At 41.7% G+C, this 70,575-nt stretch overlaps 2 protein-coding genes and 1 long non-coding RNA gene across 6 annotated transcripts; 1 reads left to right on the forward strand and 2 right to left on the reverse strand.

Annotated features, from left to right (window-relative positions):
• Positions 1–14,581: 14,581 nt before the first annotated feature.
• On the reverse strand, positions 14,582–25,723 carry LOC136012803 (uncharacterized). The gene is made up of 4 exons (XR_010611967.1): positions 25,683–25,723; positions 16,420–16,492; positions 15,389–15,458; positions 14,582–15,307 (listed from the first exon to the last, which is right to left on the reverse strand). It is a non-coding gene; the product is annotated as an uncharacterized LOC136012803 (long non-coding RNA).
• A 2,255-nt stretch (positions 25,724–27,978) lies between these two features.
• On the reverse strand, positions 27,979–38,255 carry NHLRC3 (NHL repeat containing 3). Its single transcript, XM_065678345.1, has 7 exons — positions 38,114–38,255; positions 36,873–37,025; positions 35,857–36,004; positions 34,640–34,840; positions 32,750–32,841; positions 31,149–31,261; positions 27,979–30,664 (listed from the first exon to the last, which is right to left on the reverse strand). Exons 1-7 carry the CDS (start codon positions 38,195–38,197, stop codon positions 30,436–30,438), a joined length of 1,020 nt encoding a protein of 339 aa, XP_065534417.1. The 5' UTR covers positions 38,198–38,255; the 3' UTR covers positions 27,979–30,435.
• A 3-nt stretch (positions 38,256–38,258) lies between these two features.
• On the forward strand, positions 38,259–60,349 carry PROSER1 (proline and serine rich 1). 4 transcript variants are annotated; one of them, XM_065678342.1, is made up of 14 exons: positions 38,259–38,488; positions 39,106–39,176; positions 42,428–42,493; positions 43,269–43,337; positions 43,817–43,911; positions 45,774–45,867; positions 46,382–46,492; positions 47,186–47,269; positions 48,189–48,267; positions 51,033–51,128; positions 51,251–51,295; positions 53,568–55,326; positions 55,977–56,124; positions 57,454–59,144. In XM_065678342.1, the coding sequence occupies exons 2-14, from the start codon at positions 39,132–39,134 to the stop codon at positions 57,574–57,576; spliced, it is 2,814 nt and encodes a 937-aa protein (XP_065534414.1). In that variant the 5' UTR covers positions 38,259–38,488; positions 39,106–39,131; the 3' UTR covers positions 57,577–59,144. The 4 variants fall into 4 exon arrangements, with proteins under 4 accessions (XP_065534414.1, XP_065534415.1, XP_065534413.1 ...); XM_065678343.1 differs by lacking the exons at positions 38,259–38,488; positions 57,454–59,144 and adding exons at positions 38,536–38,907; positions 60,262–60,349; XM_065678341.1 differs by lacking the exon at positions 38,259–38,488 and adding an exon at positions 38,536–38,907.
• The last annotated feature ends 10,226 nt before the right edge of the window (positions 60,350–70,575 follow it).

Here is a 70,575-nt window from a genome sequence, read left to right on the forward strand (position 1 = left end):
CTTGGGTTAGTGATTCTCAAATACTTCTTGGGACAGTTAGCCCTTTAGGAGACATTTAGGGAGTGCTGGCAGTAAACTAAGTTAGAAACCTGGTGAAAGAAATCATACTGGTAGTAGGGAAGAAGTTGTAGATTTGAATCTGCTAGAACAAAAATTGGACCTAGGTCTGCCATTTCCTGAGGAGTGCTCTAGCTCCTACCTAAACCACCCATGAGTTAAGTATAATATCCCAAAAAAACTTCTCCCCAAAAATAAGGGAGCTACTTTTGAGATTTTGGAAGATGAGACCTGCGTTTGGCACATTATAGAAGATGCCTGGGACTATTTTCAGAACACCATTTTTAAATACTTATTTTACTGGCTTCTCAAAGCAGCAGAGAAGAGAGCTATGATCAACTTCTTGTCAGACAGTGATGCCCCTTTTGAACAATTTGGAAAGAAGTTACAATGCCTAAATGAAGTGTCTGTAACAAATGACCTACTTAGCAGGCTGCATAGGAACTACCTACTGTAATATGCTATGGCATACCCTTGAGTCATGCTGCTCCTTGTACCTTGGTTTCCTTTGCATGGAAACTGGGTCATGTAGGGTTTGGAGAAGATAGCATATTCCCAGTACTTGCTCCAAAATTGAACTGGGATGTGACTAGGATAAATAGAACCTCGGAGCTAGGAAATTCCCACCCCGTTCTGGAAATAAAGTCTTTGACTATCATGCCTATTTATATTCATAGTTTATATAGGAAAGGAGGCTTTTCTGAGTAGCTGATCAGAATTAATTGCAGACACACGTGCACAGTTAGGTCACTGCAGCTGTTAGTGTCCATATATCTGCCAGGTCCCAGACAGAAGGGCAATATACAACACCTGCAGAAAATAGGAATTTCTACAGGAAATACTGTATTTGCATTTTGCCATTCATTAGACTTTACCTTCTTCACTGCCTGAAGTGCTGCAATACCAAAATCACAGGGTCATGACTGATTTGGTCTGTTGGGGAATGTGTTGGAAAGGAGACCAAGTGCCAGTCATGGCAGGTCTAGTAAGTTTGATAGTAATTGGGGTGGTTTTTGCAACAGAGGCTGAGAGCAGGTTGTGGCTGTTGTGGGCTGTGCCTACAAGGCATGATTAGGTGTGCCACGGCATGTGGGTGTGAGTGTAATTGTTCACAGCTGCATGCGTAACAGAGACCAGCCTTGGGCAGGCTTAACTTCTTGCTCTGCCTTTCTGCCAGGTTTGGGGTTTTTTACTTCTGGCAGTGCTCCCTGCATTTGAGAACAAGAAAAGCAGATCAGGACCCTTCTCAGCTGCCCTCAGGAGCAGGAGGTGGAAGCTCCGCACCCTAGGGAGAGGCACTAAGCTCTACTGAATGGCTCCTTCAGTGCAAGGCAGTCCTGTCAGGAGATGGGGCAGGATTTGAATGAGGTCCATGTCTCCTGTCCTGGGCTAGTAAAGAAACAGAAAACCACAGCTGCAGTTATTCTGGAACCCAGGAAGACTATGCCTTTCTGGTTTAACAGACACGTAGTGTCTTTAAGTGACCTCATGGATGTGCACCATCTGGAAAGATGACATGAAGCATAAAAGCTAGAGCTGAGCTTTCCCCAGCTGCTCAGGCTTCAGCCTCCCTGAGAAGGTCATGTAGCATATTTCCAGCTTACTCTAATCCTTATCAGAATTAGTACCTGATGTGGAAACTTTTCCTTTTAGGACTGACCTGGCAGGCACACCAGCAGAGCACCATATGGTCCTCACTGCATAATAGTTACCAGCTTTCTCTACTCATTTCATAAAAAGTTAACAATTTTATCTCCCTTTATAAAGCCCATCATCAATCTGTTCATTTCAGCTTGCTCAGCCCCTGTGTCACATCCCTACCTATCCCCATGCAGTGTATCCCACCTGCTCCTGTGTGAGCTGCCTTTTGGGTGAGAAGAAGGATCCCTGCATGAAAGCCATCAGGAAATGTCTTTGAAAACTTATGAAATGTATTGTTATTTTTCCATACACAAAAATCAGAGCATGACAGCATGTCCTCACCTGACACTTCAAGAATTCAAAGACTCTCAGAAATGCTAAAAGGGGCATCTGGAGGTCATCTTGTCCCAGGCCTTGTTTACAGCAAGACTGTTGCTAACACTAGATCAAGTCAGCTGTGACTATTGATCTGCTTCTCCACATCCCTATAGTCTGCATTAAGCCCAAGTTAAAGCTATTTTTTTCTCCTCTGTACCTTCAACTTTTCTCATAAAACCACCACCACTACCACTCTGTATTCTCCAGGCTCCTGCTGCTTCTGTGCTGCTTCTGAAGTTTTCTTTTATCTTGTCCTGCTGTTATCAGCTTTTTTCCCATTACAGTCAGGACAGTGTTTGAACTAATACACATCTTTCTTCCTTGAAAAATAAAGCATGGTGTTTCCTGCCCTCTTACAGACCACAGGGCACTTTAAATGTGTACCCAGAGAGTATTCACTGAATCTTTGGTGAAAGTCAAAGCTTTTTTGGACAGACACATATAACTTCACGGACAGGTTTCTCCTCTTGTTCTGCTTAATTTAATGAACAGGGGTAAGCAAAGAAAAAAACAGTTGGTATAACTTGCCCAGAACCTTAAAGGCTGTGTACAAAGATTCTTCCCCAGCACCTCTTAAATAGTTCATGGAGAACATAAAGACATGGATAACCTATTGAGCACTACCCAGACTGATCCTGCTTTAGGGAAATCACTGGGAATACAAGCAGCAGAGGCCTGTATTATCTCTGAAACTAAATTTAGACAAGATCTGCATCTCTGCCTAATTGCTGAATCCATTTTCCCCTCTTTACTGTAGGACAAGGATTCCTCCCACACAAGATGAATGCTGCGCAGTGCTGTCTGTTTAAGTTACTCCTATGAAATCCAGCTTTTACAATCATTAGTTTTCCGGCTGAGTACACCTATAATAAGACTGTCAGAACTGTCTCCCTTTGCAGCAGAGTTTTGCTATGTTACACTGAAGTCTGTGACACCCAGTTGTTTTGTTTTACATTGGAGGGATCCCAAGAATCACCAGTCCCCCTATATTATCTTAAACCAAGCCTGACTTTTTAATATGCCTTCAAAAGGGATGAGAGATTCCCTTGAGAGATGAAATAGGATGCAAAATAGAGGACGATTTCAGGTGCAACATCCTAACTGGTCAGCCTATGAGTTCTTTTGGGATGATTTTTCTCACAAAGTGTTGCAGTATCCAGCACGCCTGGCCAAGATGCTTGGTCGCACAGTTTTTGGAGAAGGAAAAATAAACTTCTGATTGATGGGTAGCAGGCTTTCAAACATGAAAATCACTCCACTTAAATAACTAACCAAAGTATGCAATTTTGGTTGAAACAGTGCTGCAGATAGGGTAGCTTATTAACCCCATTAGTAAGGAATGGGGCTAGACTGTATAGTAGAGCTGAACTGACATGGTGGCTGCTTGTCCCTGAAAAGAGCAGTCAGCTCTCTCATCTCTTTTTTTCTTTCTTCCTTTCTGCCTGCACCATGACTGCTTAAACTGCTCCTTTCCTTATACTGTCCCTACTGCTCCTCTGACTGCATGCTGAGCAAGTTCAGCTCACTGATCTAGTTGAAAACTAATTCAATGGGGAAAAAAAACCCCAAACAAACAAAACCCAAGCAGTTTTCTGACCATTTTCGAGTTGAAAAGACTCAGTACAAAGTCAGAAGAGAGTGACAGCCACCTCAACAGAAAGGAAGTACAGCAAAGCTGGAAGGACACGTACAGGGAGAGATGCAAGGGAAAGGGGAAAAGGGGAGTAAGACAATCCCTTTAGCTTACAGTGAGATGTTAGGTTGGTTCCGCTGCTTCATTTAATCATATCACTGGTGGGCAGCTCAGTCACAGTTTTTAATGCCCCAGTAGGCTGTGTACAATGTTACTAAATACGGTTATTAAACTGTTTAATTCTCATTATAATTTATAATAAAATTTGCTAACCTGAGCTAACATGCATTTTATTTCACCTTTTCTGCTGTTAATGCTGTGTGTGTCTATACTCAAAACTTATCTATGGCTCTCAGGAAGACATTACTTACTTTTGAGATGGTTGTGAAGACCCAATGGAACTACTTGAGAATAAGGCTCTGGATCCCACCAGGCCATTGGTGATCTCAGTATCAGAACAGCTCAGAAGTCTGCCAAGGAAAGGCAGAAGTGAAGATCCAGACAAAGCGGGAGATTGTTTTCAGTTTTTTCTTTTCACACAGAATCACACAGAATCCCAAGGGTTGGAAGGGACCTCAAAAGATCATCTAGTCCAACCCCCCTGCAAGAGCAGGGTAACCTACAGTACATCACACAGGAACTTGTCCAGGCGGGCCTTGAATATCTCCAGTGTAGGAGACTCCACAACCCCCTGGGCAACCTGTTCCAGTGCTCTGTCACTCTTACAGTAAAGAAGTTCTTCCTGATGTTAACGTGGAACTTCCTATGCTCCAGTTTACACCCATTGCCCCTTGTCCTATCACTGGAGATATCAAAATCTTCAAATTAAGTCTATAAACTTTTTTCACGAGCCTTCTTGGGATCCTCTTTTGGTAATTATTCTCCCTGGTATCACAACAGATAGCATTAGGCTGTTGACTAAATACTCAGGATGTAAGTTTAGTTTTGTGTGCCACAGTGATATTAGCTATCCAAGCTAATTTTGAACTAGTACAGCTACTTAGTCTAATATAATCCAGCAGTAACAAAGCTATACTGCTTCTAGTACTCTAGTGAATTTATTTAAATATATGCGGCGTTGCTGATGTCTTATTCTGTATAATGAATCCTGCTATCTCATTTTGATCAATAAGTGCTCATTCTGATAAATAAAAATGACAAGAAACACTTTTCTCTCTTGGGACTGGTATTCGGGCTGTAGAAAGCTAGTATTAACTGCTGGCGAAGATGTCCGAGGAAAATCTATGTACAAAATTCTCATCTAATACACTCATAGGCCTTGCACAAAGAAAAAAAAAAAGGAAAAAAAAAGAAAAAAAAAGAAAAAAAAAAGAAAAAAAAAAAGAAAAACAGGGTGGAAGATGATCACTTAGTCTTTCACAGCATCAATCAAATTCCCAGGAATTTTTCAGTGGCTCCATGCCTACTGAAGTAATATAAGGACTTGAAACATCATTAAATGATACTCCTGTAAAAGTGTACAAAGTATTTCTTCTTATCTTCTTGCCTAATCTCAAAATATGCATCTGCATAAGTACTTTTAGGTAAAAGGAATTAGCAAAGCCAACAATTTCCTTTTATTTTAAGTTTTTTTTTGTCTGTTATGTGGTGTAAACAACTATGTGTCACTTATAATAAATACACAGCTGTGTTTATATTAGCAGACAACCCATTCTCTGTTCTCTTACTGAATTTCTTGCATACAGATATATATGAACTTGGCTTCCAGGGGAACTGAGCCACAGATCTCAAAAACTAAAAGCTGCAACTGAGATGAAAAATACCAGGAGCAGAGCAGCCACCTGACAGGGCAGAGAGAGCTAATCCTCTTTGATTGAGTTTGGATTTGCTTCCAGGGAGTGTACTAGTAAATGGCTTTGGAAGTCAGAATATTCACCGAGGTGACTGTCCATGAAAGAAAATACTGAAAGAAAGTGAGTTTTCTGATACTGAAATTATACCTTGAACACTTGATACTTGCTGAGATGCTCTTCTAAGCCAGGGAACAGAACTGATACTGCTGCATCCGCATGAACTACTCTGGTGAAGCAACATGTCTCTGGTTTCAAAGATTAATTCCTTTCAGCAAACTCAAAGAATCCCCAGACCGATAATTAGGAAGATTTTCACCAGATTAATTTTAACTTTAAACTGCTTAAATTAAGCCAAAGAAAACTCCTTTTATAGATACCTTCCAAAGCAAAAAATGCAGGCACTTGTCACTGTGTTTACTTACGTTATAGTTGTGTGTATATAGATGAGGCAAAAGTGTAGGCTGGATACCCGTGGAAGGAAACCTGAATAAACAGACATAGCTGTTTATTTTCTCATGCTCAGAAATTATTTGGACAGAATGTGTCCCTGGAGAGAGCTGTGATTATCAGACAATGGAGAAGTGCATCATTTTCTGTGAGCAAAACATTAACATTGAAGCATTTTTGAGCAAAGGAAATCCAGAAGTGTTTCCTACACAAAGAATGAGTAAAAATGTTCAGTTTCCCCCATTGTGTCCCAGTTCCCTTCATAGTGAATGGTCCTGAATGGTTTTTAGACCAGGGTATTTAACCCATATATCTATAAAAGTTATCTGAGTAGATAGGATGAATCTTCTTCTTAAGGTACCTTTTTGCCTCCATCAACAATGGAAGCTTGCACAACCAGCTTAGCTGGTCTTAGTAAACGGATATCAGTCAAAGTCTCTGGGATTTTTAAGAATCAATAAACATGAAATCCTTGCGTTTTTCATCTCACTAAGAAATATGATTGACTTGCTCTGCAAATATTTTCTATTGCTATGACCCTGAAGACAGACCCTAAAGCTTTTGTTTAGTATTTACCATAGCCTTGTTTCAGTGAGATCCTTTAAAAATATGGCTGACAATATACCTAGAAATTGGCTGAAATTTGTTTAGGGAAAAAAATAATAATAATAATAATAAAAAAAAACCAACAAACAAACCACCAAAACCAAAACACCAAAAGCAAAACCACCAAACAGTGACGAGACATGGATTTTGTCGGTAGGTGTCGTTCAGGTTTTCCAAGGCTAGCTGAAAAATATCTGTCAAAACTCAAAATTATTCTTTTTCCCCCCTGAGAGAGCAGGCTTTCCCACACATAATATACATTTTTCTTTGGAAAAGTGAGAGCCTAAGAACAAAAAGTTGGAATGAAGTGTTGGCCAAGAAACCAGTATTTCAGGGTATGTGTAAGTAGTGTGTCCCAGTGGTGCTGCAGAACAGAAGTTGCAGGTCCTTATACTTTTCCATTTCCAGGGTATCCAGGTACACTTTACATTTCCTGAAATGTGCCTGTGGCCATGTAATCCTTCACAGGCTTCCTGAGCCATTTTCCTCTCCAAAATGAGACACTGTGGGAAATACGACCCAGCACAAAGAAAAAACCCGGAGTGCATATGGCCACTGAACCACAGCTCACATAAATCATCACTGTAGGTTTTTTTCTCTTGGTTGAAATATTTGAGACATTCTTTTCTTTGAAAATTCTTCAATATTTTCATGTGGCACAAAAATCCGTTTTCCCACCACTAGTATCTCTTATCCATACTGCAGTTTTATTCCAACTTACTTAATCATCTCTAGGTATCAACTTTACTATTTGCCTTGTGCTATAAATGACTTCTCACAGAGCTGCCTCCTGGAATGACATGAATACCTCAGCAGTTTAGCTCTTATGTATGAATCACATTTTATTAGAGAAAGATATGAATAAAGAAAAATATGAAATTAAGATCTGATTTTGTCCTAACAGCCTGAAAGATGGAAAATAAAGGGAGATTTCACAAAACTTTGGGAAGTGATGGAAGAATGTGGGCTCATTATGCACTTCTGGACTTTCTTCAGTGGGATTTCTGACCAAGGACAGAATTTCAGTAGTAGCCTAAGGTAGCTAAGAATTAATTCTCTCAGTGGAAACCAGAAGTTACTCACATGAGTAATGACCCATTGCTGGAGCTATTGGACAAGAGAAGCCAGATCCTGTGGTGGGTACTTTACTAATAGGTATAGCATTTCCTTTTGAAAAGAGACAGTTCTCAGATTGTTGGGTGATTAATGACATCTGTGAAAAAGTGTTTTTCTAATTAGTACCTAAATTTAGACTATGGTTCCTCAGATCCTCTGCTGCATGCCCGCTGCACAAAAATATCCCTTTAAATGATGGCTTGTTCCGTGCCTATTTGTGCTGTGATTATCAAGTAAAAATTAAACTCTTCTGTCAGGTGTTTTTGTTTCATGAAGATCAGCTGATAGCCTTGTGAAATGAAATATTTTTTTTATGGTCCCATAACTCATTCAAACCTTCACTGCAAGATGACTTTGTGGTTGCAGACATACAGAAAAACACAGATGAATTCTTGTGATGCCCTTAAACCACATGCTGTTGAGAAACAGGAGCACACTGAAACTAATAGACCCACCTGCAAGACTCTCAGCACTGTGATACACAGTCAGCTCCTCAGACAGTATCAGAGATCTGAAGGAAAACACACTAAATATGACATTTGAAAGTAATACAGTCCATTACACCAGACAGTGCTGGCTTTGGAGAGGACTTGACAGACAATGAAGTGATCAAAGGTGCTTTGATATGTCTAATTTTGACTTAGCTGAGTTCTTCTATAGCTGACAGAAGTGATGAGAATTGTGGTCTCTTGTGTGTCTTCGTAAGGGAGGGATCAACAAATAGCTTAGCTTATGCAAGCGACACAGTGATGCAGCATTTCTTTTTGTCTCTATTCCTAACTCGAATGAAAGAATGAATAGTTGCAGATTGGGAAATAAATATAACTGAATATCCTTTTCTTTTTTTCTTCCTACAAATTGTGAGCTAATTAATATTACCTTGCAAATGCTTACCCTTCAGCAGAATAATTGCCAGTAAGTCTCACAGTATACTATGCAGTTTTGCTATGTACTAATGGGGAAATGTGTGCCATTCGGTATTCTCACTTCGCAGGTGTGCTTAACTGGGAAGGGAAGGAATTTTCACATCAATAAGAAATAAAATATGAATGTATTATATTTGCGGTGTTTCTGTGAATCATCGTAACAGAGTTATATTGTCTGCCAACTATGCAAGGTAGTAATAAATCAAATCTATTCTATGAATGCTTCTTACAAAATACATAATAAAATTATGAGTTAAATTGGACCGAGACACAAATGCTTAAAAGCAACAGCTGAAATTTAAAACCTCAATGAGAAAAACAAGCCATTTTCTGTTACACAGAGACTTAATGCCTAATGTTCTACCAATATTTAATAACTTCAATGTCTATAGCAACCTCCATCACTCAGTGCTAGACATTTGCAAATTTAACAGCAGATTTGAAACCGTATCACCCACCGTGGGAATGATCATCGTAAGGCAATGGAGTATGGAAGCCACATCAGCCCAGCTTCCCTAAGAGTGTTTTGGAAAAGTCTTTGAAATAATTTGATATATTTCAATGCTAACCAGATATTTTTTTTCCATAATTTTTGGTGTGTTTTTCATACGATGCAGAAGATAACTGATGGTGCTATTAAGAACTGTTACTGTTCAGATGAATAGTGCCATGACTTCACAAAGTAATCAGACTCCTGGATTTATCAACAGGACCATGAAGCCATCCCAGGGGCAGGGACAGTGGGAGAGATAAAACAAGGCATGACTCAGGGAGCAAATGGAGTGGCTCTTGACTGCAGCCCACACAGTTCACATCCCAGGCTCTGTGAGCATCCCCTCTGCCAAAATACTTCCCTCAGGAAACTGTGGTTGTGAGAGAGTCCTGGAAAGGCAGAAAGCCAGATATAAAAATTTTACAGTTATTTCTTGGCTCTACTCCTGTGTCCTAGCTCCTTCCCTGAATTAACTAAGACAGGCTGCCTTTAGCAGACAAATAGCTGGGACCTGGGCTGGTGGAGACCCAGACTGTTGACCGTTAAGCGGCACAGCTCATTCTGTGAGAGTATATTCACCCAGACAGCTGTTTTCCATGAAGTTTCTCTTCTTTCTTGAAGAGCCAAAGGGGAAACTTATTTGACTCGTGTAATTTTTTGTCTTTTCTTTTGTATCTTTTTTCTGTGGAAAGACGAAGGATGGGAGAGGATGAGATACTGCTTTTCAGGTACTTTTTTGTCTTTCCTTAAGACATGGCTGAATTGAGGAGTCAATTTCCAGCTGAATACCTACTGGAAAAAGTTTCTGAGTCAGAAGCAGTATTTTGAATAACGGTACCACCATCTAACACAATACTTTGCTTTACTTTTACACCTTACTTTAGACCTTCAATGTGCGTTCACTGTTTGATTCTTACCCTCTCTCTCAAACATCCCTCCTGCCTGCAAGTTTGCCAGCACAATCTGGGAGAAAGATTGCTTTCAGTCAGCCCATACAGTACTCTGCCTTCATTCCACCTCTCCAGAAAATCCTTATCTCTTATTTTGTCCTTGTCTCCTCTCTCAGTATCATCACCAATGCAATTTCTCCCCAGGATGTAGCCAGTCTTCGTCTCTTCACATCCTAGAAACTGCTGCTGTTCACAGTCTGCACCTCAGTCCTCCTTCACTCTTGAGCAATAAAGAGCTTTCTGAGGCTGTAGCTCTTCTGTCAGGAGAGGAACATGTGTAGTTTTCTCTGATTGAAAGCAATGTGACAGGCTTTTGTGGGTCTCTGGTCAGAGGGCTGGGGATTGTGGACCACTGAGGTGTAGCTTCAGTTTCTAGTGTTGTCACTCATTTGACTTCAGCAATGGCCATGCCTGGAAAACTGCAAACTGTCACATCCATTAACCTGGAAAATATCTGTTTTATATTCAGAATGAAAGATTACTTGCAAAAATGTATAGAGATGTGGCTGAATACACTCAGATCTCATGCACACACACGTTTTCTTGTTAGATACACATTTCCTTATCTCCACATAGCTGAAAGGGAGTTCAATTAGGTTTCTTTCCTTGGGCAGTTGGAAAGAGGAGAGGAAGGTGCATCTTCCTGGCATCAGAGGGTCATGGGCCCCTTTTGCCCCTTTTGCCCCTGGCCCTGCCTCAGCAGTCACCACCGTCTGGATCCCCAACCCTTCTGTCCCCTCCTTGCTTTTCCAAACCGCCACAGGAGCTACCAAGGGCTACACACCTTGCAGCTGCCCCCATCACTGGGTGCCTGCTGGCCAGCCAGTGTCCTTTCTCCAGAAAGGCATTTCTAACTGGGACCTGCTGGCTGCAACAAGTGTTTTGCACCAGGAAGTTATGATCCCAGTAAGAAAGGCATTCAGATTCTGTAAAATATCATTAAAATACCACTTATTAGAGCTAATGGTATAAAGAAAGAGAGTAGATATGAGTAGTTCAACTTATATCCCTTTGTATAAGGGATATATATAAGGGTTATAAATAGTTCATCTTATATCCCTTTAGATGCTGGGAACCCAAGGTGTGCAGCACTGGACAGGCCTCCCATCCACGTGCAGCATGCCATGCAGACCCCATTGGTAGGAAGGATTAATCCATTCTGGTCATTTGAGCTTTTCAACAACTCCATTCATATTTTCTACTGTCAGAGAGGATTTTCATATGAGAACTTGTTGCTGCACTGAGATAAAGGCAAAGCCATTGCAGGTGTGTAATTGCTGTGCTCACAGCCCAGAAAGCCAACCGTATCCTGGGCTGCATCAAAAGGAGCGTGACCAGCAGGTCGAAGGAGGTGATCCTGCCCCTCTACTCTGCTCTTGTGAGACCTCACAAGTATTGTGTGCAGTTCTGGTGTCCTCAGCATAAAAAGGACATGGAAGTGTTGGAACAAGTCCAGAGGAGGGCCACGAGGATGATCAGGGGACTGGAGCACCTCCCGTATGAAGACAGGCTGAGGAAGTTGGGGCTGTTCAGCCTGGAGAAGAGAAGGCTGCGTGGAGACCTCATAGCAGCCTTCCAGTATCTGAAGGGGGGCTATAGGGATGCTGGGGAGGGACTCTTCATCAGGGACTGTAGTGACAGGACAAGGGGTAACAGGTTAAAACTTAAACAGGGGAAGTTTAGATTGGATATAAGGAGGAAATTCTTTCCTGTTAGGGTGGTGAGGCACTGGAATGGGCTGCCCAGGGAGGCTGTGAATGCTTCATCCCTGCCAGTGTTCAAGGCCAGGTTGGACAAAGCTTTGGGTGAGATGGTTTAGTGTTGAGTTGTCCCTGCCCATGGCAGGGGGGTTGGAACTAGATGATCTTGAGGTCCTTTCCAACCCTAACTATTCTATGATACCATAAAGTGAGAGCTACCTGGAGGCTCCTCCAGCACCATTACCCAGCTGTGTCTGCCCTGCACAGAGGGAGATGTGGAGCACAACACGGGCCTGCAGGTGATGTTGTATGCAGAGCAATGACTTGCACCTCCACAGATTCACTGTCACATGGATCATCAATCCTCGATGGGCATGATCTTCCAGTCAGGATCACTGCAGGAGTCCATAAAAGTAGTTTGGGTCTCCATCAGTCTGGCTACATTTTGAAAGGGCCTCACGTTATGAACAGTTGTTCTCTGTAGAGAGGGATTTAGGAAATTAGTATGGAGTGTGTTGCTCATGCGGATAAGATAATAGTCTGTAAGGAGACACTACACTGACGTTTTGACAGCACAGATGGATGGATCAATCACATTTTTATTATTTAAGAGAAATGAATTGCACAGAGATAGGCTGAATGAAAACCAGTCAGCAAGTTTTGATGTTCAAAACGTTAGTTGGAGCTCGGCTGGAATATGATCGATATCAGTTATGAAGGAGCTTTTGGCCTACCATGCTGCATCCAGCTTCAAAATGAAAGAACCACTGAGATTTATCTGTCACACATGATATCTTCTCCCAGAAGCTCTTAGTATAACACATCCTTTGATAACAAGATTGTTATAGTCTGACTACTAATTCCATTAAAATCTGTTATTCCACTACTATTCCACTAAACTCCAGAACGATGCTGAAGTTTGTTGAAATTCTCCACTGGTTACTAAAAATTGTCTTCATTTATCAACAGCAAAAACATCTCTGTCTTTTATTTTGTTCATGGATATTCTTCATTTTAGTGTCCCTGCCATTTCACTAGGGTTTTTTGTAAAATTTTATTTCTCTAATGAATGGAGCTGTAGCAAAGAGTCACTTGTGTAGTGTTTGGGCTAATTTAAGACTCCACTGAGACGGTCAGGGGTCAACTCACAGACCTTGCTGCAAAGAAGACCTTTCTAACATCTACTTTTATTTTTCCCACCTCCTCATGTCCCACAGGACCTTGGGATGCTAGCACTGACTTACAGAAAGCTCTTCTGCAAACATACAAAGCTAATGTCTTTACAAAACAGGAGAAATGGACAATAAAGCCAAGCAAAACTTTTCATGGAAGTTAATAAATTATACTCCATAAGCTACATTCAAAGCCATTGCTTTCTGAGGACAGCAGAGTGACCTCTTACATCATCAGTGTTGTGCTCTAAGAAGGATCTTTTTGACTGTTCTACCCTTGAAGTAAACATGGCAGAAATTGTCATTCCCCGTGTCGGCTAGAAGGACCATCTGGCACTACATTAGAACAGTCTTCTATTAAATTCAACAGCATGCTAATTATAGGATGACTAGTGAATGGTTAAACTGCCAGATGCTATGAAAATATATCACTGTCTTTTTATGTGATTAGGCAAACGTTTAATTAAACCTGCAGCTGCTGTGTCTGTTTTACCTATGAACATATCTAAACCATATTCATCTGTGGGAAAGATGGAGCTGTTGCTGTCTTTCAAGATGAAAAGCAACTTAAATGCAACTTTGCTGAAACGTACAGCATGTATACATGTGATTTAATTAGGTATGCTGGTAATTTCACCAAAACTAGTTATAGACTCTTCCACTTTGGTTCTCTGGATTGTGCTTCCTGATCCCCGAATCATCTTTTAGTGCTCTTGCAAGCTTTGAAAGCTGAGTTATTTCAGAGGTTTCAGCAAAGCCACGTTAGAAATGGCAATATACAGCCACAGTTAACAGGGTGTTTAACAGATGACCCTACTATTGCTTCTGATTTTGAAATCTCTTATTTTGAATACATAGAAACAGTCTACAGCCTGTTACTTCTCCCCATTCTAAGGAGTCTTTTATTCAGAAAATACTGAAGAGGGTAAGTGACCTTTCAAGATCACATAGTATTGTTCACAGGGTGTTTAGCATTCCTGTGAGGCTGCTTCTTTACCAAAACAATGAACGATAGAACCCTACAGTTCTCCCCATTTGTGATGTGGCCTTGATGATTTTCAAAGAGAGTATGACTCCTTTATATTTGAAAGTGCTTGCATTTGGATCTACTTGGTATTGTAAGATCTAGAGATCAGATCTGGAAAAATGGGATTTAGGGATCTAGCCAAAGTCAAGCCTTCATTCAGTCAAGTTTCCATTACCCCTCCCTTTTTAGTGCTTAGGAATCAGGTTTCAGAAAGGTGATTTATTTCCATTTAGTTCTGGGCCCACAGTCTTCCTGGGCTCTTCTTAGAATCCATCCCAAGGCACAGCCATTGAAGTGACCAAAGATGCAGGTGGCAAGAAGCCCAGATTCAGCCACAGAGCTTGAGATCCATGAGTCAAGAGGTTCTTTGGACGGGCAGCATCCTTGGCAGGACATGATCTGTTGCTCTCTGTTGATTGCAGAAGGTGCTTCGTGCAACTGAAACTCCCTGAATGGTGCTGAATTTTTGAAGATAGTCCTTGGCATGGCTTCAGCCTCTGCCAAGTGCTTTTCTAGATGATTCATGAGCACAAGAGTTGCTACACCTCAAAGAGCAGTGCCAATAGGCAGACTGAACATAGGCACACATTTTGGAGTGTAAAGGAATTTAATAGTATGAGCATAGGTAATTTTGTGACAGTTGACCATTTTGTCACAGCTCTGTCAAGAGTAGAAAGAAATAGGATACTGGGAAGTTATTTAGGAGGTACTGGGGACATGGGGTTTAAGGGACAAAGCAGGAGTTTAGAGCTTCTACAGAGGAAGTCATAGTTTAAATAATTTCACTGGTTTTCAAGCTTGCTTTATTTATAACTTTGTTCTTCCTTTGATAGCATCCTCTTTAGCTAATTTTCTTCATATGTGTCTCATTAGGCACATACAGCCTTCTGTCCTGAGCACAAAAACTGACAATATGATCCACATGATGGGTACCTCAGGGTTAGATGCTGTTAACACGCCTCACGCAACTTAACAGCTGAAATCCAGGCAGAACATTTGGGAGCATGTGCTGTGCTGCCCTTGGCTGGACACCAGGTGCCCATCAAAGCCACTCTATCACTCCCCTTCTCAACTGGTCAGGGGAGAGAAAATATAATGAAAAGCTAGTGAGTAGAGTCATGCAAACCCGACACAGAATATAAAATATTGCTGTTTCAGCAGGTGTGTTTGGTGCTTCAGAGACTGCTTGGAGCTCATGGTGTTTGCCTGGGAAAGCAGAGAGAATGTATCTGTGGTCATCCCTTGCAATTTTACTTATTCTCCATGTTCATTAATTTGCATTTGCAGTGCCATATGCTCTTACACTGTCAGTTCTGTGTGTGCACTAAGGTCCTCTCTGGACTGGGCCTGAAATACCAAGAAATGGCATCTTATAAGAAACTCTAGGACCTAGAAACTGGGAAAAACACAGCACCTCCAATGTGTTACCTTTGATGGGTCTGGAGATTGTTCCTCTTCTCGTTTGGAAGACATCAAATTTGCTGATTTTCCAAGCACACTGCAAAAGAGTTTTATGTGAGAGGGTTTTCAGAGGAGGTAGAGACATGCATTCCAGCTGACAGTGGAAGCAGATAGCTGGCTGGCTGAACTGCTGAGGTTTAAATTAATGGTATTTTTGCATAATTTATTATGGCAGGACCATAGAGCCCTAGAAACTGATTGTGATTATCTTAAACTTAAATAAATAAATAAATGATGGATCGTTGAACAAACTGGCACTCAATTTCAGAAGATGAACCTGAGGCACATCAAAGGCAAGCTCCAGTGTAAGAATCAACTGCAGTTTTACAACTATGCTAAGCTATGCAATTATCTTAAACCGCAACGATCCTGTTGGATTTGTAGGGAGAAATTTAGCATCAATCTCCTTACAGAAAACAAACAAACAAAATAATCACTGCATTTTCGTATTAGCACAGCACAAGGCAGCGGCAGAAGTGAATTATCGTCTATGTTCAGAAGAGCTGCTGCAGTGCTGGTTGCCTCTCAGATAAATTAAAATGTGTAATTGTTGATCTGAGGAGCTTGTGTCTACACAGCACAATGACCTGTAGAGATTGTGACCAGTAAGAAGAAACTTTGGTTGTCTAAAGCAGTGCTGATTAAGCCAGCATTTTACCCCAGTGGGTATGCAGCCCTGCTGCTCTCATTTATTGCTAGACCAATTTTTCCACTCATTCACCCACCTCTAGGGAAAAAAGGACTGCAAAAGCTAACTAAAAAACAGATAAGGGATGTGGATGGACGAAGACTGCTCCCAGACCTAGAAGACAGGAGACAACAACATCAAGGAAAACAACAAAAGAGGTAGGTGGCAAAAGTACTAGGAGCTAAAAAAAAACGAGGAAAATTGTAACACTCCTTTTAAACCAGTAGGGAGAGACAGCAGGCAGCAATGTAATAGAGATTAATGATGGCAAATCGATAAATACATAAATAATGAGATAGATTGCAATTACCCATCACTCAGCAGCATTGATCATTGTCAGAGACAGCAAAATTTCTCTGGAGTTTCCTTCTCTCTTAACTGGGCTGGAATCCAGGGGAGAACAGAATCAGAGGCAGCTTTCACTTGAAAGACAATTTATTTATTAGTCAGGCAGAAAATCCTATTAAAAAGAGGAATTTCCACGATTGTGCCACAGTATTAATTTGCAAGTATTCTGCAAAAAAAAAAAAATAAAAAAATAGGGTGTTTTGTGTAAGATGAAACCATGATTTTGGATGGGACCTTGAGGTAGGGCATCCATTTTGCTCCCTAGGAAAAGTCCCAGGAGGCACTTTGTCTTGAAAGACATAAGATTCCTTCCCTGCCATGTATCTCTCTCTCTCCCTATATATATATATATATATATATATATATATATATATATATATATATACACATATACTTTTTTTTTAACTTTTTTTTGTGTGTGTGTGGATTAAGCTAACAGCATCCAATGGGAATGTCTGCTTCCTGGCAGTGAGTGAGTGTGCGCAATGCTGGGTGTGACTTGTGGCACTCCCTTTCTGCTCATTTGTGCCAGAAACTGCATGACCCGGGTCAGCACCAGCTCACAGGCAGAGGCACAATGCCGTCCTGCCCCTACCTACCTCTGGCAGGAGGGGCTTGCAGGAAAAGTAGCTAACAGATCTATTAGACCCTCACCTGCACAAGGTGGTGAGATGAGAGATCTCATCTGGAAGCTCTTGCCGTGGAGAGGCTTTCTATGTTGCGACATGCAACAGACAACTACTTGAAAGGAGGATGGAGCAAGGAGGTGGCTGGTCTCTTCTCCTCAGTAACAAGTGATAGGACAAGATGCAATGGCCTCAAGCTACACCAGGGGATGTTTAGATTGGATATTACAAAAAATTTCTTCACAGAGAGGGTGGTCAGCCATTGGAACAGGCTGCCCAAGAAAGTGGTGGAATTACTGTGCCTGGAAGTGTTCAAAACCATGTAGATGAAGTCCCCAGTGATATGGTTTAGTGGTGGACTTAGCAGAACTGGGGTAACAGTTGGAACTGATGATCTCAAAGGTCTTTTCCAACCTAGTTGATTCTGTGATTACTCAGCTGAGTTAAAGGATGGGTCTGTTTTGCAATGTAAATGGACCAAACTTTCTCAACTTGAGCACCTTGCAGGGCCACAGCATGGCAGAACCCCTACAAATGTAGACCTACATGATCTGTTGGCCTCTCTTGTTTTGATTTGTACCTTCCTTTGCACCAGATGTGCTGTCAGTTACTGCATCTGGGCTGCAGGGTGGGAAATTCCAGCCAGAGGAGACATATCTTCTATAAATTGCTTAATTCAGTCATAAAGCACTCATATGACCGTCTCATAAGACATTTTAACTGGAACAAGCCCAGCAAGAATAGTCGTGTAGAGATGATGAGGTTTTAACTCTGCAGTGCCATGACCTTTTAGCTGATGGGAAAGAGCCCAGAAAAAAATTCTTGGGAATTGATTTTCATTTTTAATGTTGCTAATAGCAGATGTTGATAATAAAGATTAACCTACGTATCTCTAAATAAAAATGGCATGCCCTTGCTGCAGTTCACTCGCAGGAAAACTGCTCCAAATACCTTTCTAGACTAAAAGAGAAATACAATATGAAAAATAATTATTGTAATCCATCAATTTCACAGAAACAAAGCAGAACAACAAACAATTATGATCGTAAATTGAATCATAAAATGGCAATACGCCGAACTATATCAGCTGGTCCTTTTTACTTGCCTGTTGGCAAAACAAAGAGGATCAGGGGAATGATTCATCTGTTGATTGGAAAATCTATTTTAAAGTTGCAAGGAAATTCAAACAACAACATTTAATAAGCAATAACTCACTGTGCAAAAGCTCTGTTCACTTACAGCTTCAGTCTCCAGACTGTAAACTGTAGATGCTCTGGAGCAGCACAACCAACCCAGCTCCGATGTCAGTCCCTCATCACCAGGTTGTACCTGCTTGTGATTGCTGTGCTTCTAGTAAATGGGCTCATAATGGCAACAAGAAAAAAAAAGGTGGTGTATTTGCACAATGAGTCCAAAGGAGTGGCATGAATATATTCAGAGGGCTGGAGAACCTCTCCTAAAAAGACAAGCTGAGAGAGTTGGGCTCATTCAGCCTGGAGAAGAGAAGGCTCCAGGGAGACCCTCAGAGCAGCTTCCAGTACCTAAGGGGGTCTACAAGAAATGTGGAGAAGGACTTTTCACAAGGACATGTAGGGATAGGACAAGGGTAATGGCTTTAAACTGAAAGAGTGGAGATTTAGATTAGGTATAACTCAGAAGTTCTTTACTGTGATGGTGGTGAGGCCCTGGCACAGGTTGCCAGACAAGCTGTGGATGCTCCATCCGTGGTAGTGTTCAAGGCCAGGTTGGACAGGGCTTTGAGCAACCTGGTCTAGTGAAAGGTGTCTCTGCCCATGGCAGGGGGATTGGAACTGGATGATCTTTAAGGTCCCTTCCAACCTTATGATTTTGTGATGCAATCCTGTTTCTGCTGTAGCTGTTAGTGACAATTTTATCCCTGGCTGCAGGAGCTGATGGGGGCTGCGAACACTGCAGCAGTTCTGGGCAAAGTCACCCATGCTGGGGAGCTCCTGGCAAACTGCCTGTCCATCATCTCATCTCTACCCCGGGCTCATTCAGCCCAAGCTGCTGTTTTGTCTTCATCATACAAAACCCTGATGCACCAGAAACCTCAGCAAAACTTAAACTTCACTCCACCAAGCAGTCTGGTGAAGATCTAGGTAACGGGTTTGTATACGTGCTGTGTGGTTGTGCTTCCACTATGCATAATTGCACTGTGTTGGTGTTTGGCAAGTGCCATCTGGTTTTCATTTTCTTTCACAGCATAATTCATCACCTCCACCCCCACAGATTTACACTGCAACTGCCTTTCTGCTTTCAAGACAATTTCAGCTACACTGAGTGTGTTTTGATTCATTTTAACTGAACCCAGCAGACACTACCATCAAATCATTCTCCTTTAAATTAAAAGGGATTTGCAAATTTTAGCAAGACAGAACTACTCATAAAATCTTAACCGATAAAGTACTAAGATGCTAAGAAGACAAAAGGACCAACTATAAAGTATCTCTGCTCACCAGAATCTTGGAAAATACTCTGGAGAAACATCTTAAGCACATTAAAACCCATTAAAGCTATATAAGCAATAAGAATAATAGTGAGTCATTAGAAGATATATAGTGAGGAAAACACCTATTACAGCTCAGTAGAAGAAATTACTTGTTTAATACTTCTTGTTGTGGCTCAAATTACTACTTCTGTTTACAAAAGACTGGAACCTCCTTTCATTAAAAGCTATTTTTTGAAACTGACATTGTGAGAAGGGACACTGGTTTGTTCTGGATGTGTATCTGTGTACAGAAGGTGAGAAAAAAGAACTTTAAAGCTAAGAAGGAGCAAAAGATAGAGCTGATTAGGGAAGCAACAAAAGTAAGTAACTGATAAATCAGGAAGAATGTTATATTGTAGGTTCTTGAGACTTCAGTGAACAGTTTTCTCCGCTTTACTTATGCACATACACTGGAAACATCATCAGACATAGCTATAACTGTGAAAAAAGAATAAGATCCAAAGAAGCAGCCTAGGTCTGGTGACAGGATTGTTTTCTTTCTCTGTAACACCAAAAGCCCACTTTGCACTTTAATTTTACAAGCTCCTCAGCTATGCCTGAGGGTTCACTTTGCACAATTGTTATCTTCATTGAGTGATATTGTGTGCCAAGGCACCGTGAATTGTGAAAAGGATTACCAGGTTACAGGGACAATCTCAAAAACATTACTTTACGTGCACATACACACATTAAAAACCTTATTAAGTCTACTAACTCGAGCACACAAAAGCCTAGGAACTGTCAGAATTAATGCTGCCTGTGTTACCCTAAATCTGTCCTTTTCCCATATGCATCATAGCTAAAATCTTCAATAACATGATCCCCAATTTAATTTCTTCCTATGGCTCCTGTCTTATCCAGTGTCGTCTGCTGGATGCTCCTCCTTCAGCTCCCCACTCCTTGAACATCTCCAGGCTTACTGCACAACCAAACATCCACATATTTTCCACAGGAATAACAAGTGGAAATTACCTCATGCAGACAACATGCCCTTTGCTGAATTTAAAGCCATATTTAGTAGGAAGGCATTAGAGCTTCTCTACACTTTATAATTCTTCTGAATAAGTGGAAAACAACATACTTTCTTAGAAGTCATTGATTTCAGTGGAAGATAAAGCAAATCCATCGGATGGATGATTTCAACCTGCATAGTCCAGCTTTGGAGGTCAAAAGCAAGCAAAGCCAGCGTCTAATAAAAGCAAATGTTGAAAAGTTTCAGCTTGGTAACACAATTGACTTTACCTATCATACAGTTGGTATTTTGACAAGCCCACCTTTGTCCCTGGGAGTTTCTTCAGCAGCCTTATTGAAGAAGAGGAACAGGACGCTAGAGTCTTGGGTCTAAAGACTGCTCTCCAAGTAAGATTTTTGCAAAAAAATGGGAGAAGTTGTTCATGGTCAGTGCTATTCCCTCTCCCCATCTGTCCCCTTAGGCTGGTCCATGGGTGAGTGGGGTTGCTCCACAGCAAAAGCCACATATGTTGGGCACCTGGCGACCTCTCCAGGCTGTGCAGAGGCACCTGTGCAGGTGCAGGAGCAGCAGCCAGCTTCCCCTTTTCCTTCATTTGTTTCCTTTGTGGAGAGACTGGAGAAAAGGGGCCAACACAAGGCTCCAGGTAAAAAACTAAGACCAGGAAATTAAGCCAACTGCAGCAGCTAAAACAGTCTTAGCCCATAACAAGAATGAAGCAACCCAAATCCCAGTTTCTGGTTTACCAGTGTCACTTCAATTTTACCCTTCATCCCGCCCCCATTGTGTCTGATTCTCTTTATAAAAGGCTAATATATTCTCCGCTGAACTTAAAAAAGCAGCAGCATTTGCATTTTGAACACCCGGCAGCTCAGGATTCAGCCCATTTAATTATTATGCTTCAGAGGATGTACCCAGTTTTGCCACTCACCCTGCTGAGGAGGCATGGGCTAGTGAGGGATGAGCAGTGGGATTACTGGCTACTTGGCATGCTGGTGTTTATTTAAATATCACCGATTACCATTCCTGATTTGAAACCTGATCTACACTTCAGATTTGAAATCACTGTCCCAGGGATAGCTCTATCCTGGTGCTAGCTTTTTAAATATATGCACCAGTAATCACATTTAATTTGACTAGGCTTGCATAAAGCTTTGTCTAAGAAAAAGAATATGTTTCCAGCCTGTCTCTTTGACTCATACTTTCATTAAATGCCACTGTGGACCACATAATTCTGAATGCTTTATATACTTGGATTCACCTTTAACCAAATTGTGGTGAAAAACAAATTCTTCCACAGGCTAATATGTATGTTTATAATAAAACTTTTCAGAAGTTGCTTGGAATTTCCTATTTCTTAATTTTTCCACTGTTTCTATTATCTGTAATGTGCTTATATCAAGCTCTCTTGGCAAGGCACAAGCTTTTCCCTCATGTATTGTATAATGCCAAGCACTGCTTTTTCCTTTTGAAATAATTATGGGATTCGAGATTTTTTGATCAAGCTGCAAATTTTTCTTCTCTGATGAAGATTTTGGGTCAAGCAGCTATTACTCTTTTCCTAGCCCAGATGAAATTTCCCCCTAGCAGAACAGTGAGAACTGAGGATGTTTTAAAATCCATTAAAACTCATACAGTGGAATTAACACAGCGAGTTAGGTTGGTGCAGTGGCATTTCTTGGGACACCTGACCTGATCTAATGGATCCCTCCCACCAAAAGAGACCTCCTTTTGAAAGCATGGGGGCTTCAGATTGGCTTATATGTCTTTCTGAATTCTATATTGCTTTTCTTTTACCCCAACCCATTTCCCTGGCTATAGCTTCCAGGGCAAGGGCTGTCTCTGTTGCATGCATATGCACTCCAGACACAGCAGACATACTTCATTATAGAAGCATTTGTTACTACTCTTCTCTCCCAGCATGCCTGTGACCAACTTCGATGAATTAAAACTAAATTAAAATTACATACATACATATGAATGCTAGATTCTATATACTGCATCTGACACATACACCTCTCCTGATATATTTATCTCTACAGATGTGTTTGTGTTTAGGAGATGCAATATATACAATCATTTGTTATATGACTTCTATTTCTTAAGCAACTTGGGATTTGCAGTGGGAGGTGATATCCTTTATTATACCTAGAGAAATAGTTGTTTAAAAAAATTATATAAAGTCCTGCATACCCAAAAGCTTGTCTCCCATTTTAATCTGCCACAACTGGGCTAAGAAGTACTATTTTTTTCCTTGCAAATGTTGCTGTGCTTGTGTCTGCAGATCGTTAAGGGTTCTACAACACTGTGTGATTGCTTCCTCTGTTGGAGGAGGAAGGTGATGCTCAGAGAGCAGCCATCATGACTGAAGGGCCCTTGGGTTCTGTGCAGAACAGGAAGGGCACTAGGAGCAGTGACATGATGGACCAGACCTTACATGACTGCTCTGCAGAGCTGCATGGGTTTCAGCACCTGGCAGCCTTCCGAGGACAGCTTGGTGGCTGGCTTTACTGTAGAGGTGGCCTCTCCAAGACTGCCAGCAAGTCTGCCTTTGCAGATAAACTGTGTCTTTCTTTGAAACACACGGTTAACAAAAGAGAATTTAACATTAGCCACTCCAGTGCTGTCAGAGTTTCCCAATTGCAATCCCTTCTCCTCTCCTGTGCACTGCTGGGTAGAGACATGTGTGCAGGGATAAAGACTTGTGCATTGCTAAAAACTGTGTGGGGATAGAAAAAGCAGTGACCAGAAGGCAGCAGGCCAGAGGGAATATAAGTTCATGCTGGAGGCAGTGTATGGCAGTACTCTGCAGCTGAGTTCTGGAGGCAGATCCACATGGATGGGCTAGGGACGGGGCCAGCTGGCTACGCCTACCGGGAGCACTGGCCACTTCCAGCTTACAGGTGGCTGCAGTGCGGGCAGAGACTGCCTGGTCTGTAGACGTTGCATGAATCAGTTGGACCCCCAGAGGGGCTTCCTCATCACCAGTGCACCAGGGCAACCTTCTGCTCCTGGGAGAGATGTGGAGGACCTCCCAAATGGTGCTCTAGCAGTGCAGCCATGTGCCTGAGTGCTTCGAGCAGGGAGGTGGAGGCGTTATGAAATCTGCTATTAATTACAACAGCTTGACTCTATTAATAGCCACAGTTAAATTAATAAAAGGTGCTTGAAAAAATATTGGCTGTGACCTGTGTTTCTTCCTGACTCAATGGCCTATGAGAAAGAACAAAACTTACTACAAAGAGATTGAGCATAGAGTATCAGGAGCTCTGCCGCACCATGCATCCCTGTAAGAACACAGGCCAGCATTTTCAAATGAATTGAAAGGTGACACCTTAAAAGTTATCCCAGAAATTTTTAATTCTTCCAGCTCATTATCTCTCTCACAGGTGATCCAAACTTTCTTTCTCCTGGTTGTGTGCCTGGTAGCATTATACACTGCAAAGCCCCGATAAGGCAACACCCTGGAGGCATATTATGGCAACCTTTAGTTATAATCTGCCACTCATATAACAGTTTTCTAGGGTTTTCATTCCTAAAAGCTCTGAAATTAGACTAGGCATTAAGTAGGATGTGGCAAGCATTGTTAGTGTGGAATATGCTAGGTAGAATCACTCTCCTGTCCTCTTCCTAACCTCCAGGTCTCCTCCTTAATTGATTAAAGACACATTTCCTCTAGAGGATTTATACACGTTGCATTTCTTGCAGTTTTGTTAACTGATGCAGCAAGTAGAGTGCTTTTTATCTTTGGGGCAGTGGCAGCAGGGGCATGCCCTCTGGGGGGAACATCAAAGCTGACTATGCTGAAGTAAGGGCAACTCTGGCCTCCTGTGCTGAAACTTTTTATTTTTGGTAAGACCGGTGAACTAGGCTTCGTAACTCTATGTTGTATTTAAAAGGTATCTTCAATACTAAAACCGTAGGATACTTGCAAACTCTTACCTTGCTTTCAAGCTAACTTCTCCTCTATAATAGATGCCACATCTCTGCCCATCTTTATTGTCTACCCCACCTTTGCACACCAGCAGACAGTACGCCCTCACCGAGTCCTGAAGCCAAACTAGTTCAGAGAAGCAGCTATAAGGAAAAGGCATGTTCATGCAGATGCCTTGAATGATGAATCACTGATGCTACTGAACGCGGTAGCTGGATATAGTCAAGGATTTTTAACAGGCTCTTCTCCCCCTTTACTATTTCTAGTTCCATTGTAGCCTTCGTGAGATTAGAAGGGGGGAGGAAGAGCCAGGATTGCCTGAAGTATTCAAAGTTAGCATGCACCAAGAGTTCACATTCATTGCAATGCTTTCTGTTGCGATTATCTCGTACTTTCCCACCGCCCATTATTCTCTTTGTTTCCTGACTGCTGCTGAGCTTGGAAGCTGATATCTTCAGCTTTTATGAGCCTGGAGAATTTCCTATATGGCAACGTATATCAAAGTGTTTATATAAAATTAGACTTCTTTTTACTAATTGTACCTAATTTTATATTTATCAATGTTATATTCCTTTTGCCATTTTATTGCCCAGGCATTCAACCTCATTATAACCTTCTGCAACTCTTTGCAAAGAGTAGGTTGGTACTATCAGTAAATTCTGTCCCTAACTTTCGAAGTCCATTTCCAGGTCATTTATCAATATATTGAGTAGCACGGAACTAGTTTTTAGTATACTTCATTTACAAATCTTTTAATTAGTCTTCCATAATTAATTCCTTCTTTCTTATGCCACACAATTTCTTTATGGACACTTGGCAAGAGATGCTGCTGAAAGCCTTTTGAAAATTTAAGCAAACTTTATTACCCAGGTGATCCTGACATACATGCTCAGAGATTTTCCCGAAGACTTGGAGTAGATTTCATGGTTGTGTATCCAATCCATCTACTTTTTCATTACGGTTTATGTCAATTGGCAAGATACAACCATTAACTCTGTTGGATCGCTACAGTAAATCCTCACACACAGGTGTGGGTTTTGGTTTGGTTTTTCTTTTTTTTTTGGCCATATTTGCTATTTTTTCTTTCCTCTGGTATTATAGTAGTTCTAAGTATAAATTAGTATTTCAGAAATCTTCTGAAAATAATGAATGGCCTTAATGAAATTAACATCTGCTAGCAACTTACCAGTTTGTTTCAATAACTCATTTTCTGACACTTCAATTTCAGCCAGATCTTCTGATTAAGACCCTGTCAAAAAAATGTTAACAGCATGGAAAATTTGCTAAGGACTGCAACAGCAAGCACAGATTAAAAATGTGGTATTTTTTGTGGTCTATTCTTCCAGAAGGGAACCTTGACTACCTAGTCACCCAAATCCTTTGACAACTATCAGACAGTACTGTACTGAAAGCTAGTAGAAGAAACAAGTTCAGACACATCAAATCAAAGGCAAATAGTATTACTCCTATATAGCAGATAGGTTTAGTGCTGGCAGTTCCAGTATCCAGACTATCACAGTAAATATTCTTTTGGATTTGCTTGTTTTTAATAAAAAGTGCTATGAAAACATTTTGAAATTAAAGTCTCACCAGTTTTCCACTGCAAGTCAAGTTTTCCGATCTGTAGTTTAAACAAGATGCAGAGCAAGAGATGATTCAGTCATCATCTGTAGATGACTCCATGGGGGATAAGAAAAAAAAATGAATCCATAGTCAGTCTCTAAGCTACGTGAAAACAGAACACATGAGGCTGAAAACAAATGAATCCAGACTAAATGTAAAGTCTTCCCTTTATAATTATGTTTACTGACTACTAGGAAGGATTAAAAAATACAGACCTTAGTTATTCAAGAGATTTCTTAATTTGTTTGTAAAAGATCCCATCATAGCTCAGACAGAATTAATAAGCTTATTCCTGATAGAAGTGGGTAAAATTTTTACTTCTGGTTTGCAGATCCAGTTACACAATTATATTTGGTTTCCTCAGCCTCAAAACATAATTTTATGATACAGTCTATTCAATATCTCATTTCTATCAATTTTACTTTGGCTTTAATGCAGCAACAAATCATCCTGTGTGCATATATTAATATGCTCCTACTTCAAAACTGTACATAAGCAACATGACTTTGATGCTTTATGAACACTGAAAGACTCAAAATATTTTGAATTACTTACCTGAAGAAAATTCCACATTCAAAATATTTTTATGGCAACTGTTGGCAAATTTTTGCGGATGCAATTCCAAAGTAGAATAAACTAATAATACAAAATTGGAGCTAGATTTTTAGACAAATGCCAAGAAAGGAGGGGTAGGATAAAACTGGTGAATGAGGCCCAGTAAGCTTAGTTCTAATCTCACTCAGGATCACCTCTGCAGGGAAATACATTGGCATTGCTCTCTTGGTATAATTATGCTGATACAGTTATGCTATTAAAAATTGTTATGTTTCCAAAGCAAGATATCAGGAGTAATTCCATTGAAATCAACAGCACAAAGACTAGAGGAATCAATTCACCATACCCAGTTGTCTCTGGACACTGATTTACTGACTTTTTTTTTTTTTCCTAGTAAAAACAATGGAAATAAATAAAAGATGGGCGTATATCCAGTAGTAATAAACCAAAATGCCTAGAATACAATTACCTGCTTATGTTTAAATCAGTCCAGTTTGAAAACAGAAAGGAAGTCTGGAATAATTCGTTATCTTTGTTGACTTACTCCAACTGTACAGAAACTACCAGCTGTTTACATTTGCTAATATATTGCTACACCGAGTATGCCAAGCATTGGCAGGGGTTTGGTGCCCTCTTATGTTTCGTACAAGCAACTTCAGTGACTGCAAACACTTCTTGGGGATAGATCACTTGTGAAGGCTTCTCAGGTTACATATTGTTAAGAAAGTATCCACTAAGATAACTACTTCATGCTTCAAAAAGGTTAATATAACCACTTTAAGGCAGTGAATGTACAATAACGAGCAGACCTACAGATATACCTGTGCATTGTATACTGTATTTTTTTCTTGTGCAAGTATTTCTAACCCATAGAGAAGTCACCTTTGATCTAAAAACTACACAGGCTGCTCAATAAATCTTTTCTGGAAATAAAACCTTATTCTGTATTAAGAAGTGCTTTGTTAGTGTGTTTTTAATTTCCCTGTTAGTGTCAAAAGTTCATACAGTTCAAGTATTTTTTTATACTTGGCATTATATAACTCATCATCCTATTTTCCTAATTGCTCAGAGAAAAACATCTGGATGAAATTTATCTGCCTTTTTTGATACATAAGTTAGCAGAAGAGAGGGGCCACAGAAAGAGTAATGTATAAAGATAACATGGAATTTTAGGTTACATTCGAATGTTGGTATCAGAAACTATTACGTACCTTATTAAAGTGCTGATGACCCAGTATTTAAAAAAAAAAAATCCATTGCAATGGAAAATGTTGCTATTAGTACAGAAATAAAGCACCCAAGCCTTTCATAATGGGAAATTCTCAATTTATTTTATCAAATTATCCTATTATGCAATTTTTCAGAAACCAGTTTCAAGATGATACATAAGAAAACCTTTAGAGAATTAGCAAGTTACTGCACAAATCAATCATTTTCTGGTCATAGCCACAGAGGTAAAAGAAGTCTAAGCATCTCATACAAGTTAATAATGAGCATCCCTTCTTATCACAGATACCCAAATGCATATAGGCAAGGCACGTTTTGGCCCTGGGCACCTCACTAAAGCCAGACAGAACTGGATGAATGCTCCCCATTTCTAGGGGCTGCAAAAGCCCTTGTAAAAATGCACTTTTTTTGGGAGCAGTTCCATAGAGCAAACAAACTTGTAGGGGTAACTTATTCATCAACATCCAGAAGTACACTACTCCTTTACTGAACACAGAAGCATGTTCCTAGAGAGCTTTGAGTTCTGTTTCTAGTGGATGTGATGAAGGAAAAATAAATAAGGAGAGGATGTGGTGAGGAAGGATGTATATGCCTGGACCCGTTACACCACCTGGAGATGTTAAAATACATTTAATGTTATCACAGCGGTATTTTCAAAAATGAATTCACCTTGTGTAGGTGAGAACTACATTGCACATAAAGCAGAGATCCCTGAGCTAGTTAGAAAATTCACACAACACACTGCAAAGCAATGTGGATTTATGCATCTAGGTCTAGAGGAAGTACTGCCACTTTTTCAGCTAATAAATATTGCTTACCAGCTCTCACTCAAGACCATGTGAATGATGGACCATAATTTGCTAGTGCAGAACCCTGGAGTTCTGGTTCTCAGACCTGGGTGAGGGCAGCCAGATAAAAATCTGCTTTTGGTATTGTGGATGCAACCAACAACAAAGAATTCCAACTTAGTGCACTAATCTCCAAGAGTACTGAAATGAGGCCATCAGGCTCCACAGCTTAGTTTCCACAGAAAATACGAATCTGACTTCTCCATCTGCTGACCCACAGATCTCTGATCAGAAGCTGAAATGTGCCAAGTTAAGAAGCACTTGCTTTTGATAATGTTCACAAAAGTGGGTATTTCCCATCAGAATCACTGTATTTTCCATACTCCATTTCTAAGGAAGTAGAAAAGGAATCAGGAGCTCTTAGCTGGTAATTAGCATCAAAATAGTCCACACCGTACAATAAATGTGTGTGGAAACGGCAAAAAACCCTCCCAAATACTTTGAAGAGCTAGCAGATAAATATGGAATATGGGTCTATAGCTTTACAGCGGTAATCAGTTATTCATCATCTCATTTCTGCCATGCTATTTTCCCTATCCCATTTTCCTATACCCAGTTCCCTCTGTGCTATAAATGGAACTAACTTAAAACCTTGTAGCAACATGTAAAGAGAATAGAACCACTCTGGACTGGGAGCTTTTTTTTAGGACAGAGCTTAGAGACATCTGCTATGATATAGTGTAAGAAACTTAACTGCAGACATTAATGGGGTTGATAAAGTTCTGGATATAAATCAGTTGAAAATCCCCAAATAAAAACAGATGTGCCACTGTTAACTGAGAGAGCTTCCATGAAATTGGGGGTTATATCATGTGTCGTCCTAATGCTGATTAAAGTTCTCCCAGTAAATTGCAATTTGTTTATCTTGAGGAACTCAAATGAGTTGAACTTCAGTATGTTCCACTATGAAATCTCACAGAACAGAAAACTCATCCTGATATAAATCAAATCAGGTTAAGAATTGATTTAGCTAAGAACCAGTACTTGGCTGCTGTGCACATAGTTTTAATTTAGTTTGAAGTGCCTCAAAGCACTTTAACATAAGCTTATTACAGACTTTACCACTTTAGCTAGAGATGAAAGTTTAGATTTCAATGCTTATGCCATTAACCACTTAAGGCAGATGCCAGTATCAGCACTGACACCATTATCCAGCAACATCTTATTCAACATTATAATGCCCCCCTGTACTCAGTGTTGGACAGTATCAGCACAATGATTTAAAACCAACCAACCAACCAAAACAGAAGTGAAGAAATATTAAACTGAGGTGCTTACCTCCCAGGAAAACATGTATACACTTCTTTCAGACAGTTCTGACCTTCATTTAACAACAAACACAAGCAGGCTATGTAGAGGAGCCCCAGGACGACCCTATACATTTAAGAACAGCAGCTGTGTTTGTAAAGTTTTATATAATAAAATAAAGATGCCTATCAAAGTCATCTTACAATTGGCAGCAATAAAAGCAAAAGCCACCACAGCATTGCTAAAATGAGTAACAGCTCAAGACCAAGTATTTCTCCAGGACTGAAGAACAGTTAGGACAGATTCTTATCTCTGGTGTTCCAGAAGTACAGTATTCTGTGCTTGTCTGAGGAAACACAAGCTACAGAAAGCTCAAGGAAATGTGGTTATAGGTCTTATGTACCACACAACTTATGCCACGACAGTTGCAGGAAACCATCAGCTTAAGGGTATATATCTTTGTACTTGCTGGGCTCCAATCTCTGCAACGTAGACTGCTCCACTCTTCATGTCTACATCCACAAGGTGTGGTTTGGTTTCATCTGCCAGCTGGATTGTTTGGATCATAACACAGTCCCCAATAGAGCCAACCAGTGGTGCTGCCAAGATTGCTAACCGGTTGATATTCAGCTGAGCAACAATTAGGTATTTGTAATCGGCAGTAAATCTGTGAAAGACAGAAATGTATCTTGAACTATAAACTCCACATGACATCTCATGTTAACACAGCCATGTGATTCTAAACAAACAAAACCACCTGAATAGTCAACTTTTTGAAGGCTACAAGAGACTAAATGCAATGAAACATTGAGAATTAACTTGTAAGCCTTGCTTCTTTACATTGTTGTTTCTTGAGACACTTTATACTACAATAAGCCTATTTAAGACAATCCCTCTTCCTGTAAAAGCTGCAACAGTAAGCTCAACAACACACTACAACTTTAAAATGAAGTTCCCAGTCCTGCACTCAAATCCATGGGTCCATGGATTTCCCTCTCAAGATACTGCTGTGCAGTATCCTTATGCCCAGTGCTCTATTAGTTAAACTGGTTATTCCTTGGCATCAGGCATTAAAAATTAACATTCTAATTCATTAAGAATATAGCTTGTTTATGTAATTGCATAAGTCCAAAAGAACTGTTCAACAATACCTGACAGAATAGGGTCCATCTTCTGCAAAACAGCTGCTCCAAGACCCAAGCCATTCCCCTGTGACTTTGTCAAAAACTTGGATTCTTTTGTTGTCTCTGTCTGCAACCCATACCTGTTAAGAACAGAAATAATGGCTGTTCACAGATGGAACAAAATGCATTACTTTCTTACATGAGCAAAGTATCCTATCGTAAAAAAGAGGTACACCTTGGAAGAATGTAGTTTTAAATAGGGAGGAACATAAGTAAATCTGACTTCCAGATATAAAGCAAAACCACCACATAGTTAATATACACAAATTACTTTATACTACTTTAACAGAGAAATCAATGCCTTCTCTTCATTTCTGTGGCTGTGATATGGATATGTTTCATAGGATTCCTACTCCACAGCGAGGACATATTAACTATTTAATTCTCAAGATACTGATCTGTCACTTGCTAACCATTTGTTTTTCAAAAGTAGTCTCATGCCAATGACCCAGGCTTATGATGACTGCATCTGCAAAGAGTCTTGATAAGCCTAACACTACTCTAAATATCTAGCAACTTAAACACCAAGAGCATTTCCAGCATGTTTTGTCTTATCAGTTTTGTAGAGCTTGTCTCTGTCGCAAGCCAGCAATACCACTAGACAGTTCAGTGAAGGCATCTCTTGTACTACAATCATTGAAGTTTTAACTGTTGACAGCCCATCAGTCTGATAAATAAAATTCATTACAAGGGAGCAATAAGTAAGTTCATCTGAGATCCTTCATCACAATTTTAAAGAGACACATTACTGCAGCATTCCCTTAGATTCTTTTAGGGATTAACAACTGTTTTTAACAGGGGCAGATCAACACTATGCTGGCAATAAAATCAGAGCCCATCACAATTGCTGTCTTTGAACATATATACTCAGGGTTACCCTTTCACGTGAAGCAACCATGTGCCTCCCCTTCTCTATCCCACCCTGTCAGTTTTGGCAGAGAAGTGATTTTTATATATGCTTCTTATTCTGGTTCTGACAGCGTCAGCAGAATTAGCTCAAACCAATGATTTAAGATGTTTTAGTCTATCAATTTTCCTCAAAACAGATTAAGGAGCGACTGCAAGAGCAGCAGAGCAAAAGCCAGACCAAGATTAACATCTGACAAAAGTAGACTCTTGAATGGCTTGAGCTGCATATAGAAAAGGTATGATGTCCACAATCTAGCTAGAGGCTTACTATCACATTAAGCTTATTTAGAATTTCCAAATATGAAATTAAATCCCCTGAAAAAATGTGCTTGGGTAGATATTTATTGATGAACATAATTCTCCTGTACACTCACAATAACAACCTGTTAGAAACTGCAGGAAGAATAGCCTGTTGTTGCATGGACATTGACAATATAACCACTAGTCAGAGGCCCTGTGTTAACCTTGAAGTGTTAACTACTTCAGTAAGACCTGCAGTATGAAACTTCAGCTCATGCCCACCATCACACTGAAAACTGTAACTACCATAAAACAAACCAGATCACAACAGCTCAATTAAAAAATAAATACAGTTTGTTTTGCTCAAATACATGTAAACAAGTCTGTTGGAAGATGAAAAAACTCTCTTTATTCTTTACCCGTCCAACAGGATCCACTGTTACACTGTGAGGAATCTTGAACTGACCAATGCCGGTCCCATTTGCTCCAGCCATCCATATCTCTCTGTAATCTAAACAGTGAGAACCATGCAAAATCAAATTAAAACATAAAACACAGCAGGAAAACAATAAATAAGCCACCTTGAAGTCATTCCCTGCAGAGCTACCTTGATTTGTAAAAGGTGACATTTCTAAACTCAGACTTTTTAAACACAGTCCTCCTGACACATAAACCCAAGCAATACTGGAACTACTACAGTGACTACTGGATTATTATTCATGGTTTCAGGATTATGGTTACAGAAATGTAGCTACTATTATAAAAGAGCCATAGTCTAAGGCTCTGTTAAATACGATATTAAAGGGGAGAAAATATAAATAGTTGGATGATTATGACATTAATTTGCTTACTAAATTGATTTTTTACATTTGCTACCCGACAGTTTTGAGTCAGTTTTGAATTTTCACAGTTTACCAATTTGCAAAACAGATACTACGAAACCATTTGTTTTATGATAGTACAAAGGAAAAATTAGCTCCTCCACATTTTTCCAACCATAGACAAGTGCAGACCCCACACTCACTGCCCTAACCAACACTGGTCATCTAACTTGGGAATATGAGCAAGCTAAACAGAACCACAGAATAATTTAAGTATAAAAGACCTCCAGACCTCATCCAGGCAAACCTGCTTCTCAAAGCAGGACTAGCCTTGATAACAAATCCAAGATCATCCAGTCCAACTTGCTTCTCAAAGCAGGAGTAACCTTGATAACAAATCCAACTCTGTAGTTAGATCAGGTTACTCGTCAAGTTTTGAGCACCTCCAAGAGTGGAGACTGCACATCATCTCTGGACAAACTATCCACTGTCTGCTCAGCCTCACTGTGAGCCTTTCCCTCAAAAATCAAGCTGGAATTGACCTCTCTTGTATTGTTTACTTAGTGTTCCTTATTCTTCACTATGCACCTCCAAGAAATGTGAGGCTTTCTCTTCTCTCCCATTATAGAACCGAAGACAGCAATATGAATCCTCCTTAGCCTTCTCTCTTGAAGACTGAAGCCAACTGTATCTTGGGCTGCATCAAAAGGAGCATGACCAGCAGGTCGAAGGAGGTGATCCTGCCCCTCTGCTCTTGTGAGACTTCACCTGGAGTACTGTGTGCAGTTCTGGTGTCCTCAACATAAAAAGGACATGGAACTGTTGGAACAAGTCCAGAGGAGGGTCACGAGGATGATCAGGGGACTGGAGCACCTCCTGTATGAAGATAGGCTGAGAAAGTTGGGACTGTTCAGCCTGGAGAAGAGAAGGCTGTGTGAAGACCTCATAGCAGCCGTCCAGTATCTGAAGGGGGCCTATAGGGATGCTGGGGAGGGAAACTTCATCTGGGACTGTAGTGACAGGGCAAGGGGTAACGGGTTAAAACTTAAACAGGGGAAGTTCAGGTTAGATATAAGGAAGAAATTCTTTACTGTTAGGGTGGTGAGGCACTGGAATGGGTTGCCCAGGGAGGTTGTGAGTGCTCCATCCCTGGTGGTGTTCAAGGCCAGTCTGGACGAAGCCTTGGGTGGGATGGTTTAGTGTGAGGTGTCCCTGCCCATGGTAGGGGTGTTGGAACTAGATGATCTTGAGGTCCTTTCCAACCCTAACTATTCTATGATTCTATGATCTTATCAGTCTTTTGTTGTTAATGAATAGGAGATTTCTCCTGAAGTGACAAGCAACAAAACAGGATCTGATTCAACGAAGTCTTCAAACTAATGTTAAATGACAGCCCTACCTGGTTCTCACTTAAACGTGTTCTCAAGCCCTGTTATTTAAAATTCAGTTGTCAGTGGTCAGCTACTGCAGAAGTTTACTTTTCCATACCCTTGGTTAGTTTGAGCAATCTGTTATTCATTCCTCCATCTCCATCCACAACATAAATATCTCCAGTTTCTTCTACAAAGATGTCTGCTGGTTGATCAAATTGCAGGGGAATCAAACTTGAACCAGCATTACCTGGCGTGCCCAAGATCTGCATAAGTTTACCTGAAGGGCTATACTGCTTCACAGTGTGCCCATATTTCCCTGAATTAAAAAAAAAAAAAAACCAACAAGAAAAACAAAAAGAATACAACTGATTACAAAGATTGAAAATCTCCTGATACTCACAAGTGATATTAATAAATCAAATAGACAAAATTCCATAGTGAGAATATGACTGTGGGTTAGTAACCGCATAGGCTACAATATTCATCCATTGGTTTAGAGTCACCAGACCTAGGACAGACAATAAGTCTATCCAGAACACTTATTTTTCCCCTGATTCTTCTCTTGGCAGGGGTGGGGATAGTGCTTACTAACTTCAGAAGCTATAAGCAGACACACAGCACAAATCCTAAACCTTCAGAGTGTTTTGTACAGCACCCAAAAAGTTTGTTCATGGCAAGAAAAGCACCAATCTGCCTCAGCATTGTTTGAAAGACTTAAATGAGATGTTGTCCTGGGTTTACCAGGAGCCGTTTTGCTCCTTCTTAGTAACTGGTGCAAGCTCTGTGTTTTGACTTCCAGCCTGGGCAGAGAGCTGACAACACCGATTGTTTTTAACTGTTGTTAAGTAATGTTTATTCTGGCCAAGGACTTTGTGAGTCTCATGCTCTGCCGGGGACGAGGGGAGGCCGGGAGGAAGCAGAGACAGGACACCTGACCCAAGCTAGCCAAAGAGGTATTCCATACCACAGCACGTCATGCCCAGGGAGGTAACTGGGAGTTACCCCAAAGGGCACACTCTCTCTTCGGGGGGGTCGAACTCGTTCGGCAGTGGTATCGTATTCTCTTGTTATTTTCTCTTATCAATATTATCATTGGCGGTAGCAGTAGTGATTTGTGTTATACCTTAGTTACTGGGCTGTTCTTATCTCAACCCGTGGGAGTTACATTCTCCTGATTCTCCTCCCCATCCCTCCGGGAGTGGGGAGGGTCGGGGTGGGGGGTGAGTGGACGAGCTGTGTGGATTGGTTTAAACCACGACAGATGTTTAAAGTAGTATCTGCAGCATTAGCATTAGGTGGGGAAGGAAATGCTAATACTACCACCAGGCATACCTGTTCCAGCATCTGTGATCCATACTGAACTATCTGTTGCGGTGTTCAATACAAAGATACCATGGGGCATTTCAACTGTATCATTCCAGGAGTAAAGGAAATAGCCTTCCTCTGAGAATACAAGTACCTTTGGCACATTGTCTCCCCTCTGAAGAGGCAAAAAGAGACAAAAAAAGGTCTATTAAGAAAACGTATTAATCAAGTAATCATGTTTTGAAATTCCTCTTTGTAAGTTTTTTACAGCGCTTCATGAATTGTAAGAATCTCCTGAGATTGTCTGCTAGATCTCACTTTTTTCCATCTAGAAAAGGAAAGAGGAAGAAGGTTCTAAGTTTAGCATGCAAATCCTTCCACTCATTCTAGAGTTTCAACCTGAATCAAGAGTCCAGCTTTCAGAGCAGCCAAGCTCCTGCAGCTATGCTGGTCTTCATTTTGAATTGTGTTTTTATGTTCTTGTTAAAAAATATGACAAGCGTAACACAGGCATGAAAAACTGTAACCATACTTATTAGTAGCACAGCACCAAGTGCTCATACTGTGCTTTATAATTAAATCCCACCACCTGCCATGGAGAAAATGTTTCATCTGTGACCTAGGGACACCAACACATAGAACTGGGTACAGCAAATAACTGAACTGCAGTTACTGTAACTGGCTAAAGAGCTGTGTGGTTTTGATTTCATGGGACAAAGGCTGAAAAAGTAGAAGATTCAGCTGCCCCAGAATCACATTTTACTTTGCAGTTAAGAAGCTACTGTGACTCAGTTAAGTTAAATCATGCATTCGCACCACAGAAATTTAACGCTTATAAAAGCACAAACAAATGCGGTGACAGAACTGCTTTAAAAATGAACAAAGCAGAAATATGTGTTCTTATATTTTCACTAATTTTGACAAAATAATTATTCATATATATATACATGGACACACACATATATATCTTAATCTACACCTGTAACTTTAAAGGCAAAATTACAGTAGAAAAACAAATAATGGACTATAATATTCTCACTCACTTGTCCCACATAGACCAAACCATGAAGAGAGTCAACAGCAACACAAAATGTTTGGCCAGTGAAGTATTCTGGAATTTTAGGCCAGCCTATGTCCAACTTGTACATCTGTTGCTGTCCCTTCCAAGGAGAGACATAATCAAAGGCTTTCAAAACCTGAAAATACAAAATAAATATTGAGTAGTTGATAAATTCCATGACAGTGAGACCAGAATAACCAGCAGTAGAAAGCAACTGTATACTGAAGCAGCATAAATTGATTTGTTCAATTTTAATTAAGAAGATATATTATTTCAACAAATTGGAAATTAGCTAAAGAAATCCTTTGGATTTGGGAGCTCTGGAATTAGAAGGCAAAAAACACTGCCAGAAATTTCTTACATTGATGTTGCTAATACTATCTGTAAATCGTGTTCCAAAGCGAAGAAAATAGTAGAGACAGTTCCAACCACAACAGAATCAGTAACAACTTCAAAAGGATGTGAGAGTAAGAAAATCCGAATAAAAGGAATATGCAGGTCAGCAAGGAAAACCACGTCTTGGAAATGGGTAAGCTTAAGATACCAGGAAAGGCAAAACTTGGGTCAATGTATATATTTTAAAGGATAATGGGAAACTATAATCTTCGCACTTGTACTATTTTCTAGCAGAAGAATGGCAGCTAAGCACAGCTGCAAGCAGAGCACTGAAACTGAATGATCGGGACCGAACTAACAAGTGGTGACTCTGCGGGCCCAGGGACATTTAACTTTTCTGTTAAGTGCCTTGCTAGAAGCAGGGCTAAGTTCACCACACAGAGCCACAAACAGCTTCAGAAACACCAAACTATCCCGAAGGAAAACCGAGAGTACTTAAGCACGGAGAAAATCAGACAGTAGGAAGTGCAAAGTTACTTCCCCAGGTATCATTAAATTCGCCTTCATTTAAGCAGAGCCTATTACTCGGAAGCCCCTATAAAAGCATCACCCCGCGTACGCATTTATCTCTGAAGGGCTATGTAAGTCATAGGGTTGGAAAGCACCTTAAGATCATCCAGTCCCAACCCGCTGCCAGGGACAGCTCACAGTACACCATGCCGCCCAGGGCCCGTAAAAAGCCATAACCACCCCTGCACCCAGCGCTACGTGGGCCAGAACCGCAGCCCCGTCCCCACCACCGCCCCCAGGCGCGCTCCTCCGGCCCCTGCCCCGCTATCCGTCAAGGAGCACCCCGCGCGCAGCCCGCTCGCTGAGCCCGCAGCCCACCTCCGAGCCCCAGAACAGGGCCAGCACAGCCAGGAGCGCGCCGGCCATCACCGGCCACAGCCCCGGCCGCCGCTTCCGCCTCATGTGTGCCGGGGAGGGCCGCGTTGTCGGGGCAGCTACGTAACTCCCAGCCCCGCCCCGCCTCGGGAGCGGGGCGGGTGCGGAGCTTCGTGTCCGCTCGCCGCTTCTCGCAGCGCCGGGCTGTGTGGAACCGCGCCTGCTCCGAGCCGAGCGGCGGGCGGCGGCGGCACGAAGGCATGGCAGAGAGAGAGCGGTGGCGCCGCGCGGGAGCGCTCGGCTTTACTGCGTGACTCCCGGGGCTTGCACATGGGCGAGTCCCGCTGGAGGTTTAGCTGCTGTTCCGCAGGCGCCGCGGTGGGTAACTACCGGGGCCTTCGGCGCCGCGCTCTGATGTCATAGGAGCGCGACGGCGAGCGGCAGGACCGGCGGAGACGGGGTGCTGTGTCGGAGGCAGCGCTGCGCGCCCTTGTTCCCGTCCCGCTGCCCCGCGCTCCCCGGCGGCCGCCCTTCGGAAGCGCCTCGGCCTGCGGCCGCCGGAATCTGAAGGGCGGCGGCGCGGCCAGCTATGGGGTGCGGGGGCGTCGCGTGCCGGCGGTAGCGGCGCGGCGGGGTCGTTCCGGGGGCCCGCGGTTGCTGCCCCTTCATGACTCTGACCGGCCCGGGAGAGCGGCTTCGGGACGTCAGGCGAGCAGCAAGGGCGAGTCTGCCTTTGTCTCTAACGCTGGGTCAGGCAGTGCAGACGCGTCAGCGCTGAGTTCCCAGAGGCTGGAAAGGTCCCAGACTGCGTTTCCTACCCTACTGCTTTTTATTATTATTATTACTATATATATATATATGCTTGGGTGTGGGTTTTTTGGTGTTTTGTTTTTTGGGTTTTTTTGTGGGCTTTTTTTTTTTTTTTCTGTGTGGCTGAAGACTTAAATCTTTGGACTGATTTTTAATTTTTTTTTTTTTCCCCGTCTACGTTTAAGTATTTGCATTGAATGAACCGATCAAGATGGATAAGAAATCATTTGAAACTGTGCTGGATGAAATTAGAAAGGTAACTTCTCGTTTTGCATGTTAGGTTAACCATTTGAAGGTAGAATGTGCCTCTGGATAAATACACCAGGTCAGGTGTTTGTGTTCTTTAATAATCACTTCAGGATTCAATAAAGACTAAGTCTCATCTCGGTATGAAGAACTGTAACCCTGTGGTGCTGGTGTATCCTGGTGTTTGTGTGTCAGGTGTAGCAGTGTAAAGCTGCTATGAAAACGTGTTCTCTTTGAAATGTTTTGATTTTTCTTAGAAAACAAAGATTGAAAGTCCAGGCTGCTATCACTGGGTTAACACGTGCTTGGAGAACACTCATTTATAGCAAGCACTTGGATAAGTTTATCACAATATTTACACTAGATAAGGAAGAAGAGGCAAAAGTAGCCAAGTATTGTATTTAGGGTAGGGGCTGCATTTGCTTGGCCTGACTGGAGATGGGGATTTACACTGTGAGTTGTCCACCTTCTGTAGGATGGTTTAAGAGATACAACACACAAATGTGACACGACAGTTTCAATTTCAGAGCTGCGCTCTGCTGTTCTTGTTCAAAGCCACATCTCCCACAGCTCAGGAGTGTCTGCACACCTTCCTCCAGGATACAAAATCCCAGGTTTTGCTGCTTGCTCTGGACTGTGCTTGCACATCTGTTAAAACCTCACTGAGGAAAATACTGGCTAATTGTGTGAAGCAGGGTTACAAACCTTGGCTTCCTGGTGTCTGGCAGGTCTCTCATTTCTGCAGAGAAGCTTGCATTTAACATGAAAGCCAGAGGTTAGTGGTTGGGGTAGTTCCTCAAATACTGGAAGTGGAAGAGGAGCTGGAAAAAAATCAGCACCTGTGAGATTAATGGTTCCTGTCTTGAATGGGAAGTACAAACCTGTTTTGCTGTAGCACAGAGGTGGTTCAGGTGTCACAGCGGAACAATTACGTATCCTGATAGAGCTATCTTGGTATGAAAATGAAGGGCTTGTTTTGGAGAAGATTGCCTTATGGCAGAAAAGGAATACTTAGCATCTTTGTAATAGGTGTTTTTTGTACGATGGGTTGTCTGGGAGAGGGCATTTCCTTTATTTGGACTTGGATGTTACAGAGTTGGGTTTCAGTTCAGCTTCTCTTCAGCATTAGACACAGAGACGGCTGCAGTTATAGTAGTAGTATTTTGGAGCATGCTGAATTATAAAGCACTGTTCATAAAACCCCCGGGGATGAGTCTTTGTTATCACAACTGCACTTACTAGCATTTTTGTATAAGGTCTTGGTCATAAATTCTCCTTTATGAAACAGGTCTTTTCCGTGCTGTGTAACCTGCTAAAAACTTGACTGCCTAAGAGTTTTCATGGTGTGGACTTCCACAGAACCCTTAGAATGGTTTGGGTTTGAAGGGACCTTAAAGATCACCTAGTTTCACGCCCCCCTGCCATGGGCAGGGACACCTTTTACTAGACCAAGTTGCTCAAGGCCCTGTCCAGCCTGAGTAGCGGTTTGAACAAGAACACTTCCAGGGATGAGGCAGCCACAGCTTCTTTGGGCAACCTGTTCCAGTGCCTCACTCTCCTCACGGTTGACTAAGAATTTTAATGGAAAGTCTGCAGGGAAAAGTCAAGAAACAACCTGTGCATGAGTACTTTGAGAATTGATGGTGGGAGTAATGTTTCAGATAATACTGCTGCAGTACAGCCCTTCAGAATATGCTCTGTGGTTACTAAAGACTTCAAACAAAAAGGTTTTGATGAGTGATTTTAGGTACTTACGTTTCCTGTATGCTGTCTGCCTGTTTTCCTGTAAGCCTGACTTACTGTTGCTCTAAGGATCAGTGCTGTGCTGCGTTAGAAATAGCTGTGCTGTTGCAGTGCTCATTTTTCAAATGCTTATTTTGTGTCTTTTTTGCTAGGTCTTTATTTCTAGCTCTGTGGTGTAACCTTCTTTATTATGTGATTCATAAGTCAGTTGTGTTGGTGTATTCCATTTCCAGTCCTACAGTTAGCAGGAACAATTATTTAAATGCCTTAAAGTGTAGTTTAGTTCTACCTTTCTCCATATATATATATTTATAATTATTAACAAAATCAGTGTGTTTGTTGTTTTGGGGGGGGCTTTTTGTTTATTTATCCGTAAATACACATATAGGTGCTTTCTGTTTGTGTTCTTATTATAAAATCATTCTGTTCTTGATTTAAGGCGGAAGAGTGACATTTGTTTTGGTACAGAAATTGCTATATGACATATTAGGCTTTTTTTTTTTTTTTCCCCCAAAAATATATGAAGAGAAGGAAGGGAGAGAAGAAAAAATTAGATGAAGCAAGAAGTTCAGTGTGTCTGGTAGTGTTAGTCTCATAATGAGGTACAGAAGAGAAGGGGGTTGTCTCAGATGGGATGCAAATGGTTTTCTGTGCAACTGTGCTGCTCACAGTCATGTTGCAGTGGTGGAGAACTTTACATCTGTCATTCTGGAGGCACAAGAGCAACAAAAGACAGATTAGGAATAGATTTTAGAGCTATTGGGAAGAAGATAAAATTGATGTGTGGGTGAAGCTGGAGGTGATTTCAGAATAAGCATGAGAGCTACCAATAGATGGGGGCCTGGGAAACTGGGGAAGAAAGGTGTTTGCAGTAGATTGGGGCAGCACCTGTATCGTGAGCTGGGTATGAGAAGAGGGAGGAAGCGCTGACTATTAGAGGGCCCACATGGTTATTAAGAAAACTGGCCACTAAGTCAAAAAATGGTGGCCAGTACTGCATTAAACTACTCTGCTTCCTTTGTTTTGTATGATTTTGTACTAAAGTTTGAACTATGGGAAGGTAATGATAAGACAACATCAACTTCTGCAACAGGCTTTGTTGTATGCTTAATTCTTGATACGCAGTCTCTCCATAAATTCATGGAAGTAGGATGCTTTGCTAATTATCTTACAGGGAGCATACAAAGATACTGTATGAATAATCTGTATTATCTTGTTTAACGTAAAGTTGATGTATACCTTTGAGGAAGAGTGATGATGATGTTCCCTTAGTATAGTTTTAAACCAAAAAAAAGGCAAAATAAATTTTTTTTTACAGAATAATTATATCTCTGCTTTTCATTGTTCTCTCAATTATCTAAAGAGTATACTGTTACTTGGTATTATTGCAGTGTAATTGATATCACTTTATATGGCTAGGCTTTTTTTAGATTAATAGATTGGTCTAGCAGATGATTGTTCTATAATTATAATTTTTGAAGGACTAATTGTGCATCTTTTTTCTTCTATGTCTTCTAGGCTGTACTGACTGAGTATAAATTAAAAGCTATTGAATATGTTCATGGATACTTTTCTAGTGAACAGGTAAAAGCCAACACTGTCATGGGTTTAATGGGAGCTAATGGTTTTGTGTATTCAGAAATATAGAAAGACAGGGTCACCACTCACACTGAGGCTGATTATATTAGCTTTTTTATTTATTAACTGAGAAGATTTAATTCTTCATTATTATATCAGCATTAAACTGCTAAAAATAGTTCCAAGTTGTTTCGTTACCATATTATTATGTTCTCATTCTTGCTGTGTGGGGAAAACTGGATATATTTATCATAATGGAATTTAGGGTTATTTTGCATGTATTTTCTAAACTGGCACAGAGTAATAAATAGCCAATTTATTTTGATACTTATCGATTTTTTTCCTTGTTTTTTTTTTTTTTTGTTTGTTTTGCTGTTTGTTTTGTTGGGTTTTTATGTGTGTGTGTGCATGTTTGGTGAAGATGCTGTTTAAGATACTGGGAGTTTAGAAGCTTTTTCAGAAATACTCTTTATTATTATTATTGTACCTTGACAATTGCTGTGCATATATGCAAATATATAGAGAAGAGTAAGTATCTATTTTGAGTATTACCATATAAAAGGTATCTCTTGTAACATAGTATTTTTAGGTGCCTACTTACAAAGGCACCTTATAAATAAAACCAACTTCAGATGCTGAGAGGCGCTGATAGTCAAACATCACAGAAAGATGTTTTTTAGCAGTATACCACTATACCCCCAAAATGGAAAGATCCTATTGATGCTGTTAGCATAAGTTTTTACTATATATAAAAGATTAATTGAAGACCTTTCTGTTGCAGGTTGTTGAGTTACTGAGATACTTTTCCTGGGCTGAACCACAGCTTAAGGCAATAAAAGCTTTACAACATGTAAGTTTTTGTGACATAATCTTGTGGAGTAAATTTGCCCACTTAATCTCATTTTAGTTTTGTGATTTCTACTTTTGCAACTGCTGACTCAGTCTGCCCTTATCTTCAAAGTTTCCTTTTCATCTCTTTCTTTTTCAGTGGTGTCAAAATACGAAACTTCATACTTTTAACCAGTGAATCTTTGCTGACTAAAATCTTTAACCAGGGAATCTTTACTTTCCTGTGTTTCACACGTATAGATGTAGCCCTTTGACTTTTGTTAACTTCCTAATTTCTTTACTTCCAGCAAGTGCCTTTTGGAGTTTTGAAGGTAGCATACAAAGTTGTCTTATCAATGGGGAGGTGATGTTTACTGAATAAATGTTTACTTAAATATATTATATAAAGCTGTTACTGAGTTGCATTCTGAGTTTAAAATAATTGTACTGCCTTATTTTATATACACTTTTTTTTTTTTTTTTTGCTTGCTTACTTGCCAGAAAATAGTGGCAGTTCCGGCATCGAAAATGGTTAATATTCTCAACTGCTTCACATTCAGTAAAGATAAACTTATTGCCCTTGAAATCTTAGCTTCGTAAGTATCTCTCATGTTGTATTTCTGTAGCTTATATTGTTTTTACTGGTGTTTGAGTATATAAAACTTAAGATACTTCTAGAAGGAAACACTGTGGTGTCTGGTAAGGTAAAGCAGAAATCCGTTATTGACAGGGCTGTCAAAAGAAAACTTAGAAGTAGACATTGTGGAAAACTGCATAGTTCATCTAAGTCTTGAGCATGCTGCTATGTGGGCTTCTGCCCACTGGAAAATTGTTATTTTGCTAATGTTTTACAGCGGCTTCAGATCTTCTAGAGAATGAGACAGGGCCTTAAGCTTATTTCTGCTCACTGAAATGTAAGAGGCTTCAGACCAGAGTATTCTGGGAATTGACTGTTGCACATTTGAAAAGCCCTCCAAATATTAGCTATGTAAAAATGAGTTAAGTGAATCATTCTCTTAAACTGAATAATTTAACTTAAAAATCTATAGAAGCTGTATAGATATCCTATATTTATATTTACACAGGATGTTGGGTTATTTTGCTGAACACAGCTGCTTTAAAGAATGTACCTTTTACATATGTTTATATTGGAACTCTTCCTGCTTTAAGGGGTTTATTATATGAAGTGCTGTTCTGTTTGAGGTTGGGGATTTTTGTTTGGTTTGTTGGTTGGTTTTGGGTTTTTTTGCATTAAGTATTCTGCCTTGCCTATGAATGCTATATATTACAAGCAGCTTGAACATTTTGGGATACATAGATACCGTAAAACAAATAAGAAAGAGGATGTAGACATGATCTTGCTTCTGGAGTTGATCTTTTAGAAGCTGTATGAATGCTCCTACTCTCTTTCAGACCAAAACAAAACAGAGTAACCTAAAGGAAGTTCAGTGGTTCATTAAACTAACCTATTTTGCTTCTTGAAATGAGATTGGAACTCATAGACTTGTTTAGTTGCTATACCTCAGATGGTGTGAGCAGAAAATGCGGTAACTTCTTTAACTTGAATTTCTACAGTGTAAGAGCATAATAAGGGAGTCATGTTAGGGAATTCCTAGCCCAAATATATGTACTACTTACTTTGCTAATCAAAACTAGAGAACAAAGCTCATCATTCATTCACATTTTAAAACTATTCTTTGAGGTGGTTTTCATCTCTTTGTTCAATATTCCGCTGATTCCAATTCTTCTAATATCCTCCTTTGAGAAGTCTCCCTTTTTGGACCTGTATTGTATTTCCAGTAGTTTGGATGGGGCATGTAATGTTCGACAGCAGTAAAGGTTTTGAGGTCGGGGTTTTAAAAAAGGCAGATAGAATCAGGCACTTGCACATTTGGTTGTTCTCTTTAGTGTGTCTAGTGTTATTCTGGGGAGAGAAGCAAGGAGGAAGGAAGGGTACTTTTGTGAACTATGTATGTGAAGGATTTCACTAACTCAGCAAGACATGGAGGGCATTGTCAGTATTTTATTCTTTTTCATTCTACAGTAAATAAGATGAAAATTTGTTTCTCTACTAGTCTAGCAGCAAACAGTGGCAAATGAAGTAGCTGCTGGTTTTCTGCTGTCCTGGGAGTTGCATGCTAGTAGCAATTAAAGTTTTCCAATGAATTGTTGTGATGCAAAATTCACTTTGTCAACAGTATTTTTTGCCATAAAGTTTAGCCGTTGTCGTTCTGTATTGACACTCAGTTCTAATACCATGCCTTACTTACAGGTCTGAAGTCCGTATTTAAGACTGGGATTTTTACTTTAATATTAATAGTAATATTATGATCTTAGCTAATTATGGTTTTTTAATGTATGTTAGTACTGGCTGAATAAGTGTTGATTGCTTTTCAGTAGTCCATTATTTCTGTTAAGTGTGGGAGGTGGCAATAATTGTCAGTGTTTTCATTTATAGCAACATTGTTGATGCTCAGAATTATCGCCTTATTGAAGATCTGTTCAGAATTAATATGTCAGAGAAGAAAAGATGCAGAAGAATTCTTGAACAGGTAGTCATGATACTCTGTTATCCTTGATTCTCTCAAATATGGTATTGTTTCCATCCATATAGCCATTGTGGGGTCAGCACTTTCCATGAGGACTGCGGGGAGCTACTGGTGGAAGACCAGCTAAAAGGAGCAGCTGCAAAAAGACAATTGGAGCTATCTCATACATGTGCAAAAAAAGGAAAGTTTCTGTTAAGCATTAGGATCATATGGAAAAAGGGGCACAGAACTACAACCAGTGCTGAAGGAAAAAGTCCACATTAGTTTTAGAGAACACCAAGTACTTAACCACAAGTCCAGCAGAATCAGAGATAGTCTGAGTACATTTGCTCAAAACAAAGGGGAATTTAGTAGAACCTTGCCCTATTTGGGCTATTTGGGAAGAAGATTTGAGACAAAGCTTTGAATTGTTCCATGTAGGTTGTTTCATGCAGTCTTAATGTCATGAAATAGTAATTCATTTCTTTAAAGCATTGAATGTGACAGAAAATAATGTCCTTTCTTGATTATTTTACAGGCTTCAAAAACGGGTTGTAAGGCTCCTCATGCTATGATATCATCCTGTGGCATGATTCCAGGCAACCCTTATCCCAAGGGCAAACCAAGCCGCATAAATGGAATTTTCCCAGTAAGCATGATCCTGTTTTTGCGTTAGGATTCATTACAGTACAACCAAAACCAGGATTAACGTACATGGAAGGAGGAGTGGAATCAAAAGCAATGTTGTTGGGTATTTTTATTACCGCATTCCATGTTTATAGGAACTTGTGTTATTTTTATTTATCCATTCTTTCTGTGCTGCTTCAGGTAAAGGTTACGGCATAAATAAGACATCGTTCATACAAAGAAAACATTGTAAACTGTAGCAGTATTTAGCAGAATCAGGAGAAGTGTAAAAAGCCTTACTGGTAGGTTGATAACATGACCTAATATGGTCACTTACAGTACTGCTGCTAATCTTAGTGTAGTTCTTAAACAACCATGTTAAGTATTTCCTGTGAACCCTTAAGGGACTGCAAAATGCTTGTTATCATGTCCACAAGTCAAAATGCAGAATTCTAAGTATGTCAGAAACATGGACTGCTTAATATGCATCTCTTCATAAAAGCTCAGTGTTATAAACCAAGCTATTGAAATGCTCTTGCTTATCATTTTACAACCCTAGAACACAGTTTCTTTTCCTTAACAAACATGATTAAGTATCAGTTTCAGAATATTCAGAAACTCAATTGTAGTTTAGAAAAAAAAAAAAAAATATGTCAGAAATCCTGTAGCAAGATTTACTTTTGAATTAATACTTAGTTGTTTAATTTTGTTTCAGGGAACCCCTATCAAAAAGGACACAGAAGAGTATATTAATGAAGGAAAGGGAATAGCAGCCCGTATACTTGGACCATCCAAACCAGTATGTCTAATAAATGAATAAATTAATTAAACTTTAATGGGGGGGGGGGGGAGTAACTACCAGTTATTTCAATTAGGCTTTGATATAAAATGCTGCTATGTGGCAAGACTGTAGAGCAGCAATTTAAACAAGGCTAATCTTAGCTAATAAATGTCTATGACCTAGTATTGTTTTATTTATCCTGAAAAGACGTTCTAGTTTATGTCAGTGAATTCTCTAATGGATACAGTGTGTGTGCATTTGAAAGCAGAATTTAAATTACAGTAGTAGAAGAGAAAACTAAAGCATTTTTAGTAGTCCATCATGAGCTAGTGGTACTTTTAGATACAAATATATGCAACTTTTTATTACAATCACTAAGGGTTTCCCACATGAGCATTAAAAAATGCCTGCATGTTGGAAACCTGAATTACAGAGTGCCTTAGGGTGTTCTTGTTTCTTAACAATACAGCTGATCTGTATTTCAAAATCTTTAAGCATGTGGGAAAAACTTTCAGTGAACCTGTTTTCACTTTTATTGTTGGATGTTTCCTGCTAAGCTGTATTATTTTAAAGGAACAGGTGTCATAAGTCTTGGTTAGTTTTAAATGTGCTAAATCTTTGAAGTGAGAAGTCAGTCCAAGACTGCAGCTTGTAAAGGTTACAAGGCAGGAAGAAGTTCCCTTGATGTTCATTATTATATTAAAACCTAAAGGTATACTGGTGATGTTTGTTTCATTCTTTTCATTAAGAGTGAAATATTTGCAGTTACTATGGATATTATGAAGAAATTTGATATAAAATCTTTTTCCAATGAAGAAAAGCTGCCACTACTGCTTGTAGTAGTATCTGAATATTAGCTTTTTGTCTGAGAAACATTAGGTAATGCTTTCACTATTGCTTCTTCCTTTTTTATTTTTGCTTTGTTTTGTTTATGTAGGCTCCATCAACCTACAATCCTCACAAACCAGTTCCATACCCCATCCCACCATGTCGGCCACATGCAACTATTGCACCAAGTAAGGCTTCTGTGTGTTTTAGCTTGATGTTATTGTTTCATCTACTTGCCTTTTAAGTAGTGTGTCAAATGTCAGTTTCTCTGACTGTGATCATACCTGAAATTAGCACCCTAAATGTACTCCCAACATCCACATAAGGAAAATTCAGAATCCTGTTTGGATGACAAAATATGTCTATTATGGGAGGCATTGTGCATGTTAGACAAGACTAGGACTGTGTCTTTGTTGTCATGTTTGACCAAGGTTTGAACTTTAGCTTGACAAGTCTTGTTGCTGTTGTACCAAATTGAGGATGTGGTCAGACACAGCTCTGAATTGGGTGGAAATAAATAGGAGCTTGATGAAGAACAGTAATCTGCTTCTCAGTTAAGGCATAATTTCTTTCTCAGTTGCCTTCAGCATTACATTCTCTCCATCACAATGGAGAGAAAAGTTTCCTAAAAGAAACATTCAGGTATGCAAATTTCAATCTCAGAAGGGACTTAGTAATTGCCTTTTCCTCTGTTTGATCTGGCTATTCCTAGACCTGTGCCTTAGGCAAGATTGAGTCTTTCTTCATAAACTCTTCTCTCTTTCCGCTGCTGCATCAGTTTTTTAATTCCAGATATGTTTGGAAGGGAGCAAGGCAGTGGTCAATTCTGTGGAAGAAAAGGTTGGAGTACTTACATAGTCAGACTCTGGTCTTTTTAACCAGCTGCGGAAAGCTTTTCCTAATCTTGCAATTCAGTACTGCAAAACAAGGAGTGCTTTGGTTAGGAAGTTTGCTTTTCATTGATATTAGAGATTTCAGGGAGTTTTTAAGGTAAGAAAGTGTGCTAGAGCTCTTGGCATGCATTTTGTAGGGCGAGTCATCTAACCAACTTGATGACTGCAAGTCTCTCTATAGTCAGTTTGGAAAAATGGGTGCTACTAGTGGCTAAAGTAAGTCTGATGATTTGTATCCTACAGATGACTTGCTCCTGGGAAAGTGCACAGGAAATTGCAGACTAGCTCAAATTTACGTTAAATAAACCCTATCCAAAGTAAGGTAGGCACAAAATTTGGCCTGTGACTGGATGTATTACTGGAAGTATTACTACATAGAATCATAGAATCATAGAATAGTTAGGGTTGGAAAGGACCTCAAGATCATCTAGGTCCAACCCCCCTGCCATGGACAGGGACACCTCACACTAAACCATCCCACACAAGGCTTCGCCCAACCTGGCCTTGAACACTGCCAGGGATGGAGCACTCACAACCCCCCTGGGCAACCCATTCCAGTGCCTCACCACCCTAACAGGAAAGAATTTCCTCCTTATATCCAATCTAAACTTCCCCTGTTTTAAGTTTTAACCCGTTACCCCTTGTCCTGTCACTACAGTCCCTGATGAAGAGTCCCTCCCCAGCATCCCTATAGGCCCCCTTCAGATACTGGAAGGCTGCTGTGAGGTCTCCACGCAGACTTCTCTTCTCCAGGCTAAACAGCCCCAACTTCCTCAGCCTGTCTTCATACGGGAGGTGCTCCAGTCCCCTGATCATCCTCGTGGCCCTCCTCTGGACTTGTTCCAACACTTCCATGTCCTTTTTATGTTGAGGACACCAGAACTGCACACAATACTCCAGGTGAGGTCTCACAAGAGCAGAGTAGAGGGGCAGGATCACCTCCTTCGACCTGTTGGTCACGCTCCTTTTGATGCAGCCCAGGATACGGTTGGCCTTCTGGGCTGCGAGCGCACACTGAAGCCGGCCCATGTTCATTTTCTCATCGACCAGCACCCCCAAGTCCTTCTCTGCAGGGCCGCTCTGAATCTCTTCTTTGCCCAATCTGTATCTGTGCATTTTAGGGTATGAAACAGCTTTTGAAATTTTGGGTCTTACCAGACTGCAACATGTTTTTAAAAAAAAACCTTTGAGACCACAGACCTCATAACTGATGGTATATTTATGTACATAATAAATGTGTTTAATGAGATTGCAGAATCTGACCTGAAACTGTTGAATGTCATTGTTTTCAAGCAATGGTCAGAATGATGTTTTGTTTTCTGACTCTTACTGTATTGGTTTAACATTTCCTTCCTGGGTGACACAGTTATTGTTAGTTTACTGGTTTTCAGCCAAGAGTTGTCAGGCAAGAAATCTTATCATTAACTTGAACTATTATGAAAGTGTGAAATCAGAAGCACTTAAAAGTATTGCTCAAGTACTACCTTTTCGCCATGAAACATAAATTCAAGTACAGTAAGTATTTTACATTAAAATGACTTGCTAGTCCACTTGAATTTCTTAGCATTTAAAGAAATATTGAAGAATGGTAGACTAAGTATTTGAGATGGAACATTTTTCTCTGAAATTTCTCACTCTAGTGTTGGAGGGCCAGACATGGTGTATGTTTGGCTCTTTCGTTTGTCAAGGCTTTAATGTTAAAGGATGAGTTGCAACAGCCTTTAAGTCAGAAACAGAAAAAGAACAAATGATGCTGCAGACACACTGAATCACTCCTCCCTTTGAGTTTTTCAAGCAAAAAGGAATTGAAAGCAATTGAAACCTGACTTTTTTAGTCTTTTTCAAGAGAACTACCCTTACTAAAATTTGAATCATAATGCAGGTCATTCAAACAGACATGGGTAAAAGCCATCATCCAGCATGTGATGCTGGTATAGCTTTTTGGTGAAGGAATGTCTTACAATCTTGAAAATTTTCTTTTAAAGGAAAAGACACTTACTGGTTCATTTAGATATGGATCCTTCTGATGATTGAGATGTGAATTGCATTTGATATTTTAGGTGCTTACAACAATGCTGGATTAGTTCCAATGGCTAATGTCATAGCTCCCGGCCTACCAGCTTCTCAGCCATACACTGCTAATCAGGTGGTATCAGGTAAAGTATGCATACCTTTAAAAATGCTGATGATATTTTTTTCCAATTCATTGTTGTGAATGGATCATTCACTGCTGGAGCTCTGTTTGCTTTTCAATAACAAGCTGTTGTTCTCTGTTTAGAAAATGAGGACCTTTCTAGCCAGGCAAAACCTTCCCAAAATCAAGGTAAATTGCAAATCCACATGGGGATTTTTATGTTGATTTTGTCTTTGTCATTTGTTCAGAAAATGTAAACAGTTTGTTTGTTTGGTGGGATTTCCATAAACCTCTGAGTGTTTAATTACTGTTGGAATAGGATCCTTTGAGAGTGGAGAAATAAAATCATCTTGGGCATTTGGCACTTAAAAGCATTGAAGCATTAAAATCAAGCTTTCTGTGTCACCTCTTTAAAGTATTATATTCTTCAGCATATAGTGTGTAAGAAATCATGTAAAAAAACTATATCAAAATAAACTTTATGATGTAATGCACTGAAACACTTCATTAATATCTTCGCAGTTGTTCAAACTCGGGACATTATTTGAAAACTCATTCATGTTTTCATTTCATATATTAGTTTCTGTGGCAAGTTAGGATTATGAGGACAGATTCTTTATTTATAGTTTGTTGAAATACATGTGTAGAATGTCTTATCCTGAACTGTTCAACTAAGTCCACCTGCAGTTCTGTCTTACCTTTTAAAATCCAATAGTTTTTTGTGGAAGAGAGACTTGTGCTTTTTTGGTTGTTGGGTTTTTTGGGTTTGGTTTTTTTTTTTTTTGGTCTCTTTATTTGTGTGGTTCTTTGTATGCTTTGTACACTTAGTTCATAACAGGATTTGTTGTGATTTGCACTACTTATTTAAAGGCTTTGATAATGCTTTGTTAGATTTGACAAATAGAAACTAGTATCTGCTATTGAGTCAGGCATAGTAACAAATACCTAAAATGGATTAAATGGCTGTGATAAGTTTATCTCCTGTAAATGCTTATAGGCAAATATATATATATGTTTTGTCTTTTCTTCTCTATGCCCAGGGAAAGTCCCACTGAAATGTTGCTACTTCAAAGAATCACTTTATTTATATATAACCCTTTAAGTGTACGTGTTTACGGGATAGTTTGTACAGCTAAATGAATATAGTGTAAGGAATAAAATCATCACTTAGGAGGAGAAATTCAGTAACACCTCTGAGTTCTACTGCATTTGTATTTCTCTGGTGATTATCTTAACTGTGATCTTTAGGAGAGTCTTCAGCTTGGAAACAGGATGAGGAAAGAACAGAATCCAGAGCTGATCAATTGGTTTAGGGTTTTGGAAAGTAACGTGTAAAAGGAAGTAGTTTGCAAACTTACTAGTTTTAGATTTTCAAGATACATAAAACAGGACTTTGTCATGAGCTTAAAGATTCCATTTTTGGGTTTGTGTATGCAGATGTAGAATTTGGGCAAGAAAGAACTCTAAGCTGTTACAGAGTTGAGGCTGATGAGTTTGGTTGGATCAGTGATTTGCTTACAGTTGAGCAGATTATTCTAAAAGTAAAATAAAGCATGAGGGTTGTTTGAGATGAATTATTAATTTACACATTCATATTCCACAGGAAAATAGAGAGAGGCATATCTAGGCTCTTGACAGTGCTCATAAGTGCAGCTTCTTTCCATTAACCTCCATATCCCTGTTTGCAGAGTGCCTGCCTGTTTTTCTTCAGCTTGACTGATGACTCTTAACTTACTTTTTGTAGGGTTGATATAAGCTGATATTCCTAGTGGCAGGTGCTTGCCTCGATTACAGATACCTGACTAAGGACTTACAGAAATATTTCTTGATAAAGTCAAGTGCCAATGTTAGTTTAATATTGTAGCATGATACATGAATTTAAAAGTGTACCTTCTTAGAGTCTAAATCTGAAGGAAACACAGTGAAGAGAATGACCTGATTTTGAAGGAAAGAAAAATACCAGCACCTGAAATCAGCTTTCTTCAGTTGTTGACTAAACTTCTCTGAAATAACGATACTTTGAATTAACTGTTTCTGAAGGAAATTCTGACCTTCAGAGAGTGGATGCAGAGGAGCCCAGGTGATTTGATACTCATGGAATATTAGATCTGTTTTTGGTACTGCCAGATGTTAGGGACCAGAGGGAGGGTGTTTACCTGTGTCACTTAGACACTCTTACGAGTGTCTTAACTGTCTTGCATGAGGTCATGAAGAGGCAGTAGATGTCACAAAGTGTTTTAAAGATGAGTGGTAGCCTACGTGCTGTACAACTTGTGTGATGTGTTTGTACGTACCTTTTTGTTGTGTTTTGATAGGCTCCCGTGTTCGTTGTTTATATGCAGACATTGTTTGTTAGCTATTGCCTGTGTATCATATTTTGAAATGCTATATAATATGTTTGTGTTGATTTCAAGTATTTCTGATAGTTTCAAGTGTTCTTAACAGTTTTGTTTCTTTGCAGCTTTTTCTGCACAAGCGAATCAGCTCTTTACTCCTCATGGTTCTAACCCTTCAACACCTGCTGCTACTCCAGTCCCTACCCCATCACCTGTCAAGGCAATAAGCCATCCGCTAGCACCTGCAACTCCACTCATCTCTGGGATGAACATGTCTACCCCTGTCCTTCCTGTTTTCCCAGGACAGGTCTCCTCTTCCATCCATACATCTCAGCCATCCACCCCAACCCCTACCGTCATCAAATCCCTTTCACTGCCTGGTGTTCCAGTCACATCTGTTCACAATGCAACCTCTACCCCTATTCCTGCAGTTTTTTCTGGGCTGGCTTCTATACCCACTGCTACACCAGCTCCGCAAGGTTCTTCCACACCATGCACTACACCTGCACCTACTGAAGCTTTCGCATCTGCTACTGCACCATTTGCTGGCCTCCCGTTTTCTGCAACTTCTTCAATTGCTTCCACTAATAATCCTGCTTCATTATCATCAGTTTTTGCTGGCCTCCCTTTGTCCTTGCCACCCAATGCCCAAGGGATTTCTAGTCCTGTTCCATCCACAATTGCTAATTCTCCTGCCACTACCATTCCTGGTTCACTTAGCTTGCCTAACCCAATTTTGTCTGTCTTAAAGGGATTTCTGACATCAAATGACACTTCATTAATTAATTCATCTGCTTTACCTTCTGCTATGACAAGTGAACTTGCTTCTTTATCTGCTCTTGCTAATCAAAGCTCTGACCCTCCCACTTCCTCTGTCAAATGTTACACCCCATCAGCCACCCCCACTTCACAGCATTCTTCCACACCCGGGCTGGCCATTTTTCCAGGTCTTCCATCCCCATCTGTAACCAATTCCAGTTCCACTCCTCCAGCATTGTCTGCACAGTCACCTTTAACCACTTCACCATCGATTATGCCAGTCAACTGTGGCTCATCAGCCTCCCTCTTGCATGGCGCAAGCCCTGCTAATCCTGATCAGCAGCTCTCAGCAGCCACAGCTGCCACAAGTATCCCAGTTATGGTCAAAACGGAGCCCATGAGTCCTACCCTCTCGGCCTTCAAAGGTCCTTCCCATTCAGCCAGCCCTTCTCATGGCACTATAGGACTGTCAGCGCTTGGGCGTGCATACACCTCAGCAGCTTCAGTTCCAGTCAGTTTACCCAGTTCCCTGAATCCAGCGCTATCAGGCCTCTCTTCTTTGAGTGCTCCTCTAAACAGTTCCAGTTCTCTGTCTTCCATTTCCCTTGCCTCACATGGCTCCTCTGCTCCCATTGCCCCTGTGTTCAATGGACTTCCTCCTTTTACATCTCTAACCAGTAACTTTGCTTTTACTGGTAATCCAGCGCTTACGCCACCCGTCACTCTCCCAGGGTCTTTGTTAGCTACTCCGTCTACAACTGCTTCAGCTGTGTCTGCCCCTCATGCGAGTTCCACTGCCGCCGTACTCTCAGAACTCGCTGCCTCAGCAACAGTCTCTGCTCCACCCTTCTCGCTTAACTTGTCCAGTGCCGTCCCTTCCCTTTTTTCTGTTGCCCAGGGACCTCTGGGATCATCAAACCCATCCTTTCCTGGTTTTCCTGTCTCTAACACACCCTCTGTCACTCCTGCTCTCCCTTCTTTCCCTGGCCTCCAGGCATCTTCTGCAGTAGCAGCAGTTGCACCATTGCCGGCAGCTGCCACAGCCCCATCTCCGGCTCCAGTCCTGCCAGGGTTTGCCTCGGCCTTTAGCTCAAACTTCAACTCTGCACTTGTTGCACAGGCTGGGTATGTTTCTGTTTCTGAAGGAGGTCATAAGCATTTCTTTTTCTCTTGAGCACAACACTGATTTTACCTTAGGCATAATTTTCACTTGTAGTAACTAATTACAGTTAATTTTTAAAGTGAGTTCACCAATAGTTTTCCCCCTGTCTTTAGAAACTGAGAGGGTAATTACAAAATAGGCTGTCCTCAGTAGTCCCTGTTGCAACAGACTAATCCATTGAGGTGCTGAGTGATCTCATGTCTCAGACACTTGGCACCTCCTAGGTTTTTACAAGAGTGGATTCCACGTGGGCATCCATTGACATATTCAGGTAATAGTAGACAATATCTTAGATGTTCCTATGTTTTAAGGAACTATTCAGCATTAACTTTTGTCTGAAGATTTTTTTGTGTGCAAATTGTAGGCACAGTCAAGGTACAGAAATTTTTTAGTTCCTTTCTTAGGTGTGCTCTGGACAGTCTTGGTTTATGTGTGCATGAATAATTTGTAGGTGGGTAGAGACTGGGCTTCTGTTTGGAAATTCTGGCCTTCATGAGGTTTAGGAAAGGAGGCACTTTAGACTGATATAGACACAAGCTTATATAGAGAGAAACCTAAGATAAAACATGATGCAGATGTTCCTGATAATAGCCATATCTTGACATTCTTTCAGCTTGACTTCTGGACTGCAGACACCAGGAAATGCAGTTTTTCCTGGTCTTTTATCTCTCCCTGGTATCCCTGGCTTTCCCCAAAGTGCCGCACAATCTTCCTTACAGGAATTGCAGCATAGTGCGGCTGCACAGTCAGCACTATTACAGGTAATGTGCCCATTTATTAATGCTGTTTTGCTTCCAGTAATCATTTGAGCATGTACTTAAACTAATTCCAAGAAGTTAACACTTAAGTCAATAAATGATTAAAACCGCTAACCTGTTTGAGAACTGATACAAGGATGACGATAAAGAACAACTCATGTTAACTTCTTACTCAAGGCCGATCTACGGTGCTTCTGGATGTTACGAGTGGGATTAAACCCATTTTGAAAACTCTTTGTAAAATGGGGAGGAGTAAAAGACAAGACATGCAAGTGAAATTTTTGTAGCTTTGTATTAGGTCTAATGAGCTGACCATGTAGCTGCAAAATTTGTGCTTGGTTCCAGTCTGACATTTTAATACTTAAAGATTTCTGTGGAAAACCACTTTGTTGTGAATTACATGCCTCCCTACGCAGCAGTCAGATTGTCATGAATTTATGTCTACTGTGGTTGTGCCTCTCTTGGTAGTTCCCACAAATACAGTTGTAATAATCTTGAAGTGGCTTTAGGTGATGTGTAGTTTCATCATTTCTTGTCCATGTAAGAACTTGTTTCACTCTTCAACCTACAAAGCTTAACTGAAACTATCATTAGAGTTTGTATTTAGATCATTCCTTTGCCTTTTGTAAAAAATGGCCCCTGTATGGATTAAGGAGTCTGGTAGGAAATTTTTCCTCTACAAAATACTGAAAGAGGCAGTTGAGTGTCTTGAATTAGTGTTTTCTCTCTTCTGTGATCCATCGATTTTTTTTTTTTTTTAATATTTTTTTTTTTAATGGAGCATGTGTCTAAGTACTGTTCAATATGCAGAGTATTGTCAGTTATCTTTTGAGTATCAGGGGAAATACACTGGAAAAAATTCTTTGCCTAGACCGCACTGCTTTTGTAGCTCAGGAATTTATTTATTCAGATTGCATTGAAAAAACATCAGTTTTCTTGTTCACAAGTTCCAGTCACTAAAATTAATAGCTATTCAAGCAATGGAGATAAAGTTCAGAGTTGGTGAAATACCACAGCTCCTGATTAAGCTATGCCTTCCAGATCATCTGGTGCACACTTCAGTGGAACATAAATGCCATTAATGCTTTCTTCATGTTTTCTCTTAATCCAATTGCTTTCCTCATTCTGTGGTATTTCAGCGCAATTGTTGCTCTGAAGCTTAACATCTGCATATAGGTGCATTGCTCATCTCTGTTCTTTGCATACTTGAGATTGTACTCTGGTTTGGCTTGACTAGGACTGGTACTGTGCCTGAAATTTTGCTTAATTTAGATTTTTGCTTTTTCTTTGTTTTAATCGATGCTGTTTCCTAACTTCTTCTCTTCCTTGAAGGCACATTCTGCTTCTGCTCTGGAGAACTATCCAACTCAGCCTGAAGGGTTTGCTAACTATCCATCAGCACCAGGAACACCATTTTCATTGCAGACAAGTCTGCCCCAGAGTGGATGGCAGTAAGATAACCAGACATTTTAAAGACTGCAGTGGTTGCTTGACAGAGCCTGATCCTATTCACTCTGAAAGCTGTCTCAACGTTAGTGGGAGCATGGTCTGAATTGGGGAAAGAGGGAGGGAAAACACAAGGGTAAAGTGATTCCAGGAGGCTGTGTCAGATGTCAAACTTAATTTTTGATTGCATTCAATTGATTTAGGGTCTGATCCTGTGAATTGCTGAGAATCTTTGGCTCTTCTTGTACCTTATGAGATGAATGTTTGGTGTTGTACAGGATCAGAAACGTTCAAACAGATGCTTATGTAAATAGAACAAGTAGCTGTCAAGCTGAATTGGGAGAACAAGTATAATTAATAGTTTGCATAAGCACCTATCCTGTTATGTTTTTCATGGTATATGTGGTTAATATAGAATGAGGTCTAGACTGAAACTAGATTCTTAAAGACGTAGATGATCTTTCATCTAGATGCACGCTTCCTGTGTGTGCATAGATCAAGGTCAGTTTATGGTTCTGTGGATTTTTAATTTGTATGTGTGAGGATCTCCTGTTAGCATCACCAGTATGGTAAGGAGAGGCTACATCAGGGGGGTGTGGAGATTTTCTTATGCTTTGAAATACTGTCATAGGCTTGTTGCTGAATTGAGTACTCCTTTGTCTGAATCTGAATAGGAGAGCTAGGAAATGATGCTGTACTGTATTTGGGTAGAAGTGTATTCTGTTTTACTGGAGTATGGTTTAGCTACTTGAGAATGTGTCTTTCCAAAGTACATGAAAACATTTTTATTTGCCTCTAAAATAAGTGTTCCGTAACATTCTCTCTGCTCCCACACCTCTCTATGAATGAAAGAATTGTACTGCGGATAGGCCACCTATCCAGCACTTTTGACTGCAGACTTTTGTGAATGTTTACAGACATGGTTCAAGTTCTTCTCTCCCTTATACTCATAAATGAACTGGTTCTCTATGCTTTTTGGCTAAAACCCACAACTTGATGGTGCTTAATTTATCCTGCGAATATAAGCGAGAGCAGAATTTGGACCATAGATTTTTTTAGTATTTTTCCTTGGAAAACGTATGTGATTTTAAAGGCATATAGCTAAATTAACTGTGTTGGTTAGGAAGGGTTATGATGCAGCATATAGAAAAGTCTTGCTTTGTTAGTGAAATTCAGTTGTGCACTCTTCTAATAATGTTAGCACCTATGGCAGCGTGTAACGCATCATTGAATATCATCTATTTAAGATAAACTCTTGTTCATGTTCTAGAGCCAATAGAAATGAATGATATTCAATCCTGTGGTTAAATTAAAATGTAGAGGATACTATACTGTAGAAAAGCTCTGCACCTACAGTTTTACTTTTTTAAAGATTAATTCTGCTGGGAGTTGTTGCTAATGTATTTTCTTTCCAGATGTGAACAAACTTTTTTAGAACATTAATGGAAATTCCTGTATTGGTTTTTAACACATTTTTCTTAAATAAAAGTTTACAGTCATGGCAAAAAGGCTTTGCTCGCTATTTACGTATTTGCCTAAAAGACAAATGAATAAACTTGGTTTTACTAAGACACTTACTAATGTTTGTTCTTCCTTATGCTGTTTCTTTCTGATACAGGATTATACATTGAATTGTAAAATTGTTTTCCTAAAGACTGGCAATAGAAACATATCCTATGACATGTTCAGATAAAAAAAAAAAATACTAGATAGTGTCCTCAATACTTTGTCAGTGATTTGGTATTCTTCCCTTTTAATAATCAAATTTACGTATTACTTTAAAAGTAAAAATGTATTGCACTTTGACATTATTTTCTGAAACCGGTTTAATTCTAGTGATTCTCCACTCTGAATTTCTTTTAAAATCAGTGCCTTATATCTTGACTCAAGAAATCTGTGGAAAAAAAATCTCTACCATCTTTCATTATGTTTCCCTTTTCATTCTTTTCATGGCTTGCTCTTTCTAGATAAGCTGGAGAAGGAGAAAATATAGGTAAGGTCTTAAGGGCAAATTGGGTTTTGTCCCATAGATGTGAATAGAGTAGTTCAAAGTCATTAAGCATTTTGTAACCTTACTGAGGTGCTGAGTTTGATCTCCAATTAGATTCCTGGCTTCCCCATCAAGCGAAGTTTGAACTAATTCACATCACTTTGTAGTAAAAAGCAAGTACCAGATACCAGCTGTTATGCAGTGCTTTATCAAAAACTAAGCATTTTCTACATCTGTTTCTGAAAATTGAATGCCTATTGAATAATCTTGGGGTGTGAGTAGTTTTTTTCAGTCTGAACATTAGACAGCTCAAAGATACCTCAGACTGTAAAGCCCTGTTTCTCCAAATGAAAACAGGTGAGAAGCAGTGTATATCTACTGCATTAAATGCTCTTCTCCGGGAACAATCTACTTGCTAAGTGGTGTCTAGCCACTTTCCCTATAAAAAAGAGTATTTCTTACACAGCTGGTGTAGTTTTACATAGAAGCATGTTAACAGTGTCAGACAAGTGAACAAATAGGTTAAGAAGCATTGAAGTATCTTGGTTTTTGTGTCTAGAATAGGCTGTCTGGTTCTTAGTGAATCATACTGAGCAGGATTTTGTAAATTGAACTTCCCAGTGGTTAGAGTTAAGGTAAGTTTCAATTTCTTAAGCATTTCTCCTGATGTAAAGTTGTGTTTTATTAATTTTTTTTCTCTTCAGGAATAAGGTCTGTGTTCTGCATTGCAGCAAACTCCTGTGACCCAGCCTTGGGATTTCTGAAGGGGGTGATTTGTCCTGATCTCTTTCATGCTTACTTGAGCACCATTTTTAAAAAGCCAAGGAAAAGTCTGCTCCTACGACAAACCATGATGGATCTTAGACTAGGCCTGTGCTGGGAAGGGGTAGTTCCTGTGTGACTTTGATTCTAGGCTATGCTGTGTCATTGTTAAAGTTGTTATTACTGCTATATTTCAGCGATGTTGACAGGCAGCAAAGATAAGGTGGAGTGAAATGTTTTTTGAAATAAAATCTTTGGAACAACTAAGAATGTACTGGGTTTGTGTTCGCGTACAAGTTTCAGTATTTCTTTCAAGTACTTTAATTGCAGCTGTTGCGAGTATGACAAAAACAGAGCAATCTTCTGTCTGATTCTTCCTCTGGTTCACAAGTGAGTGTTGTGAATTTGGCTGGGCCTGAAAGGAATGTGTGAATGTTCTTACCTTGCAAATTGCCTTCCTTTCTGGACTGAGACAGGAACAATCCTTTTGTCTCTCATTTACTTATGCTCTAGCAAAGTGTAGCCTAATGGGTGCCTTCTGGTATCTCCCCATCTTCAGCTATTGAAAGCTGATGCCATTCCCACAAGGAGGAGGAGGAATGTGTGTATTGTTAATTTTTAAGGAGGATCAGTAGGGTGGTATTGTTAATCTACTCTGTGTCCTGTCCTTTCTAAATTTTGATCTGAGGAAAGGAAGTATGAGCCTGAAGCAAACAGGCCAGTATCTGTTCTGGGGGCAGAATTCAGGGCCAGGAAAGGACCAGGCTGAAAAATCTTTAGGTAATGGCTAAAGCACAGTGTACGGGAAAGAAAGTAGTACTGGCCTAAAAGGGTCAGAAAAAGACAAACTGAAACCTACAGCTTTGTTATATGGACATTCCATGTGAGGACTGCCTGATGACTTTTTTGATATCTTTGGTACTGACATTGTTTAGGAATGGCTGTGTGTAAGAATCCCCATTCTGTTTTTAACAAACTTTGAAGTGAGGGCTGCTTGGTGTGTAGGATTAAGTCTTTGCAACTGAATGATAAATTGGAGCAACTGCCTAAAATCTAAATGATCCTCTTGTCTGAAGGACTGGTGCCATTTGCGTATGTAGCAGTTGGTGCACAGAAGTGCTGGAGAATGGCCTCCTTACACGTAAGCACCTAATCACCATGCAGACTGAGCCTTCAGTCTGCTTTCAGAACGGAAACTGAAGGCTTTAGCTGCATCAGCATGCTGCAGAAATAGCTGAACTGCTGGTGACTCGAGCCACATTCATCTGATGTTACTTCTAAATGAGCCCTGACTCAAACTGGTTTTCTCTGTGGTACTGCTCTGTGACAGTGGGCTGTGCCAGGCTCTTCAGCACAAGTGAACTTGCAGCCTGTAAACTGCTTTGCCCCAGAGTGCTTGTGTATATTCTTCTCTGAGTGTTTTGTGGCGAGTTATACACATGCCCCAGTGTAACCCCAAGGAGAAAGGATTAAGATGGCCCTACCTTTGATTTTTTGAATTTTTGAAACAGGGAATTAAGGTGCAGCTTAAGTTAACACAGAGAAACTAATATAGCAATGTTCCTGAATGTAAAAGAAAAACACCATCTGCTTTAGTCACCTCTCAAGCGCTGTTATTTACAGTCACATCAGGGAATTCTCCATAAACAACAGGGAGCAATTGTTTCTTACAGACTGTAATATGTTTTGTTCATCTGTCTGACAATATAAGTACCTGTGTAGATTGTTCTATTCAAATGGCTTGGAAAAAAAAATATTTTCAGTAAAACAGAGTTCCTCTAAAATACAAATGTTGGGGTAGTTTTGCATATGATGTTTTTGCTTCTGCAATAATTAAAGCCATTTTTCTAAAGCATATCGTTCTTCTAACTGTCCTTGCTGCCCTCCTAGTAGGCATCTGCTCTGAACACGTTTGATCATGCAGCTCAGCCTGAGAAGCCCAATAATGAAGATAATGTTACAAATGCCTTCAAATGGATATTGTCACGTATTTGGGATGGTATTGCAATAAGCATGTCAGTCCCAGTGTTGCAAACTGCTTGTTCTTATGGTTTTCACAATAATTTAAAACATGCATTCAGTGGTGTAGCTTCCTCGTGTGAAGCTGAGAAAGGATTCTTGGGGGAGCAGTTGGCTTTGACCCATCTGGGACTAATGTCAGTACGGGCAGGGATGAAAACTTAAGTGAAATGAAGCTAGAGCCCGATCTTCAAACATAATTTAGATGATGGATGCCCAGAGAAAACAGCTATATCATTAATTCAGCTATACATCAAACTCGTAAATTACGTATTAAAAGCAGACTCATTTTTTTCTCAAATAACAAGCAACAGATTCATGTCCTTTGAGAAAGCTGCTGCCTGTTGCTGCAGCCTTTGGAAATGGGTTAATCTGAAATGCTGTGGTTGGTTTGTCAATATTAAAAAGTGTTTTGTGGGAAATATTTGGGGAAAATTTTTAAGACTTCTGGAGCTAAAATGCTTCTACTGTGGTTTTTAGATCCAACACAATGGGGTTCAACCTGTAGGTTGAACTGATGAACTTGATACTGATAGAAAGTATCAAGAAATGTGTGATGAGCTATTCTATGTGGCATGGGGACCTCAAATGGAGGATTAGTTACGTTGCTAGTATTTGAGATCTGAACAGTAGTTGACCCCTGTTTTATTACGAGGTGTACAGCAGAGGTTCAGTACTCAGTCTGTACCCTCTGGCTTTATAGAGTCATAGATTGACTAGGTTGGAAAAGACCTTTAAGATCATGGAGTCCAACAATTAACCCAGGACTGCCAAGTCTACCACTAAACTGTATCTCGGAAGTGCCTCATCCACACATCTTTTAAGTTTCTCCTGGGATGAAGGAGAGACTTGACCACTTCCCGCAGTGGCCTGTTCCAATGGCTGACAACCCATTTGGTGAAGAAACTTTTCCTGATAGCCAATCTAAACCTTCTCTGGTGCAACTTGAGGCCATTTCTTTTTGTCCTATCACTTGTTGCTTGGGAGAAGAGTCCTTTGAGGTAGTTGTAGGGAATGAATCATAGAATCACAGAATTCTAATGTCGCTCCTCAGCTTCCTTTTCTCCAGGCTAAAAAACCACAGTTTCGTCAGTCAGTCCTCAGGAAATTTCCTCTTTATTTTCTCTTTGTGTTTTGTCTTGTTCTCGTTTTTTCTCTCTGGTGACAGGTATCACTGATTCATAGAAATAATTTCCAACTTGCATTTTGTGGAGTCTAAAACCAGCTGGGGCAAGAAGACAGCCACGGAAGGCCACGGAGTTACATCAGAGACAACCCTTATCCATAAGACTGTTTTTGTAAACATTCCCTCCTCACCAGGGTAACTCACTCCTGGAGGACACTCATCCAAGTGGCAATTTTTCCTTCTTTCACACTGCTTCTCACTTCAGCACTTCACATGAGCAATGTGAGGCTTTGAGGTATGCTGCTGTCTCATCTGTGAGGGGATCAGAGCTTCCCTCAAATGTGATGGATCCCCAGAAAGGGAAACCCAAGGAAAACATGACAGAGCATCTAATTGGTAAGCCTCCCTTTGTGTGTGTGTTTTTTCTCTATTAAAAAGGAGCAAAACTAACCAAACAAAAAAATGTTAATTTGATCACAGGCATTCCTCATGTCTCCTACATAGGCTGTAGAGGAAAATTCAGGATCTGACTTTGTGGGTGAAGCTAAATTGCCTCATTCTGCTGTGCCAGCATGGATCAGCATCTCCTTTGGGCAAAATAACCCCAGGGACTAAAATGGCTGATTCAGCTATTGATACACTTCTGTATGTAGGGATGGGGTGGAAAGGGGAAAATATAAGTTAGAGAAAGGAGTAAGAATTTTTCAGCCCCCCAAAAGAATCGATGTGTTTGGATTTGTGTGATGGAACACATGATGCTCTCTTCAAGCAACAGAACTGATGCCAAATCTAGTTGCTGCTGGCAATGCGTGCTGTTTTCACTGTACTGCCTGGCCGTAAGTATGGATAGTGTGATGGGACAAGCACGAGTATCAGCAGGACTGATTTGGGTGCTTGTAGGAAGCGGGAGGTTGCTTACTGGTTAAAAGAAGCTGAGTCTACTCCATCTCTTCATTGCTCTGGAAGACTTGGAAGGTATTTGCCCAGAGTTCTTTATATTCTTCACGAGACAACTTCAACATGAGCTTTTAATTTCCTCTTCAGATTTGACACACATATTGTGATTTTCTACCTCAAGTGTGTTGATGATGTACCGTGTTGAGCATTTCAAGAAAAAGGGAACTGAATCATAGAATCATAGAATCATAGAACAGTTAGGGTTGGAAAGGACCTCAAGATCATCTAGGTCCAGTCCCCCTGCCATGGCCAGGGACACCTCACACTAAACCATCCCATCCAAGGCTTCGCCCAACCTGGAGGAGCCTTGAACACTGCCAGGGATGAAGCACTCACAACCCCCCTCACCACCCTAACAGGAAAGAATTTCCTCCTTATATCCAATCTAAACTTCCCCTGTTTAAGTTTTAACCCGTTACCCCATGTCCTGCCACTACAGTCCCTGATGAAGAGTCCCTCCCCAGCATCCCTATAGGCCCCCTTCAGATACTGGAAGGCTGCTGTGAGGTCTCCACGCAGCCTTCTCTTCTCCAGGCTGAACAGCCCCAACTTCCTCAGCCTATCTTCATATGGGAGGTGCTCCAGTCCCCTGATCATCCTCGTGGCCCTTCTCTGGACTTGTTCCAACAGTTCCATGTCCTTTGGATGTTGAGGACACCAGAACTGCACACAATAATCCAGGTGAGGTCTCACGAGAGCAGAGTTAGAGGGGCAGGATCACCTCCTTTGACCTGTTATACAATAACTACTGTGCTTAAATTTGTCAAAAATCCTTCCATACACATTTATTTGGAACATATTTTTGCTTATGTCTATGGCTGTAATATTTGGCATTTGTATCAGGAAAAAACCCTGCTTTTGTTTTGGTTACTGATGTAAGATTTGTGCATGAAAATCACAGTGTGGAAGAGGGTCAGTAATGCAGGGTTAACAAAAACTAATTTGTCACAGCGATGGAAGAGCATAAACTGACTACTTTGTTTGCAATAAACCTCACTGCTTTGCTCCTGAACTGGCTGTTTTCTGGTCATCAGGTGTTCAGCACAGGGGTTGATTTTTAATCATTGTGATTGTAGTCATGGCTCAGAGAGGGATTTTTCTTCAATTCCAGAACATTAGAAATCTCCTGATGTTTGCAAGTGCTTTGTAGGGTGGATTGCCACATTCCTGCGTGCTGGCAGGGTTTCTTGCACCAGACTCACTGACAAGTGAAGGTGAGCCTGCAGGAAGCATTCTCTTGCTCCTGCAGTGCTGGTGTTGCTGTCAATTTTTATTTCTCAGAGTACATTAGACTTTTTTTCCGTGGCAAATGGTGCAGAATGGTGAGAGAGCATCACTGCTCAGGAGAGCCCAACAGGCTGTTCAGGAGGGAGAGGAAGGCCAGGAGAGGTGGAGGAGTTGCACTCTGTGCGAGGGAGGAGTTGGGCTTCACAGCTCTTACTCCCCGGGGTGATGCATTTGAGAGGCTGACGGTGAGCAGCTGGGGAATGCAAAATAAAGAAAATGCCCTTGTGGGTGTCTGCTAGCAATCAGGACTTAGCAGGGTCTCCTGGGCATGAGCTTTTGAGGACTTAGGGGACTGTGAGAGCTGCTCACTTTTAAAGAACCACCTTTTGAAAGCACAGGAGCAGCAATCCCATCTTGTCAGTGGGAGTCAAGCAGGTGTGGGAGAAGAGCAGCCTGGAAATCCTCCTGGAACTGGGCGGGAAAAGGAATTGTATCCCAGAAATTGTATGCTCCCTGGCAGCAAGGTCGAGCTCCCGAGGAAGACTCACACATGCAGGGAGACATCACAAAAGGCCAAAGCTCAACTAGAGATGAAACTGGTCAGTGTTCAGTCAGACAACAACAAGCCATGGCCCTGGCACCAAGGCACCGGAGCAGGGGCAGCCAAGGAGCAGCCCCAGGCCCCCAGCACCCTGCTGCTGGATGCACCCATGGCTGTGCCCATGGCAGGCGGGCGCTAGAGGGGAGGCAGCGGGCTCGGCCACCTCCAGCTCACTCCCTGCTGCTCCTCCCTGCAGACGTGGCAGCACCCCAAGCCCGCTGCTCTGCCGGGCCCTGGGCGTGCTCCAGGTGCTGAGCAGCGGGAAGGGCCCAGCTGGGGATGCCGCTGAGGACGAGGAGGAAGGGAAGGCCCTCAGCTCCCTTGTCTTCCTCTGGCCCTGCGGCTCCTGTGTCGTCACCTTCTGGTGAGTGCCGGTGCAATGTCCCACCAGAGGGGTGGGCAGCACCTCTGTCCTGCCCATGGGGCATTACCCGCTGGGGCACAGCAGGCACTCGGGCTGTTTCTCCTCTCTTTTGGCAGCTCCCGGGCAGTGAAGCAGCTCTGGCTCAGCACCCTCCTTGGGTAAGCCCTGCCTGGCACTGAAGCACGGGGCACAGGGCAGCCTGTGCTCCCATCATGGGGGGATGCTCCACGCGTGACATACAAAGCATAACGAAACGCCTCTGCTGGGCTTGGCAGAGGTGCCCCAGAGGTTGCAGGCAGAGGTGCCCCAGAGGTTGCAGGCAGAGGTGCCCCAGAGGTTGCAGGCAGAGGTGTCTCCACAGCTGCAGGCAGAGTTGTCCCCACGGCTGAGCAGCCACAGATGCTGGAGCTGCTTCATCCAGCTGTGTCAATCCCACTCCTGCGCAGCCCCATCCTCACCACTCCCGCTGCTCCCACTCCACTGCCGGATGGCACCAGCCATTCCGGGCAGCATGGAAGCGCTCCCCAGGCTGGCAGCAGAGGGAAGAGCTGGCTTGGGTCTCACACAGCTCTTTCTCTGCCCCTTCCCCATGCACAGGCCACCGGGAGGAATGCAGGGAGCCCGGGTGACAAAGCTGCCATCCATCAGGCTCGTGCTGAAGGAGCTGAGGGGCCGCAATGCTGTGAGTGTCCCTCCTGCCCCTGCTCTGCCCCCAGGGACTGCCCCAGCCCAGCATCAGCTGCGTCACTCCTCACCTCCTGCTCTTTTCCCCTTGTGCAGGCGACGACACTGGATGCCAACAGCCTGGAGAAGCTGCTCCAGCGCCAGGCTCAGGTGAGGGTCACTTGAGGCGCAAGCTCTCCATCCCTACCCCTCATACACGGCCAGGGGCTGATGCATCTCGCTGGGGACCCTTTGTGCTGAGGGGCTGCTTGGTGAGCGCAGCCCATTTCTTGCAGGCTTGTGCCAAGCAGCTGCCACCTCCCATCTCTTCCGGCAGTGACGGCGGACGTGGCCACGTGGATGGGGAGTTTGGAGAGGACAGGGGCAGGATGGCCCTTCTCTCCTGCTCTTGCAGGCGGGCATGCCTGCTGCGATGGGGCTGCCGTTGCCCTTCGCACAGGGCACGTCCATCCCCATCGCTCGGCAGCAGGAGAGAGCTGAGTCCCGGGGCCCCTCACTCCCAAAGAACGCTGCCTCTCCCGTGGCATCGACAGTGGGGGGACAGCACTGAGGGAGTCTGGGAGCGCTTTCCTGGTGCTTCTCCCCAGCTCTTTGCTTTGATTCCCTTGGCAGCAGGCAGGTCCTGCAGGAGCAGGATGAGGCTGCCCTGGCCCTTTGCACTGCCAGGGACCTCAGCGGCACCAGAGGCGCCGGGGCCATCAGGCTCTGCTTGCACGGGAGCTCTCTTTGGCCGCCCCCTGGGAGACCTCTGCAGGCAGGACGGCGTGCTGCCCCAGCCCATTCAGGTAACACAGCCTTACATGAATGATGGTAATGGATGGAGACAAGGGGTCCCCATCCCACCCCATCCCACCCCATCCCATCCCATCCCATCCCATCCCATCCCATCCCATCCCATCCCATCCCATCCCATCCCATCCCGCTGCCTCCTCCAGAGAGGGGCTGTCCCAAGCACCTAAATCAGGGCTTGTCTGCAGCCTGGCAACTCTCCTCCTCTGTGCCCTCAGGACCTGCTGGCTCTGCTCAATGAGCACGGGCCATCCATGGAGGGGATCTTCCGGCAGGCAGCCAGCGTGTGTGCCACCCGCGAGGTCAGGGAGGCCCTCGATAACAGGGTGGAGGTCCACCTCGAAAGCCAGCCTGTGCTGGTGCTGGCTGTCCTCTTGAAGGTGAGCCCTGCTGCCCTGGAGCCCGGCAGCTCCCGGCTCTCTTGGTGCTGATGGGCACCTGCGGGAGCACAAGCAGAAACCCAGCCACCTGCTCATGAGCCAGAGGGTTGGGGATGCTGCGGGTACTCCTGGGGCCCAGTGGCCAAAGCCTCACACAGAGACCTTGGCACTGCAGGACCTCCTCCGGAATATCCCCTCCAAGCTCCTCGATGCCCAGCTTTATGAGGAGTGGATGAGCGCCATGCAGAAGACCAGCAGGCAGGAGAGGCTGGCAGCACTCAGAGAGTAAGTGTGGAAGCAGCCTGCAGGGACTGGCACAGGCTGAGTGCAGGGCAGCAGCCGGGAAGAGCAGCCCCATGGCTGCGCCTTCCTGCACGGAAGCGTGGCTCAGGCTGGGAAAGGCTGTTTGAGCCCTTCTCAGCCCCACAGTGAAAGCAGGGCTTTGCTGTGTGCAGGTGACGCAGCTCGTGCAGTTCCTCATCGAACACCAGGAGGAACTCCTTGGGGAGGAGGTGGCCGAGGAGCCACCAGCAGAGGCGGAAACAGCAGAGGTGTGTGAAGTGCACAAAGAGCACGACAACAAAAGACTTCCCCCTCAGAAGGTGGGGCTGCTGCTGCAGGGACGAGCACGGTCAGCCACCAGCTGCAGCTCTGCCAAAGCCCAAAGCAAGGCAGCTGCGGGTCGGCCATTCCGCTTTGTGCGGTGATCCCACAGCTGGCTCAGCTGAGCCGAGCAGAGCCATCCAAGGGCTGTGCCTTTCAGAGCTAAGGCAGCAATTGGGCAGGGAGGTCCTTGCCCCTTGCTCCCTTGCCCATTTCCATTGCAGGTGCCTCCTGTCGCTTCTGAAAGCGAGCAACGGAACAGCTTTTGCGGGGAGGAAAGGTAAGACTGCCTAGCTCTGCTTGCTTCAAGGTAATCATGGCTTCAGCTGTCTAACAATACTGTTGAATGGAAAGGTTGCCAAGCTCTGCAAGAGGGAACAGAAAGTGGCGAGCAGCCTCTGAAGAGGGGAGTGACGGGCCTCTGTGTACGAAGAAGAGCAGGTTGACCACCGAGCCATTATCAGGGATGGGCAACTGAAAGCAGGGGAAGAAAAAGGAGGAGGAGCACAGGTATGTAGCAGACCCTGTTTTTCATCTTTCTAAGTTATGAGGATAGGAAATATTCCTGAGGTGCACAGGATGGTCCTAGAAAGGAGGCATCCAGATGTCCTCAGTGGAACATGTATGTCAGGAGAGACATACCACTGCAGCATTGTCAGGTTTCATTTTGCCCGTGTAGAAGCTCAGTTTGTGTAAGTCTGGTTTTAGTATGGCACAGTGAGGGATGCTGCTGCTTGGGTTTTGCAAAGGACCACACCAGAGCTTCCCAGGGCTCCCTGCCAAGCCCTGCTGCCTGGCAAGGCGGCACCGCACTTCCCTGTCAACTTGTCATGCTCTGAGTGTATCACATAGGTTGAAAAGGGACCCAAAGCAAACTGCAGTTGCCAGTAAGGAGCCTCTCTCCTGTGCTAGGAATGACCCCTTTGGCAGCACACATCCAAAAAACCCAGGAGAGCCCAGTCCTGCCTGTTCCTGCCCTCATGGTTTCATCAGCACTTTCTGACTCTGCCGTTACAGGTGCCCACGTACTGCTCGGACTCCCCGGAGGAGCCCTGCCGCTCGGCCTTTGAGTTCCACCATGCGGCCCCAGCACCACCCCTGTGGCGGCGAGGACAGAGCCACGGTGTCCTGCTCTGGAGGGAAGGTGCCACCAACTCACCCCGGAGGCAGAGCAGCACCGTCAGGCCCATCCCCACCCTCACAGGAGGCTTTGCTGGCTCACGCGTCAGCCCCACCAGCAAATGCCCAGCCTCTGGAGCGTCTCCCCAGGTGGGGAGCTGGACCCTGGGCTCCATCTTGCTGTGTTTATTACAGTGTTCATTTATCAGTATGACTCTTACTGCGTTTGTTACTCTGTTTGTAACTATGTTTGTTAGGCTATTACTATGCCCTTTAGAAACAAATGTTAGGATATTTTAGGCTGAGAAAATTGGGGTAGGATGAGAAAGTTGGGGCTGTTCAGCCTGGAGAAGAGAAGGCTGCGTGGAGACCTCATAGCAGCCTTCC

Source organism: Lathamus discolor, chromosome 4, assembly GCF_037157495.1.
Source record: "Lathamus discolor isolate bLatDis1 chromosome 4, bLatDis1.hap1, whole genome shotgun sequence".
NCBI classification, from domain to species: domain Eukaryota; kingdom Metazoa; phylum Chordata; class Aves; order Psittaciformes; family Psittacidae; genus Lathamus; species Lathamus discolor.

Bases quoted from the DNA above. Each gene is read 5' to 3' on its own strand.
- PROSER1 (XM_065678342.1), top strand. From the start codon at position 39,132: ATGGATAAGAAATCATTTGAAACTGTGCTGGATGAAATTAGAAAG. The intron at 42,494-43,268 runs GTAAAAGCCAAC...TTTCTGTTGCAG, and splicing joins GATACTTTTCTAGTGAACAG to GTTGTTGAGTTACTGAGATA. The intron at 43,338-43,816 runs GTAAGTTTTTGT...CTTACTTGCCAG, and splicing joins CAATAAAAGCTTTACAACAT to AAAATAGTGGCAGTTCCGGC.
- NHLRC3 (XM_065678345.1), bottom strand. From the start codon at position 38,197: ATGAGGCGGAAGCGGCGGCCGGGGCTGTGGCCGGTGATGGCCGGCGCG. The intron at 32,842-34,639 runs GTATGGAAAAGT...CTCACTGTTTAG, and splicing joins ATTGCTCAAACTAACCAAGG to ATTACAGAGAGATATGGATG. The intron at 30,665-31,148 runs GTATTGTTGAAC...TGTCTTTCACAG, and splicing joins GATGGACCCTATTCTGTCAG to ATTTACTGCCGATTACAAAT.